This window comes from Schistocerca gregaria, chromosome 3 (genome assembly GCF_023897955.1).
Source record: "Schistocerca gregaria isolate iqSchGreg1 chromosome 3, iqSchGreg1.2, whole genome shotgun sequence".
Classification (NCBI taxonomy): Eukaryota; Metazoa; Arthropoda; class Insecta; order Orthoptera; family Acrididae; genus Schistocerca; species Schistocerca gregaria.
Window position 1 is genome coordinate 48274501 of NC_064922.1, and position 72089 is coordinate 48346589.

Here is a 72089-nt window from a genome sequence, read left to right on the forward strand (position 1 = left end):
CGATGCAATTTCTGTGTTTCATCAACACTTTGAAGGTCCACAGGTTACAGAATGCATCCAGATGTGCATCGGAAACTACTACTGGTCTTCAGGGAACGATCAAAGCGTAGACTGTTTGAGACATTACTCCCGTGGAGAAAGTGCGCATGGTGACTGTTGTATTCCATACCGATGCAACTTCTGTGTTTAATCAACACTCTGATAGTCTGTAGATTAAGAATGCCTCCAGATGTGCATCGAAAACTACTACTGGACTTCCAGGGAGCGATCAAAGCGTAAACTGTTTGAGACATTACTCCCATGGAGGAATGTGCGCATGGTGACTGTTGTATTCAATCCCGATGCAATTTCTGTGTTTCAACAACACTGTAATAGTCCACAGATTACAGAATGCTTCCAAATGTGCATCAGAATCTACTACTGGTCTTCCAGGGAACGATCAAAGCGTAGACTGTTGGAGACATTACTCCCGTGGATTAAAGTACGCATGGTGACGGTTGTATTCAATCCCGATGCAATTTCTGTGTTTCATCAACACTCTGATATTCCACAGACTACAAAATGCCTCCAGACTTGCATCTAAAGCCACTACTGGTCTTCCAGGGAACGATCAAAGCGTAGACTGTTTGAGACATTACTCCCGTGGAGAAAAGTGAGCATGGTGACTGTTGTATGCAATCCCGATGCAATTTCTGTGTTTCATCAACACTCTGATAGTCCACAGCTTACAGAATGCCTCCAGATGTGCATCGGAAACTACTACTGGTCTTCCAGGGAACGAACAAAACGTAGACTGTTTGAGACACTACTCCCATGGAGGAAAGTGCACATGGTGACTGTCGTATTCAATCACGATGCTATTTCTGTGTTTCATCAATACTTTGATACTCCACAGATTACAGAATGCCTCCAGATGTGCATCGGAAACTACTACTGGTCTTCCTGGGAACGATCAAAGCGTAGACTGTTAGAGACATTACTAACATGTAGGCAAGTGCGCATGGTGACTATTGTATTCAATCCCGATGCAATTTCTGTGTTTCGTCAACACTCTGATAGTCCACAGATTACAGAATGCCAACAGATGTGCATCGGAAACCACTACTGGTCTTCCAGGGAACGATCAAATCGTAGACTGTTTGAGACATTACTCCCATGGAGGAAAGTGCGCATGGTGACTGTTGTATTCAATCCCGATGCAATTTCTGTGTTTCATCAACACTTCGAAGGTCCACAGATTACAGAATGCCTCCAGATGTGCATCGGAAACTACTACTGGCCTTAAAGGGAACGATTAAAGCGTAAACTGTTTGAGACATTACTCCCATGGAGGAAAGTGCGCATGGTGACTGCTGTATTCAATCACGATGCAATTTCTGTGTTTCATCAATACTCTGATCCTCCACAGATTACAGAATGCCTCCAGATGTGCATCGGAAACTACTACTGGTCTTCCTGGGAACGATCAAAGCGTAGACTGTTAGAGACATTACTTCCATGGAGGAAAGTGCGCATGGTGACTGTTGTATTAAATCCCAATGCAATTTATGTGTTTCATCAACACTCTGAAAGTAAACAGATTAAAGAATGCCTCCAGATGTGCATCGGAAACTACCACTGGTCTTCCAGGGAACGATCAAAGCGTAGACTGTTTGAGACATTACTAACATGTAGGCAAGTGCGCATGGTGACTGTTGTATTCAATCCCGATGCAATTTCTGTGTTTCATCAATACTTTGAAGGTCCACAGATTACAGAATGCCTCCAGATGTGCATCGGAAACTACTACTGCTCTTCCAGGGTACGATTAAAGCGTAAACTGTTTGAGACATTACACCCATGGAGGAAAGTGCGCATGGTGACTGTCGTATTCTATCCCGATGCAATTTCTGTGTTTCATCATCACTCTGATAGTCCACAGATTACTGAATGCTTCCAGATGTGCATCGGAAACTGCTACTGGTCATCCAGGGAACGATCAAAGCGTAGACTGTTTGAGACATTACTCCCATGGAGGAAAGTGCGCATGTTGACTGTTGTATTCAATCCCGATGCAATTTCTGTGTTTCATCAACACTCTGTCAGCCCACGGATTACAGAATGCCTCCAGATGTGCATCGGAAACTACTACTGGATTTAAAGGGAACGATTAAAGCGTAAACTCTTTGAGACATTACTCCCATGGACGAAAGTGCGCATGGTGACTGTTGTATTCAATCACGATGCAATTTCTGCGTTTCATCTATACTCTGATCCTCCACAGATTACAGAATGCCTCCAGATGTGCATCGGAAACTACTACTGGTCTTCCTGAGAACGATCAAAGCGAAGACTGTTAGAGACATTACTTCCATGGAGGAAAGTGCGCATGGTGACTGTTTTATTCAATCCCAATGCAATTTATGTGTTTCATCAACACTCTGATAGTAAACAGATTAAAGAATGCCTCCAGATGTGCATCGGAAACTACCACTGGTCTTCCAGGGAACGATCAAAGCGTAGACTGTTTGAGACATTACTAACATGTAGGCCAGTGCGCATGGAGACTGTTGTATTCAATCCCGATGCAATTTCTGTGTTTCGTCAACACCCTGATAGTCCACAGATTACGGAATGCCAACAGTTGTGCATCGGAAACCACTACTGGTCTTCCAGGGAATGATCAAATCGTAGACTGTTTGAGACATTACTAGCATAGAGAAAAGTGCGGATGGTGACTGTTGTATTCAATCCCGATGCAATTTCTGTGTTTCATCAACACTCTGATAGTCCACAGATTACAGAATGCCAACAGATGTGCATCGGAAACCACTACTGGTCTTCCAGGGAACGATCAAAGCGTAGACTGTTAGAGACATTACTAACATGTAGGCAAGTGCGCATGGTGACTGTTGTATTCAATCCCAATGCAATTTATGTGTTTCATCAACACTCTGATAGTCCACATATTACAGAATGCCTCCTGATGTGCATTTGAAACTACTACTGGTCTTCCAGGGAACGATAAAACCGTAGACTCTTAGAGACACCACTCCAATGGAGGAAAGTGCGCATGGTGACTGTTGTATTCAATCCCGATGCAATTTCTGTGTTTCATCAACACTTTGAAGGTCCACAGGTTACAGAATGCATCCAGATGTGCATCGGAAACTACTACTGGTCTTCAGGGAACGATCAAAGCGTAGACAGTTTGAGACATTACTCCCGTGGAGGAAAGTGCGCATGGTGACTGTTGTATTCAATCCCGATGCAATTTCTGTGTCTCATCAACACTCTGATAGTTCACAGATTACCGAATGTCACCGGATGTGAATCGGAAGCTACTGCTAGTCTTCCAGGGAACGATCAAAGCGTAGACTGTTTGAGACATTACTCCCATGGAGGAAAGTGAGCATGGTGACTGTTGTATTCCATACCGATGCAATTTCTGTGTTCCATTAACACTCTGATAGTCCGTAGATTATAGAATGCCACCAGACGTGCATCGGAAACTACTGCTGGTCTTCCAGGGAACGATCAAAGCGTAGACTGTTTGAGACATTACTCCCATGGAGGAAAGTGGGCATGGTGACTGTTGTATTCAATCCCGATGCAATTTCTGTGTTTCATCAACACACTGTCAGCCCACAGATTACAGAATGCCTCCAGTTGTGCATCGGAAACTACTACTGGTCTTCCAGGGAACGATTAAAGCGTAAACTGTTTGAGACATTACTCCCATGGAGGAAAGTGCGCATGGTGACTGTTGTATTCAATCCCGATGCAATTTCTGTGTTTCATCAACACTCTGATAGTCCACAGATTACTGAATGCTTCCCGATGTGCATCGGAAGCTACTACTGGTCTTCCAGGGAACGGTCAAAGCGTTGACTGTTTGAGACACTACTCCCGTGGAGTAAAGTACGCATGGTGAATGTAGTATTTCATCCCGATGAAGTTTCTGTGTTTCATCAACACTCTGATAGTCCACAGATTACAGAATGCCTCCAGATGTGCATTTGAAACTACAACTGGTCTTCCAGGGAATGATAAAAGCGTAGACTCTTAGAGACATTACTCCAATGGAGGAAAGTGCGCATGATGACTGATGTATTTAATCCCGATGCAATTTCTGTGTTTCATCAACACTCTGATGGTCCACAGATTACAGAATGCCTCCAGATGTGCATCGGAAACTACCACTGGTCTTCCAGGGAACGATCAAAGTGTAAATGTTTGAGACATTACTAACATGAAGGAAAGTGCGCATGGTGACAGTTGTATTCAATCCCGATGCAATTTCTGTGTTTCATCAATACTTTGAAGGACCACAGATTACCGAATGCATCCAGATGTGCATCGCAAACTACTACTGGTCTTCCAGGGAACGATCAAAGCGTTGACAGTTTGAGACAGTACTCCCGTGGAGGAGAGTGCGCATGGTGACTGTTGTATTCAATCCCGTGTCTCATCAACACTCTGATAGTCCACAGATTACCGAATGCCACCAGATGTGCATCGGAAACTACTACTAGTCTTACAGGGAACGATCAAAGCGTAGACTGTTTGAGACATTACTCCCGTGGAGAAAGTGCGCATGGTGACTGTTGTATTCCATACCGATGCAATTTCTGTGTTCCATCAACACTCTGATAGTCCGTAGAATATAGAATGCCACCAGACGTGCATGCGAGACTACTGCTGGTCTTCCAGGGAACGATCAAAGCGTAGACTGTTTGAGACATTACCAACATGAAGGAAAGTGCGCATGGTGACTGTTGTATTAAATCCCGATGCAATTTCTGTGTTTCATCAACGCTCTGTTAGTCCACAGATTACTGAATGCTTCCAGAAGTGCAACGGAAGCTACTACTGGTCTTCCAGGGAACGGTCAAATCGTAGACTGTTTGAGACACTACTCCCATGGAGGAAAGTGCGCATGGTGACTGTTGTACACAATCACGATGCTATTTCTGTGTTTCATCAATACTCTGATACTCCACAGATTACAGAATGCCTCCAGATGTGCATCGGAAACTACTACTGGTCATCCAGGGAACGATCAAAGCGTAGCCTGTTTGAGACAATACTCCCATGGAGGAAAGTGCGCATGGTTACAGTTGTATTCAATCCCGATGCAATTTCTGTGTTTCATCAACACTCTGTCAGCCCATAGATTAGAGAATGCCTCCAGATGTGCATCGGAAACTACTACTGGTCTTCCAGGGAACGATTAAAGCGTAAACTGTTTGAGACATTACTCCCATCTAGGAAAGTGCCCATGGTGACTGTCGTATTCATCCCGATGCAATTTCTGTGTTTCATCAACACTCTGATAGTCCACAGATTACTGAATGCTTCCAGATGTACATCGGAAGCTACTACTGGTCTTCCAGGGAACGGTCAAAGCGTAGACTGTTTGAGACACTACTCCCATGGAGGAAAGTGCGCATGGTGACGGTTGTATTCAATCACGATGCATTTTCTGTGTTTCATCAATACTCTGATCCTCCACAGATTACAGAATGCCTCCAGATGTGCATCGGAAACTACTACTGGTCTTCCTGGGAACGATCAAAGCGTAGACTGTTAGAGACATTACTACCACGGAGGAAAATGCGCATGGTGAATGTAGTATTTCATCCCGATGAAATTTCTGTGTTTCATCAACACTCTGATAGTCCACAGATTACAGAATGCCTCCAGATGTGCATCGGAAACTACTACTGGTCTTCCAGGGAACGATAAAAGCCTAGACTCTTAGAGACATTACTCCAATGGAGGAAAGTGCGCATGGTGACTGTTGTATTCAATCCCGATGCAATTTCTGTGTTTCATCAACACTCTTATGGTCCACAGATTACAGAATGCCAACAGTTGTGCATCGGAAACCACTACTGGTCTTCCAGGGAACGATCAAATCGTAGACTGTTTGAGACATTACTCTCATGGAGGAAAGTGCGCATGGTGACTGTTGTATTCAATCATGATGCAATTTCTGTATTTCATCAACACTCTGATAGTCCACAGATTACAGAATGCCTCCAGATGTGCATCGGAAACTAACACTGGTCTTCCAGGGAACGATCAAAGCGTAGAACGTTTGAGACATTACTAACATGAAGGAAAGTGAGCATGGTGACTGTTGTATTCAATCCCGATGCAATTTCTGTGCTTCATCAATACTTTGAAGGTCCACAGATTACAGAATTCATCCAGATGTGCATCGGAAACTACTACTGGTCTTACAGGCAACGATTAAAACGTAAACTGTTTGAGACATTACTCCCATGGAGATAAGTGCGCATGGTGACTGTCGTATTCAATCCCGATGCAATTTCTGTGTTTCTTCAACACTCTGATAGTCCACAGATTACTGAATGCTTCCAGATGTGCATCGGAAGCTACTACTGGTCTTCCACGGAACGGTCAAAGCGTAGACTGTTTGAGACACTACTCCCATGGAGGAAAGTGCGCATGGTGACTGTTGTATTCTATCACGTTGCAATTTCTGTGTTTCATCATTACTCTGATCCTCCACAGATTACAGAATGCCTCCAGATGTGCATCGGAAACTACTACTGGTCTTCCTGCGAACGATCAAACCGTAGACTGTTAGAGACATTACTTCCATGGAGGAAAGTGCGCATGGTGACTGTTGTATTCAATCCCAATGCAGTTTATGTGTTTCATCAACACTCTGATAGTCCACAGATTACAGAATGCCTCCAGATGTGCATCGGAAACTACCACTGGTCTTCCAGGGAACGATCAAAGCGTAGACTGTTAGAGACATTACTTCCATGGAGGAAAGTGCGCATGGTGACTGTTGTATTCAATCCCAATGCAGTTTATGTGTTTCATCAACACTCTGATAGTCCACAGATTACAGAATGCCTCCAGATGTGCATCGGAAACTACCACTGGTCTTCCAGGGAACGATCAAAGCGTAGACTGTTTGAGACATTACTAACATGTAGGCAAGTGCGCATGGTGACTGTTGTATTCAATCCCGATGCAATTTCTGTGTTTCGTCAACAATCTGATAGTCCACAGATTACAGAATGCCAACAGTTGTGCATCGGAAACCACTACTGGTCTTCCAGGGAAAGATCAAATCGTAGACTGTTTCAGACATTACTCCCATTAAGGAAAGTGCGCATGGAGACTGTTGTATTCAATCCCGATGCAATTTCTGTGTTTCATCAACACTCTGATAGTCCACAGATAACAGATTGCCTCCAGATGTGCTTCCAGGGAACGATCAAAGCGTAGAATGTTTGAGAAATTACTAACATGAAGGAAAGTGCGCATGGTGACTGTTGTATTCATCCCGATGCAATTTCTTTGTTTCATCAATACTTTGAAGGTCCACAGATTACAGAATGTATCCAGATGTGCATCGGAAACTACTACTGGTATTCCAGGGAACGATCAAAGCGTAGATAGTTTGAGACATTACTCCCGTGGAGGAAAGTGCCCATGGTGAATGTTGTATTCAATCCCGATGCAATTTCTGTGTTTCATCATCACTCTGTCAGCCCACAGATTACAGAATGCCTCCAGATGTGCATCGGAAACTACTACTGGTCTTCCAGGGAACGATTAAAGCGTAAACTGTTTGAGACATTACTCCCATGGAGGAAAGTGCGCATGGTGAATGTCGTATTCAATCCCGATCCAATTTCTGTGCTTCATCTACACTCTGATAGTCTACAGATTACTGAATGCTTCCAGATGTGCATCGGAAGCTACTACTGGTCTTCCAGGGAACGGTCAAAGCGTAGACTGTTTGAGACACTACTCCCATGGAGGAGAGTGCGCATGGTGACTGTTGTACTCAATCACGATGTTATTTCTCTGTTTCATCAATACTCTGATACACCACAGATTACAGAATGCCTCCAGATGTGCATCGGAAACTACTACTGGTCATCCAGGGAACGATCATGGAGTAGACTGTTTGAGACATTACTCCCATGGAGGAAAGTGCGCATGGTGACTGTTGAATTCAATCCCGATGCTATTTCTGTGTTTCATCAATACTCTGATACTCCACTGATTACAGAATGCCTCCAGATGTGCATCGGAAACTACTACTGGTCTTCCTGGGAACGATCAGAGCGTAGACTGTTAGAGACATTACTTCCATGGAGGAAAGTGCGCATGGTGACTGTCGTATTCAATCCCAATGCAATTTATGTGTTTCATCAACACTCTGATAGTCCACAGATTACAGAATGCCTACAGATGTGCATCGGAAACTACTACTGGTCTTCCAGGGAACGATTAAAGTGTAAACTGTTTGAGACATTACTCCGATGGAGGTAAGTGCGCATGGTGACTGTCGTATTCTATCCCGATGCAATTTCTGTGTTTTATCAACTCTCTCATAGTCCACAGATTACTGAATGCTTCCAGATGTGCATCGGAAGCTACTACTGGTCTTCCAGGGAACGGTCAATGCGTAGACTGTTTGAGACACTACTCTCATGGAGGAAAGTGCGCATGGTGACTGTTGTATTCAATCACGATGCTATTTCTGTGTTTCGTCAACACTCTGATTGTCCACAGATTACGGAATGCCCACAGTTGTGCATCGGAAACCACTACTGGTCTTTCAGGGAACGATCAAATCGTAGACTGTTTGAGACATTACTCCCATGGAAGAAAGTGCGCATGGTGACTGTTGTATTCAATCCCGATGCTATTTCTGTGTTTCATCAACACTCTGTCAGCCCACAGATTACAGAATGCCTCCAGATGTGCATCGGAAACTACTAGTGGTCTTCCAGGGAACGATTAAAGCGTAGACTGTTTGAGACATTACTCCCATGGAGGAAAGTGCGCAAGGTGACTGTCGTATTCAACCCCGATGCAATTTCTGTGTTTCATCAAAACTCTGATAGTCCACATATTACTGAATGCTTCAAGATGTGCATCGGAAGCTACTACTGGTCTTCCAGGGAACGGTCAAAGCGTAGACTGTTTGAGACACTACTCCCATGGAGGAAAGTGCGCATGGTAACTGTTGTACTCAATCACGATGCTATTTCTGTGTTTCATCAATACTCTGATACTCCACAGATTACAGAATGCCTCCATATGTGCATCGGAAACTACGACTGGTCATCCAGGGAACGATCAAAGCGTAGACTGTTTGAGACATTACTCCCATGGAGGAATGTGCGCATGGTGCCTGTTGTATTCAATCCCCATGCAATTTCTGTGTTTCATCAACACTCTGTCAGCCTACAGATTACAGAATGCCTCCAGACGTGCATCGGAAACTACTACTGGTCTTCTAGGGAACGATTAAAGCGTAAACTGTTTGAGACATTACTCCAATGGAGGAAAGGGCGCATGGTGACTGTCGTATTCAAACCCGATGCAATTTCTGTGTTTCATCAACACTCTGATAGTCCACAGATTACTGAATGCTTCCAGATGTGCATCGGAAGCTACTACTGGTCTTCCAGGGAACGGTCAAAGCGTAGACTGTTTGAGACACTACTCCCATGAAGGATAGTTCGCATGGTGACTGTTGTATTGAATCACGGTGCAATTTCTGTGTTTCATCAATACTCTGATCCTCCACAGATTACAGAATGCCTCCAGATGTGCTTCGGAAACTACAACTGGTCTTCCTGGGAACGATCAAAGCGTAGACTGTTAGAGACATTGGTTCCACGGAGGAAAGTGCGCATGGTGACTGTTGTATTCAATCCCAATGCAATTTATGTGTTTCATCAACACTCTGATAGTCCACAGATTACAGAATGCCAACAGTTGTGCATCGGAAACCACTACTGGTCTTCCAGGAAACGATCAAATCGTAGACTGTTTGAGACATTACTCCCATGGAGGAAAGTGCGCATGGTGACTGTTGTATTCAATCTCGATGCAATTTCTGTGTTTCATCAACACTCTGATAGTCCACAGATTACAGAAAGCCTCTAGATGTGCATCGGAAACTACCACTGGTCTTCCAGGGGACGATCAAAGCGTAGAATGCTTGAGACATTACTAACATGAAGGAAAGTGCGCATGGTGACTGTTGTATTCAATCCCGATGCAATTTCTTTGTTACATCAATACTTTGAAGGTACACAGATTACAGAATGCATCCAGATGAGCATCGAAAACTACTTCTGGTCTTCCAGGGAACGATCAAATCGTAGATAGTTTGAGACATTACTCCTGTGGAGGAAAGTGCCCATAATGACTGTTGTATTCAATCCCGATGCAATTTCTATGTTTCATCATCACTCTGTCAGCCCACAGATTACAGAATGCCTCCAGATGTGCATCGGAAACTACTACTGGGCTTCCAGGGAACGATTAAAGCGTAAACTGTTTGAGACATTACTCCCATGGAGGAAACTGCGTATGGTGACTGTCGTATTCAGTCCCGATGCAATTTCTGTGTTTCATCAACACTCTGATAGTCCACGGATTACTGAATGCTTCCAGATGTGCATCGGAAGCTACTACTGGTCTTCCAGGGAACGGTCAAAGCGTAGACTGTTTGAGACACTACTCCCATGGAGGAAAGTGCGCATGGTGACTGTTGTATTCAATCACGTTGCAATTTCTGTGTTTCATCAATACTCTGATCCTCCACAGATTACAGAAAGCCTCCAGATGTGCATCGGAAACTACTACTGGTCTTCCAGGGAACGACCAAAGCGTAGACTGTTTGAGACATTTCTCCCATGGAGGAAAGGGCGCATGGTGAATGTAGTATTTCATCCCGATGAAACTTCTGTGTATCATCAAGACTCTGATAGTCCACAGATTATAGAATGCCTCCAGATGTGCATGTGAAACTACTACTGGTCTTCCAGGGAACGATAAAAGCGTAGACTCTTAGAGACATTACTCCAATGGAGGAAAGTGCGCATGGTGACTGTTGTATTCAATCCCGAAGCAATTTCTGTGTTTCATCAACACTCTGATAGTCCACAGATTACAGAATGCCTCCAGATGTGCATCGGAAACTACTACTGGCCTTCCTGGGAACGATCAGAGCGTAGACTCTTAGAGACATTACTCCAATGGACTAAAGTGCGCATGGTGACTGTTGTATTCAATCCCGATGCAATTTCTGTGTTTCATCAACACTTTGGTGGTCCACAGATTACAGAATGCCTCCACATGTGCATCGGAAACTACCACTGGTCTTCCAGGGAACGATCAAAGCGTAGAATGTTTGAGACATTACTAACATGAAGGAAAGTGCGCATGGTGACTGTTGTATTCAATCCCGATGCAATTTCTGTGTTTCATCAATACTTTGAAGGTCCACAGATTACCGAATGCATCCAGATGTGCATCGGAAACTACTACTGGTCTTCCAGGGAACGATCAAAGCGTAGACAGTTTGAGACATTACTCCCGTGGAGGAAAGTGCGCATGGTGACTGTTGTATTCAATCCTGATGCAATTTCTGTGTCTCATCAACACTCTGATAGTCCACAGATTACCGAATGCCACCAGATGTGCATCGGAAACTACTACTAGTCTTCCAGGGAACGATCAAAGCGTAAGCTGTTTGAGACATTACTCCTGTGGAGCAAGTGCGCATGGTGACTGTTGTATTCCATACCGATGCAATTTCTGTGTTCCATCAACACTCTGATAGTCCGTAGATTATAAAATGCCACCAGACGTGCATCGGAAACTACTGCTGGTCTTCCAGGGAACGATCAAAGCGTAGACTGTTTGAGACATTACTCCCATGGAAGAAAGTGCGCATGGTGACTGTTGTATTCAATCCCGATGCAATTTCTGTGTTTCATCAACACTCTGATAGTCCACATATTACTGAATGCTTCCAGATGTGCATCGGAAGCTACTACTGGTCTTCCAGGGAACGGTCAAAACGTAGACTGTTTGAGACACTACTCCCATGGAGGAAAGTGCGCATGGTAACTGTTGTACTCAATCACGATGCTATTCCTCTGATTCATCAATGCTCTGATACTCCACAGATTACAGAATGCCTCCATATGTGCATCGGAAACTACTACTGGTCATCCAGGGAACGATCAAAGCGTAGACTCTTTGAGACATTACTCCCATGGAGGAAAGTGCGCATGGTGACTGTTGTATTCAATCCCGATGCAATTTCTGTGTTTCATCATCACTCTGTCAGCCCACAGATTACAGAATGCCTCCAGATGTGCATCGGAAACTACTACTGGTCTTCTAGGGAACGATTAAAGCGTAAACTGTTTGAGACATTACTCCAATGGAGGAAAGTGCGCATGGTGACTGTCGTATTCAAACCCGATGCAATTTCTGTGTTTCATCAACACTCTGATAGTCCACAGATTACTGAATGCTTCCAGATGTGCATCGGAAGCTACTACTGGTCTTCCAGGGAACGGTCAAAGCGTAGACTGTTTGAGACACTACTCCCATGGAGGATAGTTCGCATGGTGAGTGTTGTATTGAATCACGGTGCAATTTCTGTGTTTCATCAATACTCTGATCCTCCACAGATTACAGAATGCCAACAGTTGTGCATTGGAAACCACTACTGGTCTTCCAGGAAACGATCAAATCGTAGACTGCTTGAGGCATTACTCCCATGGAGGAAAGTGCGCATGGTAAATGTTGTATATCATCCCGATGTAATTTCTGTGTTTCATCAACACCCTGATAGTCCACAGATTACAGAATGCCGCCAGATGTGCATCGGAAACTACCACTGGTCTTCCAGGTGACGATCAAAGCGTAGAATGTTTGAGACATTACTAACATGAAGGAAAGTGCGCATGGTGACTGTTGTATTCAATCCCGATGCAATTTCTTTGTTTCATCAATACTTTGAAGGTACACAGATTACAGAATGCATCCAGATGTGCATCGAAAACTACTTGTGGTCTTCCAGGGAACGATCAAAGCGTAGATAGTTTGAGACATTACATCCGTGGAGGAAAGTGCCCATAATGACTGTTGTATTCAATCCCGATGCAATATCTATGTTTCATCATCACTCTGTCAGCCCACAGATTACAGAATGCCTCCAGATGTGCATCGGAAACTACTACTGGGCTTCCTTGGAACGATTAAAGCGTAAACTGTTTGAGACATTACTCCCATGGAGGAAACTGCGTGTGGTGACTGTCGTATTCAGTCCCGATGCAATTTCTGTGTTTCATCAACACTCTGATAGTCCACAGATTACTGAATGCTTCCAGATGTGCATCGGAAGCTACTACTGGTCTTCCAGGGAACGGTCAAAGCGTAGACTGTTTGAGACACTACTCCCATGGAGGAAAGTGCGCATGGTGACTGTTGTATTCAATCACGTTGAAATTTTTGTGTTTCATCAATACTCTGATCCTCCACAGATTACAGAATGCCTCCAGATGTGCATCGGAAACTACTACTGGTCTTCCTGGGAACGATTAAAGCGTAGACTGTTAGAGACATTACTTCCATGGAGGAAAGTTCGCATGGTGACTGTTGTATTCAATCCCAATGCAATTTATGTGTTTCATCAACACTCTGATAGTCCACAGATTGCAGAATGCCTCCAGATGTGCATCGGAAACTAACACTGGTCTTCCAGCGAACGGTCAAATCGTAGACTGTTTGAGACATTACTCCCGTGGAGGAAAGTGCGCATGGTGACTGTTGTATTCAATCCCGATGCAATTTCTGTGTTTCATCAACACTCTGATAGTCCACAGATTACAGAATGCCTTCAGATATGCATCGGAAACTACTACTGCTCTTCCAGGGAACGATCAAAGCGTAAACTGAGACATTACTCCTATGGCGGAAAGTGCGCATGGTGACTGTCGTATTCAATCCCGATGCAATTTCTGTCTTTCATCAATACTCTAATATTCCACAGATTACAGAATGCCTCCATTTGTGCATCGGAAACTACTACTGGTCTTCCTGGGAACGATCAAAGCGTAGACTGTTAGAGACATTACTAACATGTAGGCAAGTGCGCATGGTGACTGTTGTATTCAATCCCGATGCAATATCTGTGTTTCGTCAACACTCTGATAGTCCACAGATTACAGAATGCCACCAGATGTGCATCGGAAACTACTAGTGGTCTTCCAGGGAACGATCAAAGCGTACACTGCTTGAGACATTACTTCCGTGGAGGGAAGTGCGCATGGTGACTTGTACTCAATCCCAATACAATTTCTGTGTTTCATCAACACTCTGATAGTCCACAGATCACAGAATGCTACGAGACAAGCATCGGAAACTCTTACAGGTCTTCCAGGGAACGATCAAAGCGTAGACTGTTAGAGACTTTACTCCCATTGATGAAAGTGCGGATGGTGACTGTTGTATTCAATCCCGACGAAGTTTCTGTGTTTCATCAACACTCTGATAGTCCACATATTACTGAATGCTTCCAGATGTGCATCGGAAGCTACTACTGGTCTTCCAGGGAACGGTCAAAACGTAGACTGTTTGAGACACTACTCCCATGGAGGAAAGTGCGCATGGTAACTGTTGTACTCAATCACGATGCTATTTCTGTGATTCATCAATACTCTGATACTCCACAGATTACAGAATGCCGCCATATGTGCATCGGAAACTACTACTGGTCATCCAGGGAACGATCAAAGCGTAGACTCTTTGAGACATTACTCCCATGGAGGAAAGTGCGCATGGTGACTGTTGTATTCAATCCCGATGCAATTTCTGTGTTTCATCATCACTCTGTCAGCCCACAGATTACAGAATGCCTCCAGATGTGCATCGGAAACTACTACTGGTCTTCTAGGGAACGATTAAAGGGTAAACTGTTTGAGACATTACTCCAATGGAGGAAAGTGCGCATGGTGACTGTCGTATTCAAACCCGATGCAATTTCTGTGTTTCATCAACACTCTGATAGTCCACAGATTATAGAATGCCTCCAGATGTGCATGTGAAACTACTACTGGTCTTCCAGGGAACGATAAAAGCGTAGACTCTTAGAGACATTACTCCAATGGAGGAAAGTGCGCATGGTGACTGTTGTATTCAATCCCGAAGCAATTTCTGTGTTTCATCAACACTCTGATAGTCCACAGATTACAGAATGCCTCCAGATGTGCATCGGAAACTACTACTGGCCTTCCTGGGAACGATCAGAGCGTAGACTCTTAGAGACATTACTCCAATGGACTAAAGTGCGCATGGTGACTGTTGTATTCAATCCCGATGCAATTTCTGTGTTTCATCAACACTTTGGTGGTCCACAGATTACAGAATGCCTCCACATGTGCATCGGAAACTACCACTGGTCTTCCAGGGAACGATCAAAGCGTAGAATGTTTGAGACATTACTAACATGAAGGAAAGTGCGCATGGTGACTGTTGTATTCAATCCCGATGCAATTTCTGTGTTTCATCAATACTTTGAAGGTCCACAGATTACCGAATGCATCCAGATGTGCATCGGAAACTACTACTGGTCTTCCAGGGAACGATCAAAGCGTAGACAGTTTGAGACATTACTCCCGTGGAGGAAAGTGCGCATGGTGACTGTTGTATTCAATCCTGATGCAATTTCTGTGTCTCATCAACACTCTGATAGTCCACAGATTACCGAATGCCACCAGATGTGCATCGGAAACTACTACTAGTCTTCCAGGGAACGATCAAAGCGTAAGCTGTTTGAGACATTACTCCTGTGGAGCAAGTGCGCATGGTGACTGTTGTATTCCATACCGATGCAATTTCTGTGTTCCATCAACACTCTGATAGTCCGTAGATTATAAAATGCCACCAGACGTGCATCGGAAACTACTGCTGGTCTTCCAGGGAACGATCAAAGCGTAGACTGTTTGAGACATTACTCCCATGGAAGAAAGTGCGCATGGTGACTGTTGTATTCAATCCCGATGCAATTTCTGTGTTTCATCAACACTCTGATAGTCCACATATTACTGAATGCTTCCAGATGTGCATCGGAAGCTACTACTGGTCTTCCAGGGAACGGTCAAAACGTAGACTGTTTGAGACACTACTCCCATGGAGGAAAGTGCGCATGGTAACTGTTGTACTCAATCACGATGCTATTCCTCTGATTCATCAATGCTCTGATACTCCACAGATTACAGAATGCCTCCATATGTGCATCGGAAACTACTACTGGTCATCCAGGGAACGATCAAAGCGTAGACTCTTTGAGACATTACTCCCATGGAGGAAAGTGCGCATGGTGACTGTTGTATTCAATCCCGATGCAATTTCTGTGTTTCATCATCACTCTGTCAGCCCACAGATTACAGAATGCCTCCAGATGTGCATCGGAAACTACTACTGGTCTTCTAGGGAACGATTAAAGCGTAAACTGTTTGAGACATTACTCCAATGGAGGAAAGTGCGCATGGTGACTGTCGTATTCAAACCCGATGCAATTTCTGTGTTTCATCAACACTCTGATAGTCCACAGATTACTGAATGCTTCCAGATGTGCATCGGAAGCTACTACTGGTCTTCCAGGGAACGGTCAAAGCGTAGACTGTTTGAGACACTACTCCCATGGAGGATAGTTCGCATGGTGAGTGTTGTATTGAATCACGGTGCAATTTCTGTGTTTCATCAATACTCTGATCCTCCACAGATTACAGAATGCCAACAGTTGTGCATTGGAAACCACTACTGGTCTTCCAGGAAACGATCAAATCGTAGACTGCTTGAGGCATTACTCCCATGGAGGAAAGTGCGCATGGTAAATGTTGTATATCATCCCGATGTAATTTCTGTGTTTCATCAACACCCTGATAGTCCACAGATTACAGAATGCCGCCAGATGTGCATCGGAAACTACCACTGGTCTTCCAGGTGACGATCAAAGCGTAGAATGTTTGAGACATTACTAACATGAAGGAAAGTGCGCATGGTGACTGTTGTATTCAATCCCGATGCAATTTCTTTGTTTCATCAATACTTTGAAGGTACACAGATTACAGAATGCATCCAGATGTGCATCGAAAACTACTTGTGGTCTTCCAGGGTACGATCAAAGCGTAGATAGTTTGAGACATTACATCCGTGGAGGAAAGTGCCCATAATGACTGTTGTATTCAATCCCGATGCAATATCTATGTTTCATCATCACTCTGTCAGCCCACAGATTACAGAATGCCTCCAGATGTGCATCGGAAACTACTACTGGGCTTCCTTGGAACGATTAAAGCGTAAACTGTTAGAGACATTACTTCCATGGAGGAAAGTTCGCATGGTGACTGTTGTATTCAATCCCAATGCAATTTATGTGTTTCATCAACACTCTGATAGTCCACAGATTGCAGAATGCCTCCAGATGTGCATCGGAAACTAACACTGGTCTTCCAGCGAACGGTCAAATCGTAGACTGTTTGAGACATTACTCCCGTGGAGGAAAGTGCGCATGGTGACTGTTGTATTCAATCCCGATGCAATTTCTGTGTTTCATCAACACTCTGATAGTCCACAGATTACAGAATGCCTTCAGATATGCATCGGAAACTACTACTGCTCTTCCAGGGAACGATCAAAGCGTAAACTGAGACATTACTCCTATGGCGGAAAGTGCGCATGGTGACTGTCGTATTCAATCCCGATGCAATTTCTGTCTTTCATCAATACTCTAATATTCCACAGATTACAGAATGCCTCCATTTGTGCATCGGAAACTACTACTGGTCTTCCTGGGAACGATCAAAGCGTAGACTGTTAGAGACATTACTAACATGTAGGCAAGTGCGCATGGTGACTGTTGTATTCAATCCCGATGCAATATCTGTGTTTCGTCAACACTCTGATAGTCCACAGATTACAGAATGCCACCAGATGTGCATCGGAAACTACTAGTGGTCTTCCAGGGAACGATCAAAGCGTACACTGCTTGAGACATTACTTCCGTGGAGGGAAGTGCGCATGGTGACTTGTACTCAATCCCAATACAATTTCTGTGTTTCATCAACACTCTGATAGTCCACAGATCACAGAATGCTACGAGACAAGCATCGGAAACTCTTACAGGTCTTCCAGGGAACGATCAAAGCGTAGACTGTTAGAGACTTTACTCCCATTGATGAAAGTGCGGATGGTGACTGTTGTATTCAATCCCGACGAAGTTTCTGTGTTTCATCAACACTCTGATAGTCCACATATTACTGAATGCTTCCAGATGTGCATCGGAAGCTACTACTGGTCTTCCAGGGAACGGTCAAAACGTAGACTGTTTGAGACACTACTCCCATGGAGGAAAGTGCGCATGGTAACTGTTGTACTCAATCACGATGCTATTTCTGTGATTCATCAATACTCTGATACTCCACAGATTACAGAATGCCGCCATATGTGCATCGGAAACTACTACTGGTCATCCAGGGAACGATCAAAGCGTAGACTCTTTGAGACATTACTCCCATGGAGGAAAGTGCGCATGGTGACTGTTGTATTCAATCCCGATGCAATTTCTGTGTTTCATCATCACTCTGTCAGCCCACAGATTACAGAATGCCTCCAGATGTGCATCGGAAACTACTACTGGTCTTCTAGGGAACGATTAAAGGGTAAACTGTTTGAGACATTACTCCAATGGAGGAAAGTGCGCATGGTGACTGTCGTATTCAAACCCGATGCAATTTCTGTGTTTCATCAACACTCTGATAGTCCACAGATTACTGAATGCTTCCAGATGTGCATCGGAAGCTACTACTGGTCTTCCAGGGAACGGTCAAAGCGTAGACTGTTTGAGACACTACTCCCATGGAGGATAGTTCGCATGGTGAGTGTTGTATTGAATCACGGTGCAATTTCTGTGTTTCATCAATACTCTGATCCTCCACAGATTACAGAATGCCAACAGTTGTGCATTGGAAACCACTACTGGTCTTCCAGGAAACGATCTAATCGTAGACTGTTTGAGGCATTACTCCCATGGAGGAAAGTGCGCATGGTAAATGTTGTATATCATCCCGATGTAATTTCTGTGTTTCATCAACACTCTGATAGTCCACAGATTACAGAATGCCGCCAGATGTGCATCGGAAACTACCACTGGTCTTCCAGGTGACGATCAAAGCGTAGAATGTTTGAGACATTACTAACATGAAGGAAAGTGCGCATGGTGACTGTTGTATTCAATCCCGATGCAATTTCTTTGTTTCATCAATACTTTGAAGGTCCACAGATTACAGAATGCATCCAGATGTGCATCGAAAACTACTTGTGGTCTTCCAGGGAACGATCGAAGCGTAGATAGTTTGAGACATTACACCCGTGGAGGAAAGTGCCCATAATGACTGTTGTATTCAATCCCGATGCAATATCTATGTTTCATCATCACTCTGTCAGCCCACAGATTACAGAATGCCTCCAGATGTGCATCGGAAACTACTACTGGGTTCCCTTGGAACGATTAAAGCGTAAACTGTTTGAGACATTACTCCCATGGAGGAAACTGCGTGTGGTGACTGTCGTATTCAGTCCCGATGCAATTTCTGTGTTTCATCAACACTCTGATAGTCCACAGATTACTGAATGCTTCCAGATGTGCATCGGAAGCTACTACTGGTCTTCCAGGGAACGGTCAAAGCGTAGACTGTTTGAGACACTACTCCCATGGAGGAAAGTGCGCATGGTGACTGTTGTATTCAATCACGTTGAAATTTTTGTGTTTCATCAATACTCTGATCCTCCACAGATTACAGAATGCCTCCAGATGTGCATCGGAAACTACTACTGGTCTTCCTGGGAACGATTAAAGCGTAGACTGTTAGAGACATTACTTCCATGGAGGAAAGTTCGCATGGTGACTGTTGTATTCAATCCCAATGCAATTTATGTGTTTCATCAACACTCTGATAGTCCACAGATTGCAGAATGCCTCCAGATGTGCATCGGAAACTTACACTGGTCTTCCAGCGAACGGTCAAATCGTAGACTGTTTGAGACATTACTCCCGTGGAGGAAAGTGCGCATGGTGACTGTTGTATTCAATCCCGATGCAATTTCTGTGTTTCATCAACACTCTGATAGTCCACAGATTACAGAATGCCTTCAGATATGCATCGGAAACTACTACTGCTCTTCCAGGGAACGATCAAACCGTAAACTGAGACATTACTCCTATGGCGGAAAGTGCGCATGGTGACTGTCGTATTCAATCCCGATGCAATTTCGGTCTTTAATCAATACTCTAATACTCCACAGATTACAGAATGCCTCCAGATGTGCGTCGGAAAGTACTACTGGTCTTCCTGGGAACGATCAAAGCGTAGACTGTTAGAGACATTACTAACATGTAGGCAAGTGCGCATGGTGACTGTTGTATTCAATCCCGATGCAATATCTGTGTTTCGTCGACACTCTGATAGTCCACAGATTACAGAATGCCACCAGATGTGCATCGGAAACTACTAGTGGTGTTCCAGGGAACGATCAAAGCGTAGACTGTTAGAGACATTACTCCCGTGGAGGAAAGTGCGCATGGTGACTGACGTATTCAATCCCGATTCAATTTCTGTGTTTCATCAACACTCTGATAGTCCACATATTACTGAATGCTTCCAGATGTGCATCGGAAGCTACTACTGGTCTTCCAGGGAACGGTCAAATCGTAGACTGTTTGAGACACTACTCCCATGGAGGAAAGTGCGCATGGTAACTGTTGTACTCAATCACGATGCTATTTCTGTGATTCATCAATACTCTGATACTCCACAGATTACAGAATGCCTCCATATGTGCATCGGAAACTACTACTGGTCATCCAGGGAACGATCAAAGCGTAGACTCTTTGAGACATTACTCCCATGGAGGAAAGTGCGCATGGTGACTGTTGTATTCAATCCCGATGCAATTTCTGTGTTTCATCATCACTCTGTCAGCCCACAGATTACAGAATGCCTCCAGATGTGCATCGGAAACTACTACTGGTCTTCTAGGGAACGATTAAAGCGTAAACTGTTTGAGACATTACTCCAATGGAGGAAAGTGCGCATGGTGACTGTCGTATTCAAACCCGATGCAATTTCTGTGTTTCATCAACACTCTGATAGTCCACAGATTACAGAATGCCTTCAGATATGCATCGGAAACTACTACTGCTCTTCCAGGGAACGATCAAAGCGTAAACTGAGACATTACTCCCATGGAGGAAAGTGCGCATGGTGACTGTCGTATTCAATCCCGATGCAATTTCTGTCTTTAATCAATACTCTAATACTCCACAGATTACAGAATGCCTCCAGATGTGCATCGGAAAGTACTACTGGTCTTCCTGGGAACGATCAAAGCGTAGACTGTTAGAGACATTACTAATACTAACATGTAGGCAAGTGCGCATGGTGACTGTTGTATTCAATCCCGATGCAATATCTGTGTTTCGTCGACACTCTGATAGTCCACAGATTACAGAATGCCACCAGATGTGCATCGGAAACTACTAGTGGTGTTCCAGGGAACGATCAAAGCGTAGACTGTTAGAGACATTACTCCCGTGGAGGAAAGTGCGCATGGTGACTGACGTATTCAATCCCGATTCAATTTCTGTGTTCCATCAACACTCTGATAGTCCACAGATTACAGAATGTTTCCAGATGTGCATCGAAACTACTACTGGTCTTCCAGGGAACGATCAAAGCGTAGACTGTTTGAGACACTACTCCCAAGGAGGAAAGTGCGCATGGTGACTGTTGTATTCAATCCCGATGCAATTTCTGTCTTTCATCAATACTCTAATATTCCACAGATTACAGAATGCCTCCATTTGTGCATCGGAAACTACTACTGGTCTTCCTGGGAACGATCAAAGCGTAGACTGTTAGAGACATTACTAATACTAACATGTAGGCAAGTGCGCATGGTGACTGTTGTATTCAATCCCGATGCAATATCTGTGTTTCGTCAACACTCTGATAGTCCACAGATCACAGAATGCTACGAGACAAGCATCGGAAACTCTTACAGGTCTTCCAGGGAACGATCAAAGCGTAGACTGTTAGAGACATTACTCCCATTGATGAAAGTGCGGATGGTGACTGTTGTATTCAATCCCGACGCAGTTTCTGTGCTTCATCAACACTCTGATAGTCCACAGATTATAGAATGCCACCAGATGTGCATGGGAAACTACTACTGGTCTTCCAGGAAACGATCAAAGCGTAGACTGTTTGAGACATTACTCCCGTGGAGGAAAGTGCGCATGGTGACTAATGTATTCAATCCCGATGCAATTTCTGTGTTTCATCAACACTCTGACGGCCCACAGATTACAGAATGCCTCCAGATGTGCATCGGAAACTGCTACTGGTCTTCCAGGGAACGATTAAAGCGTAAACTGTTTGAGACATTACTCCCATGGAGGAACGTGCGCATGGTGACAGTTGTATTCAATCCAGATGCAATTTCTGTCGTTCATCAACACTCTGATAGTCCACAGATTACAGAATGCTTCCAGATGTGCATCGAAACTACTACTGGTCTTCCAGGGAACGATCAAAGCTTAGACTGTTTGAGACACTACTCCCAAGGAGGAAAGTGCGCATGGTGACTGTTGTATTCAATCCCGATGCAATTTCTGTCTTTCATCAATACTCTAATACTCCACAGATTACAGAATGCCTCCAGAAGTGCATCGGAAACTACTACTGGTCTTCCTGGGATCGATCAAAGCGTAGACTGTTAGAGACATTACTAACATGTAGGCAAGCGCGCATGGTGACGGTTGTATTCAATCCCGATGCAATTTCTGTGTTTCATCAACACTCTGATAGTCCACAGATTGTAGAATGCCACCAGATGTGCATGGGAAACTACTACTGGTCTTCCAGGGAACGATCAAAGCGTAGACTGTTTGAGACATTACTCCCGTGGAGGAAAGTGCGCATGGTGACTGTTGTATTCAATCCCGATGCAATTTCTGTGTTCCGTCAACACTCTGATAGTCCACAGATTACAGAATGCCTCCAGATGTGCATCGGAAATTACTTCTGGTCTTCCAGGGAACGATCAAAGCGTAGACTGTTTGAGACACTACTCCCATGGAGGAAAGTGCGCATGGTGACTGTTGTATTCAATCCTGATGCAATTTCTGTGTTTCAACAACACTCTGATAGTCCACAGATTACAGAATGCCTCCAGATATACATCGGAAACTATTACTGGTCCTCCAGGGAACTCAAAGCGTGGACTGTTTGAGACATTACTCCCATGGAGGAAAGTGCGCATGGTGACTGTTGTATTCAATCCCGATGCAATTTCTGTGTTTCATCAACACTCTGATAGTCCACAGATTACAGAATGCCACCAGTTGTGCATCGGAAACCACTACTGGTCTTCAAGGGAACGATCAAATCGTAGACGGTTTGAGACATTACTCACATGGAGGAAAGTGCGGATGGTGACTGTTGTATTCAATCCCGATGCAATTTCTGAGTTTTATCAACACTCTGATGGACCACAAATTACAGAATGCCAACAGATGTGCATCGGAAACTACTAGTGGTCTTCCAGGGAACGATGAAATCCTAGACTGTTTGAGACATTACTCCCTAGGAGGAAAGTGTGCATGGTGACTGTTGTATTCAATCCCGATGCAATTTCTGTGTTTCATCAACACTCTGACGGCCCACAGATTACAGAATGCCTCCAGATGTGCATCGGAAACTGCTACTGGTCTTCCAGGGAACGATTAAAGCGTAAACTGTTTGAGACATTACTCCCATGGAGGAAAGTGCGCATGGTGACTGTCGTATTCAATCCTGATGCAACTTCTGTGTTTCATCAACACTCTGATAGTCCACAGATTACAGAATGCCTCCAGATGTCCATCGGAATCTACAACTGTTCTTCCTGGGAATGATCAAAGCGTAGACTGTTTGAGACAATACTCCCATTGAGGAACGTGTGCATGGTGACTGTTGTATTCAATCCCGATGCAATTTCTGTGTTTCATAACACTCTGATAGTCCATAGATTACAGAATGCCGCCAAATGTGCATCGGAAACTGCTACTGGTCTTCCAGGGAACGATCAAAGCGTAGACTGTTTGAGACATTACTCCCATGGAGGAACGTGCGCATGGTGACAGTTGTATTCAATCCAGATGCAATTTCTGTCGTTCATCAACACTCTGATAGTCCACAGATTACAGAATGCTTCCAGATGTGCATCGAAACTACTACTGGTCTTCCAGGGAACGATCAAAGCTTAGACTGTTTGAGACACTACTCCCAAGGAGGAAAGTGCGCATGGTGACTGTTGTATTCAATCCCGATGCAATTTCTGTCTTTCATCAATACTCTAATACTCCACAGATTACAGAATGCCTCCAGATGTGCATCGGAAACTACTACTGGTCTTCCTGGGATCGATCAAAGCGTAGACTGTTAGAGACATTACTAACATGTAGGCAAGCGCGCATGGTGACGGTTGTATTCAATCCCGATGCAATTTCTGTGTTTCATCAACACTCTGATAGTCCACAGATTGTAGAATGCCACCAGATGTGCATGGGAAACTACTACTGGTCTTCCAGGGAACGATCAAAGCGTAGACTGTTTGAGACATTACTCCCATGGAGGAAAGTGCCCATAATGACTGTTGTATTCAATCCCGATGCAATATCTATGTTTCATCATCACTCTGTCAGCCCACAGATTACAGAATGCCTCCAGATGTGCATCGGAAACTACTACTGGGCTTCCTTGGAACGATTAAAGCGTAAACTGTTTGAGACATTACTCCCATGGAGGAAACTGCGTGTGGTGACTGTCGTATTCAGTCCTGATGCAATTTCTGTGTTTCATCAACACTCTGATAGTCCACAGATTACTGAATGCTTCCAGATGTGCATCGGAAGCTACTACTGGTCTTCCAGGGAACGGACAAAGCGTAGACTGTTTGAGACACTACTCCCATGGAGGAAAGTGCGCATGGTGACTGTTGTATTCCATCACGTTGCAATTTCTGTGTTTCATCAATACTCTGATCCTCCACAGATTACAGAATGCCTCCAGATGTGCATCGGAAACTACTACTGGTCTTCCTGGGAACGATTAAAGCGTAGACTGTTAGAGACATTACTTCCATGGAGGAAAGTTCGCATGGTGACTGTTGTATTCAATCCCAATGCAATTTATGTGTTTCATCAACACTCTGATAGTCCACAGATTGCAGAATGCCTCCAGATGTGCATCGGAAACTAACACTGGTCTTCCAGCGAACGGTCAAATCGTAGACTGTTTGAGACATTACTCCCGTGGAGGAAAGTGCGCATGGTGACTGTTGTATTCAATCCCGATGCAATTTCTGTGTTTCATCAACACTCTGATAGTCCACAGATTACAGAATGCCTTCAGATATGCATCGGAAACTACTACTGCTCTTCCAGGGAACGATCAAAGCGTAAACTGAGACATTACTCCCATGGAGGAAAGTGCGCATGGTGACTGTCGTATTCCATCCCGATGCAATTTCTGTCTTTAATCAATACTCTAATACTCCACAGATTACAGAATGCCTCCAGATGTGCATCGGAAAGTACTACTGGTCTTCCTGGGAACGATCAAAACGTAGACTCTTAGAGACATTACTAACATGTAGGCAAGTGCGCATGGTGACTGTTGTATTCAATCCCGATGCAATATCTGTGTTTCGTCGACACTCTGATAGTCCACAGATTACAGAATGCCACCAGATGTGCATCGGAAACTACTAGTGGTGTTCCAGGGAACGATCAAAGCGTAGACTGTTAGAGACATTACTCCCGTGGAGGAAAGTGCGCATGGTGACTGACGTATTCAATCCCGATTCAATTTCTGTGTTCCATCAACACTCTGATAGTCCACAGATTACAGAATGTTTCCAGATGTGCACCGAAACTACTACTGGTCTTCCAGGGAACGATCAAAGCGTAGACTGTTTGAGACACTACTCCCAAGGAGGAAAGTGCGCATGGTGACTGTTGTATTCAATCCCGATGCAATTTCTGTCTTTCATCAATACTCTAATATTCCACAGATTACAGAATGCCTCCATTTGTGCATCGGAAACTACTACTGGTCTTCCTGGGAACGATCAAAGCGTAGACTGTTAGAGACATTACTAATACTAACATGTAGGCAAGTGCGCATGGTGACTGTTGTATTCAATCCCGATGCAATATCTGTGTTTCGTCAACACTCTGATAGTCCACAGATCACAGAATGCTACGAGACAAGCATCGGAAACTCTTACAGGTCTTCCAGGGAACGATCAAAGCGTAGACTGTTAGAGACATTACTCCCATTGCTGAAAGTGCGGATGGTGACTGTTGTATTCAATCCCGACGCAGTTTCTGTGCTTCATCAACACTCTGATAGTCCACAGATTATAGAATGCCACCAGATGTGCATGGGAAACTACTACTGGTCTTCCAGGAAACGATCAAAGCGTAGACTGTTTGAGACATTACTCCCGTGGAGGAAAGTGCGCATGGTGACTAATGTATTCAATCCCGATGCAATTTCTGTGTTTCATCAACACTCTGATAGTCCACAGATGGCACAATGCCTCCAGATGTGCATCGGAAACTACTACTGCTCTTCCAGGGAACGATGAAATCCTAGACTGTTTGAGACATTACTCCCTAGGAGGAAAGTGTGCATGGTGACTGTTGTATTCAATCCCGATGCAATTTCTGTGTTTCATCAACACTCTTACGGCCCACAGATTACAGAATGCCTCCAGATGTGCATCGGAAACTGCTACTGGTCTTCCAGGGAACGATTAAAGCGTAAACTGTTTGAGACATTACTCCCATGGAGGAAAGTGCGCATGGTGACTGTCGTATTCAATCCTGATGCAACTTCTGTGTTTCATCAACACTCTGATAGTCCACAGATTACAGAATGCCTCCAGATGTCCATCGGAATCTACAACTGTTCTTCCTGGGAATGATCAAATCGTAGACTGTTTGAGACAATACTCCCATTGAGGAACGTGTGCATGGTGACTGTTGTATTCAATCCCGATGCAATTTCTGTGTTTCATAACACTCTGATAGTCCATAGATTACAGAATGCCGCCAAATGTGCATCGGAAACTGCTACTGGTCTTCCAGGGAACGATCAAAGCGTACACTGTTTGAGACATTACTCCCATGGAGGAACGTGCGCATGGTGACAGTTGTATTCAATCCAGATGCAATTTCTGTCGTTCATCAACACTCTGATAGTCCACAGATTACAGAATGCTTCCAGATGTGCATCGAAACTACTACTGGTCTTCCAGGGAACGATAAAAGCTTAGACTGTTTGAGACACTACTCCCAAGGAGGAAAGTGCGCATGGTGACTGTTGTATTCAATCCCGATGCAATTTCTGTCTTTCATCAATACTCTAATACTCCACAGATTACAGAATGCCTCCAGATGTGCATCGGAAACTACTACTGGTCTTCCTGGGATCGATCAAAGCGTAGACTGTTAGAGACATTACTAATATGTAGGCAAGCGCGCATGGTGACGGTTGTATTCAATCCCGATGCAATTTCTGTGTTTCATCAACACTCTGATAGTCCACAGATTGTAGAATGCCACCAGATGTGCATGGGAAACTGCTACTGGTCTTCCAGGGAACGATCAAAGCGTAGACTGTTTGAGACATTACTCCCGTGGAGGAAAGTGCGCATGGTGACTGTTGTATTCAATCCCGATGCAATTTCTGTGTTCCGTCAACACTCTGATAGTCCACAGATTACAGAATGCCTCCAGATGTGCATCGGAAACTACTTCTGGTCTTCCAGGGAACGATCAAAGCGTAGACTGTTTGAGACACTACTCCCATGGAGGAAAGTGCGCATGGTGACTGTTGTATTCAATCCTGATGCAATTTCTGTGTTTCAACAACACTCTGATAGTCCACAGATTACAGAATGCCTCCAGATATACATCGGAAACTATTACTGGTCCTCCAGGGAACTCAAAGCGTGGACTGTTTGAGACATTACTCCCATGGAGGAAAGTGCGCATGGTGACTGTTGTATTCAATCCCGATGCAATTTCTGTGTTTCATCAACACTCTGATAGTCCACAGATTACAGAATGCCACCAGTTGTGCATCGGAAACCACTACTGGTCTTCAAGGGAACGATCAAATCGTAGACGGTTTGAGACATTACTCACATGGAGGAAAGTGCGGATGGTGACTGTTGTATTCAATCCCGATGCAATTTCTGAGTTTTATCAACACTCTGATGGACCACAAATTACAGAATGCCAACAGATGTGCATCGGAAACTACTAGTGGTCTTCCAGGGAACGATGAAATCCTAGACTGTTTGAGACATTACTCCCTAGGAGGAAAGTGTGCATGGTGACTGTTGTATTCAATCCCGATGCAATTTCTGTGTTTCATCAACACTCTGACGGCCCACAGATTACAGAATGCCTCCAGATGTGCATCGGAAACTGCTACTGGTCTTCCAGGGAACGATTAAAGCGTAGACTGTTTGAGACATTACTCCCATGGAGGAAAGTGCGCATGGTGACTGTCGTATTCAATCCTGATGCAACTTCTGTGTTTCATCAACACTCTGATAGTCCACAGATTACAGAATGCCTCCAGATGTCCATCGGAATCTACAACTGTTCTTCCTGGGAATGATCAAAGCGTAGACTGTTTGAGACAATACTCCCATTGAGGAACGTGTGCATGGTGACTGTTGTATTCAATCCCGATGCAATTTCTGTGTTTCATAACACTCTGATAGTCCATAGATTACAGAATGCCGCCAAATGTGCATCGGAAACTGCTACTGGTCTTCCAGGGAACGATCAAAGCGTAGACTGTTTGAGACATTACTCCCATGGAGGAACGTGCGCATGGTGACAGTTGTATTCAATCCAGATGCAATTTCTGTCGTTCATCAACACTCTGATAGTCCACAGATTACAGAATGCTTCCAGATGTGCATCGAAACTACTACTGGTCTTCCAGGGAACGATCAAAGCTTAGACTGTTTGAGACACTACTCCCAAGGAGGAAAGTGCGCATGGTGACTGTTGTATTCAATCCCGATGCAATTTCTGTCTTTCATCAATACTCTAATACTCCACAGATTACAGAATGCCTCCAGATGTGCATCGGAAACTACTACTGGTCTTCCTGGGATCGATCAAAGCGTAGACTGTTAGAGACATTACTAACATGTAGGCAAGTGCGCATGGTGACGGTTGTATTCAATCCCGATGCAATTTCTGTGTTTCATCAACACTCTGATAGTCCACAGATTGTAGAATGCCACCAGATGTGCATGGGAAACTACTACTGGTCTTCCAGGGAACGATCAAAGCGTAGACTGTTTGAGACATTACTCCCGTGGAGGAAAGTGCGCATGGTGACTGTTGTATTCAATCCCGATGCAATTTCTGTGTTCCGTCAACACTCTGATAGTCCACAGATTACAGAATGCCTCCAGATGTGCATCGGAAACTACTTCTGGTCTTCCAGGGAACGATCAAAGCGTAGACTGTTTGAGACACTACTCCCATGGAGGAAAGTGCGCATGGTGACTGTTGTATTCAATCCTGATGCAATTTCTGTGTTTCATCAACACTCTGATAGTCCACAGATTACATAATGCCTTCAGATATGCATCGGAAACTACTACTGCTCTTCCAGGGAACGATCAAAGCGTAAACTGAGACATTACTCCTATGGCGGAAAGTGCGCATGGTGACTGTCGTATTCAATCCCGATGCAATTTCGGTCTTTAATCAATACTCTAATACTCCACAGATTACAGAATGCCTCCAGATGTGCGTCGGAAAGTACTACTGGTCTTCCTGGGAACGATCAAAGCGTAGACTGTTAGAGACATTACTAACATGTAGGCAAGTGCGCATGGTGACTGTTGTATTCAATCCCGATGCAATATCTGTGTTTCGTCGACACTCTGATAGTCCACAGATTACAGAATGCCACCAGATGTGCATCGGAAACTACTAGTGGTGTTCCAGGGAACGATCAAAGCGTAGACTGTTAGAGACATTACTCCCGTGGAGGAAAGTGCGCATGGTGACTGACGTATTCAATCCCGATTCAATTTCTGTGTTTCATCAACACTCTGATAGTCCACAGATTACAGAATGTTTCCAGATGTGCATCGAAACTACTACTGGTCTTCCAGGGAACGATCAAAGCGTAGACTGTTTGTGACACTACTCCCAAGGAGGAAAGTGCGCATGGTGACTGTTGTATTCAATCCCGATGCAATTTCTGTCTTTCATCAATACTCTAATATTCCACAGATTACAGAATGCCTCCATTTGTGCATCGGAAACTACTACTGGTCTTCCTGGAAACGATCAAAGCGTAGACTGTTAGAGACATTACTAACATGTAGGCAAGTGCGCATGGTGACTGTTGCATTCAATCCCGATGCAATATCTGTGTTTCGTCAACACTCTGATAGTCCACAGATTACAGAATGCCACCAGATGTGCATCGGAAACTACTAGTGGTCTTCCAGGGAACGATCAAAGCGTACACTGCTTGAGACATTACTTCCGTGGAGGGAAGTGCGCATGGTGACTTGTACTCAATCCCAATACAATTTCTGTGTTTCATCAACACTCTGATAGTCCACAGATCACAGAATGCTACGAGGCAAGCATCGGAAACTCTTACATTTCTTCCAGGGAACGATCAAAGCGTAGACTGTTAGAGACATTACTCCCATTGATGAAAGTGCGGATGGTGACTGTTGTATTCAATCCCGACGAAGTTTCTGTGTTTCATCAACACTCTGATAGTCCACATATTACTGAATGCTTCCAGATGTGCATCGGAAGCTACTACTGGTCTTCCAGGGAACGGTCAAATCGTAGACTGTTTGAGACACTACTCCCATGGAGGATAGTTCGCATGGTGAGTGTTGTATTGAATCACGGTGCAATTTCTGTGTTTCATCAATAATCTGATCCTCCACAGATTACAGAATGCCAACAGTTGTGCATTGGAAACCACTACTGGTCTTCCAGGAAACGATCTAATCGTAGACTGTTTGAGGCATTACTCCCATGGAGGAAAGTGCGCATGGTAAATGTTGTATATCATCCCGATGTAATTTCTGTGTTTCATCAACACTCTGATAGTCCACAGATTACAGAATGCCGCCAGATGTGCATCGGAAACTACCACTGGTCTTCCAGGTGACGATCAATGCGTAGAATGTTTGAGACATTACTAACATGAAGGAAAGTGCGCATGGTGACTGTTGTATTCAATCCCGATGCAATTTCTTTGTTTCATCAATACTTTGAAGGTCCACAGATTACAGAATGCATCCAGATGTGCATCGAAAACTACTTGTGGTCTTCCAGGGAACGATCAAAGCGTAGATAGTTTGAGACATTACACCCGTGGAGGAAAGTGCCCATAATGACTGTTGTATTCAATCCCGATGCAATATCTATGTTTCATCATCACTCTGTCAGCCCACAGATTACAGAATGCCTCCAGATGTGCATCGGAAACTACTACTGGGCTTCCTTGGAACGATTAAAGCGTAAACTGTTTGAGACATTACTCCCATGGAGGAAACTGCGTGTGGTGACTGTCGTATTCAGTCCCGATGCAATTTCTGTGTTTCATCAACACTCTGATAGTCCACAGATTACTGAATGCTTCCAAATGTGCATCGGAAGCTACTACTGGTCTTCCAGGGAACGGTCAAAGCGTAGACTGTTTGAGACACTACTCCCATGGAGGAAAGTGCGCATGGTGACTGTTGTATTCAATCACGTTGCAATTTTTGTGTTTCATCAATACTCTGATCATCCACAGATTACAGAATGCCTCCAGATGTGCATCGGAAACTACTACTGGTCTTCCTGGGAACGATTAAAGCGTAGCCTGTTAGAGACATTACTTCCATGGAGGAAAGTTCGCATGGTTACTGTTGTATTCAATCCCAATGCAATTTATGTGTTTCATCAACACTCTGATAGTCCACAGATTGCAGAATGCCTCCAGATGTGCATCGGAAACTAACACTGGTCTTCCAGCGAACGGTCAAATCGTAGACTGTTTGAGACATTACTCCCGTGGAGGAAAGTGCGCATGGTGACTGTTGTATTCAATCCCTTTGCAATTTCTGTGTTTCATCAACACTCTGATAGTCCACAGATTACAGAATGCCTTCAGATATGCATCGGAAACTACTACTGCTCTTCCAGGGAACGATCAAAGCGTAAACTGAGACATTACTCCCATGGAGGAAAGTGCGCATGGTGACTGTCGTATTCAATCCCGATGCAATTTCTGTCTTTAATCAATACTCTAATACTCCACAGATTACAGAATGCCTCCAGATGTGCATCGGAAAGTACTACTGGTCTTCCTGGGAACGATCAAAGCGTAGACTGTTAGAGACATTACTAACATGTAGGCAAGTGCGCATGGTGAGTGTTGTATTCAATCCCGATGCAATATCTGTGTTTCGTCGACACTCTGATAGTCCACAGATTACAGAATGCCACCAGATGTGCATCGGAAACTACTAGTGGTGTTCCAGGGAACGATCAAAGCGTAGACTGTTAGAGACATTACTCCCGTGGAGGAAACTGCGCATGGTGACTGACGTATTCAATCCCAATTCAATTTCTGTGTTCCATCAACACTCTGATAGTCCACAGATTACAGAATGTTTCCAGATGTGCATCGAAACTACTACTGGTCTTCCAGGGAACGATCAAAGCGTAGACTGTTTGAGACACTACTCCCAAGGAGGAAAGTGCGCATGGTGACTGTTGTATTCAATCCCGATGCAATTTCTGTCTTTCATCAATACTCTAATATTAAACAGATTACAGAATGCCTCCATTTGTGCATCGGAAACTACTACTGGTCTTCCTGGGAACGATCAAAGCGTAGACTGTTAGAGACATTACTAATACTAACATGTAGGCAAGTGCGCATGGTGACTGTTGTATTCAATCCCGATGCAATATCTGTGTTTCGTCAACACTCTGATAGTCCACAGATCACAGAATGCTACGAGACAAGCATCGGAAACTCTTACAGGTCTTCCAGGGAACGATCAAAGCGTAGACTGTTAGAGACATTACTCCCATTGATGAAAGTGCGGATGGTGACTGTTGTATTCAATCCCGACGCAGTTTCTGTGCTTCATCAACACTCTGATAGTCCACAGATTATAGAATGCCACCAGATGTGCATGGGAAACTACTACTGGTCTTCCAGGAAACGATCAAAGCGTAGACTGTTTGAGACATTACTCCCGTGGAGGAAAGTGCACATGGTGACTAATGTATTCAATCCCGATGCAATTTCTGTGTTTCATCAACACTCTGATAGTCCACAGATGGCACAATGCCTCCAGATGTGCATCGGAAACTACTACTGCTCTTCCAGGGAACGATGAAATCCTAGACTGTTTGAGACATTACTCCCTAGGAGGAAAGTGTGCATGGTGACTGTTGTATTCAATCCCGATGCAATTTCTGTGTTTCATCAACACTCTGACGGCCCACAGATTACAGAATGCCTCCAGATGTGCATCGGAAACTGCTACTGGTCTTCCAGGGAACGATTAAAGCGTAAACTGTTTGAGACATTACTCCCATGGAGGAAAGTGCGCATGGTGACTGTCGTATTCAATCCTAATGCAACTTCTGTGTTTCATCAACACTCTGATAGTCCACAGATTACAGAATGCCTCCAGATGTCCATCGGAATCTACAACTGTTCTTCCTGGGAATGATCAAAGCGTAGACTGTTTGAGACAATACTCCCATTGAGGAACGTGTGCATGGTGACTGTTGTATTCAATCCCGATGCAATTTCTGTGTTTCATAACACTCTGATAGTCCATAGATTACAGAATGCCGCCAAATGTGCATCGGAAACTGCTACTGGTCTTCCAGGGAACGATCAAAGCGTAGACTGTTTGAGACATTACTCCCATGGAGGAACGTGCGCATGGTGACAGTTGTATTCAATCCAGATGCAATTTCTGTCGTTCATCAACACTCTGATAGTCCACAGATTACAGAATGCTTCCAGATGTGCATCGAAACTACTACTGGTCTTCCAGGGAACGATCAAAGCTTAGACTGTTTGAGACACTACTCCCAAGGAGGAAAGTGCGCATGGTGACTGTTGTATTCAATCCCGATGCAATTTCTGTCTTTCATCAATACTCTAATACTCCACAGATTACAGAATGCCTCCAGATGTGCATCGGAAACTACTACTGGTCTTCCTGGGATCGATCAAAGCGTAGACTGTTAGAGACATTACTAACATGTAGGCAAGCGCGCATGGTGACGGTTGTATTCAATCCCGATGCAATTTCTGTGTTTCATCAACACTCTGATAGTCCACAGATTGTAGAATGCCACCAGATGTGCATGGGAAACTACTACTGGTCTTCCAGGGAACGATCAAAGCGTAGACTGTTTGAGACATTACTCCCGTGGAGGAAAGTGCGCATGGTGACTGTTGTATTCAATCCCGATGCAATTTCTGTGTTCCGTCAACACTCTGATAGTCCACAGATTACAGAATGCCTCCAGATGTGCATCGGAAACTACTTCTGGTCTTCCAGGGAACGATCAAAGCGTAGACTGTTTGAGACACTACTCCCATGGAGGAAAGTGCGCATGGTGACTGTTGTATTCAATCCTGATGCAATTTCTGTGTTTCAACAACACTCTGATAGTCCACAGATTACAGAATGCCTCCAGATATACATCGGAAACTATTACTGGTCCTCCAGGGAACTCAAAGCGTGGACTGTTTGAGACATTACTCCCATGGAGGAAAGTGCGCATGGTGACTGTTGTATTCAATCCCGATGCAATTTCTGTGTTTCATCAACACTCTGATAGTCCACAGATTACAGAATGCCACCAGTTGTGCATCGGAAACCACTACTGGTCTTCAAGGGAACGATCAAATCGTAGACGGTTTGAGACATTACTCACATGGAGGAAAGTGCGGATGGTGACTGTTGTATTCAATCCCGATGCAATTTCTGAGTTTTATCAACACTCTGATGGACCACAAATTACAGAATGCCAACAGATGTGCATCGGAAACTACTAGTGGTCTTCCAAGGACGATCAAGACATTACTCCCGTGGAGGGAAGTGCCCATGGTGACTGTCGTATTCAATCCCGATGCAATTTCTGTGTTTCATCAACACTCTGATAGTCCACAGATTACAGAATGCCACAAGACGTGCATCGGAAACTCTTACAGGTCTTCCAGGGAACGATCAAATCGTAGACTATTAGGGACATGTCTTCCATGGAGGAAAGTGCGCATGGTGACTGTTGTATTCAATCCCGATGCAATTTCTGTGTTTCATCAACACTCTGATAGTCCACAGATTACAGAATGCCTCCAGATGTGCATCGGAAACTACCACTGGTCTTCCAGAGAGCGATCAAAGCGTAGACTTTTTGAGACATTACTTTTATCGAGGAAAGTGCGCATGGTGACTGTTGTATTCAATCCCGATGCAATATCTGTGTTTCATCAACACTTTGAAGGTCCACTGATTACAGAATGCATCCAGATGTGCATCGGAAACTACAACTGGTCTTCCAGGGAACGATCAAAGCGTAGACTATTTGAGACATTATTCCCATGGAGGAAAGTGCGCATGGAGACTGTTGTATTCAATCCCGATCAATTTCTGTGTTTCGCCAACACTCTGATAGTCTACAGATTAAGGAATGCCACCAGATGTGCATCGGAAACTACTACAGGTCTTCCAGTGAACGATCAAATCGTAGACTGTTTGAGACATTACTCCCGTGGAGGAAAGTGCCCATGGTGAGTGTCGTATTAAATCCCGACGCGATTTCTGTGTTTCATCAACACTCTGATAGTCCACAGATTACAGAATGCCAACAGATGTGCTTCGGAAACTACTACTGGTCTTCCAAGGAACGATCAAAGCATAGATTTTTTGAGACATTACTCAAGTGGAGGAAAGTGTGCATGGTGACTGTTGTATTCAATCCCGATGGAATATCTGTGTTCCATCAACACTCAGATAGTAGACAGATTACAGAATTTTTGCAGATGTGCATCGGAAACTACTTCTAATCTTCCAGGGAACGATCAAAGCGTAGACTGTTTAAGACATTACTCCCATGGAGGAAAGTGCGCATGGTGACTGTTGTATTCAATCCCGATGCAATTTCTGTGTTTCATCAACACTCTGATAGTCCACAGATTACATAATGCTTCCAGATGTGCATCGGAAACTACTACTGGTCTACCAGGGAACGATCAAAGCGTAGACAGTTTGAGACACTACTCCCATGGAGGAAAGTGCGCATGATGACTGTTGTATTCAATCCCGAGTCAATTTCTGTGTTTGATCAACACTCTGATACTTCACAGATTACAGAATGCCTCCAGATGTGCATCGGAAACTACTACTGGTCTTCCTGGGAACGATCGAAGCGTACACTGTTAGAGACATTACTCCCATGTAGGAAAGTGCGCATGGTACTGTTGTATTCAATCCCGATGCAATGTCTGTGTTTCATCAACACTCTGATAGTCCACAGATTACATAATGCTTCCAGATGTGCATCGGAAACTTCAACTGGTCTACCAGGGAACGATCAAAGCGTAGACTATTTGAGACATAGCTCCCATGGAGGAATATATGCATGGTGACTGTTGTATTCAATCCCGATTCAATTTCTGTGTTTCATCAACACTCAGTTAGTCCACAGACTTCAGAATGCCTTGAGATGTGCATGGGAAACTACTACTGGTCTTTCAATGAACGATCAAAGCGTAGACTGTTTGAGACATTACTCCCATGGAGGAAAGTGCGCATGGTGACTGTTCTATTCATTCCCGATACAATATCTGTGTTTCATCAACACTCTGATAGTCCACAGATTACAGAATGCTTCCAGATGTGCATCGGAAACTAGTACTGTTCTTCCACGGATTGATCAAAGCATAGACTGTTTGAGACATTACTCCCATGGAGGAAAGTGCGCATGGTGACTGTTGTATTAAATCCCGATGCAATATCTGTCTTTCATCAACACTATGATACTCCACAGATTGCAGAATGCCTCCAAATGTGCATCGGAAACTACTACTGGTCTTCCTGGTTTCGATCAAATAGTAGACTGTTAGAGACATTACTCCCATGGAGGAAAGTGCGCATGGTGATTGTTGTATTCAATCCCGATTCAATTTCTGTGTTTCATCAACACTCAGTTAGTCCACAGATTTCAGAATGCCTCCAGATGTGCATGGGAAACTACCACTGGTCTTCCAGGGTGCGATCAAAGCGTAGACTGTTTGAGACATTACTTTTATGGAGGAAAGTGCGCATGGTGACTGTTGTATTCAATCCCGATGCAATTTCTGTGTTTCATCAACACATTGAAGGTCCACAGATTACAGAATGCATCCAGATGTGCATCGGAAACTACTACTAGTCTTCCAGGGAACGATCAAAGCGTAGACTATTTGAGACATTACTCCCATGGAGGAAAGTGCGCATGGTGACAGTTGTATTCAATCCCGATGCAATTTCTGTGTTTCATCAACACACTGATAGTCCACAGATTAAGGAATGCCACCAGATGTGCATCGGAAACTACAACTGGTCTTCCAGGGAACGATCAAATCGTAGACTGTTTGAGACATTACTCCTGTGGAGGAAAGAGCGCATGGTGACTGTTGTATTCAATCCCGATGCAATTTCTGTGTTTCATCATCACTCTGATAGTACAAAGACTACAGAATGCCACCAGATGTGCATCGGAAACTACTACTGTCCTTCCAGGGAACTATGAAAGCGTAAACTGTTTGAGACATTACTCCCATGGAGGAAAGTACGCATGGTGACTGTCGTATTCAATCCCGATGCAATTTCTGTGTTTCATCAACACTCTGATAGTCCACAAATTACAGAATGCCAACAGACGTGCATCGGAAACTACTACTGGTCTTCCAGGGAACGATCTAAGCGTGGACTGTTTGAGACATTACTCCGGTGTAGGAAAGTGCGCATGGTGACTGTTGTACTCAATCCCCATGCAATTTCTGTGTTTCATCAACACTCTGATAGTCCACAGATTACAGAATGCCACCAGATGTGCTTCGGAAACTACTACTGGTCTTCCAGGGAACGATCAAAGCAGAGACAGTTTGAGACATTGCTCCCATGGAGGAAAGTGCGCATGGTGACTGTTGTATTCAATCCCGATGCAATTTCTGTGTTTCATCAACACTCTGATAGTCCACAGATTACAGAATGCCACCAGACGTGCATCGGAAACTCTTACAGGTCTTCCAGGGAACGATCAAAGCATAGACGTTTTGAGACTTTACTCAAGTGGAGGAAAGTGCGCATGTTGACTGTTGTATTCAATCCCGATGGAATTTCTGTGTTCCATCAACACTCTGATAGTAGACAGATTACAGAATTCCTGCAGATGTGCATCGGAAACTACTTCTGGTCTTCCAGGGAACGATAAAAGCGTAGACTGTTTGAGACATTACTCCCATGGAGGAAAGTGCGCATGGTGACTGTTGTATTCAATCCCGATGCAATTTCTGTGTTTCATCAACACTCTGATAGTCTACAGATCACAGAATGCCTCCAGATGTGCATCGGAAATTACCACTGGTCATCGAGGAAGCGATCAAAGCGTAAACTGCTTGAGACACTACTCCCACGGAGGAAAGTGCGCATGGTGACTGTTGTATTCAATCAGGATGCAATTTCTGTGTTTCATCAACACTCGGCTAGTCTACAGATCACAGAATCCCTCCAGATGTGCATCGGAAACTACCACTGGTCTTCCAGATAACGATCAAATCGTAGACTATTTGAGACATTACTCCCATGGAGGAATATATGCATGGTGACTGTTGTATTCAATCCAGATGCAATTTCTGTGTTTCATCAACACTCTGATAGTAAACGGATTAAGGAATGCAACCAGATATGCATCTGAAACTACTACTGGCCTTCCAGGGAACGATCAGAAGCGTAGACTGTTTGAGACATTACTCCCGTGGAGGAAAGTGCGCATGGTGATTGTTGTATTCAATCCCGATGCAATATCTGTGTTCCATCAACACTCTGATAGTAGACATATTACAGAATGCCTCCAGATGTGCATCGGAAACTACTTCTCGTCTTCCAGGGAACGATCAAAGAGTAGACTGTTTAAGACACTACTCCTATGTAGGAAAGTGTGCATGGTGAGTGTTGTATTCAATCCCGATGCAATTTCTGTGTTTCATCAACACTCTTATAGTCCCCAGATTACAGAATGCCTCCACATGTGCATCGGAAACTACTACTGGTCTTCCAGGGAACTCAAAGCGTTTACTGTTTGAGACATTACTCCCATGGAGGAACATACGCATGGTAACTGTTGTATTCAATCCCGATGCTATTTCTGCGTTTCATCAACACTCAGTTAGGCCACTGATTTCAGAATGCCTACATATGTGCATCGGAACCTACTACTGGCCTTTCAGGGAACGATCAAAGCGTACACTGTTTGAGACATTACTACCGCGGAGGAAAGTGCACATGGTGACTGTTGTATTCAATGCCGATGCAATTTCTGTGTTTCATCAACGCTCTGATAGTCCACAGATTACAGAATGCCTCCAGATGTGCATCGGAAACTGCTTCTGGTCATCCAGGGAACGATCAAAGCGTAGACTGTTTGAGACATTACTCCAAAGGAGGAAAGTGCGCATGGTGACTGTTGTATTCAATCCCGGTGCAATTTCTGTGTTTCATCAACACTCTGATAGTCCACAGATTACAGAATTCCTGCAGATGTGCATCGGAAACTATTTCTGGTCTTCCAGGGAACGATCAAAGCGGAGACTGTTTGAGACATTACTCCCATGTTGAAAGTGCGCATGGTGACTGTTGTATTCAAACCCGATGCAATTTCTGTGTTTCAGCAACACTCTGATAGTGCACAGATTACAGAATGCCTTCAGATATGCATCGGAAACTACTACTGGTCGTCCAGGGAACGATCAAAACGTAGACTATTTGAGACTTTACTCCCATGGAGGGAAGTGCGCATGGTGACTGTTGTATTCAATCCCGATGCAATTTCTGTGTTTCATCAACACTCTGATAGTCCACAGATTAAGAAAAGAAACCAGATGTGCATCGGAAACTACTACTGGTCTTCCAGGGAACGATCAAATCGTAGACTGTTTGAGACATTACTCCTGTGGAGGAAAGTGCGCGTGGTGACTGTTGTATTCAATCCCGATGCAATTTCTGTGTTTCAGCAACACTCTGTCAGCCCACAGACTACAGAATGCCTCCAGATGTGCATCGGAAACTACTACTGGTCTTCCAGGGAACGATTAATGCGTAAACTGTTTGAGACATTACTCCCGTGGAGGAAAGTACGCATGGTGACTGTTGTATTCAATCCCGATGCAATTTCTGTGTTTCATCAACACTCTGATAGTCCACAGATTACAGAATGCCAACACACATGCATCGGAAACTACTACTGGTCTTCCAGGGAACGATCAAAGCGTAAACTGTTTGAGACATTACTCCCGTGGAGGAAAGTGCGCATAGTGACTGTTGTATTCAATCCCGATGGAATTTTTTGTGTTTCATCAACACTCTGATAATCCACAGATTACAGAATACCTCCAGATGTGCATCGGAAACGACTACTACTCTTCCAGGGAACGATCAAAACGTAGACTTTTTGAGACATTACTAACATGTAATCAAGTGCGCATGGTGACTGTTGTATTCAATCCCGATGCAATTTCTGTGTTTCGTCAGCACTCTGATAGTCCACAGATTACAGAATGCCCCTAGTTGTGCATTGGAAACCACTACTGGTTTCCAGGGAACGATCAAATCGTAGACTGTGTGAGACATTACTCTCATGGAAGAAAGTGCGGATGGTGACTGTTGTATTCAATCCCGATGTAGTTTCTGTGTTTCATCAACACTCTGATAGACCACAGATTACAAAATGGCACCAGATGTGCATCGGAAACTACTAGTGGTCTTCCAGGGAACGATCAAAGCGTAGTCTGTTTGAGACATTACTTCTGTGGAAGAAAGTGCGCATGGTGACTGTTGTAATCAATCCCGATGCAATTTCTGTGTTTCATCAACACTCTGATGGACCACAGATTACAGAATTCCAAGTTGTGCATCGGAAACTACTAGTGGTCTTCCAGGGAACGATCAAAGCGTAGACTGTTTGAGACATTACTCCCGTGGAGGGAAGTGCGCATGGTGACTGTTGTATTCAATCCCGATGCAATTTCTGTGTTCCATCAACACTCTGACAGTCCACAGATTACAGAATGCCTCCAGATGTGCATCGGAAACTACTTCTGGTATCTTTTAGGGAACAATCAAAGCGCAGACTGTTTGAGACACTACTCCCATGGAGGAAAGTGCGCATGGTGACTGTTGTATTCAATCCCGATGCAATTTCTGTGTTTCAACAACATTCTGATAGTCCACAGATTACAGAATGCCTCCAGATGTCCATCGGAAACTACTACTGGTCTTTCAGGGAACTCAAAGCGTAGACTGTTTGAGACATTACTACCATAGAGGAAAGAGCGCATGGTGACTGTTGTATTCAATCCCCATGCAATTTCTATGTTTCATCAACACTCTGATAGTCCACAGATTACAGAATGCCACCAAACGTGCATCGGAAACTCTTACTGGTCTTCCAGGGAACGATTAAAACGTAGACTGTTTGAGACATTACTCCCGTAGAGGAAAGTGCGCATGGTGACTGTTGTATTCAATCCCGATGCAATTTCTGTGTTTCATCAACACTCTGATAGTCCACAGATTACAGAATGCCCCCAGATGTGCATCGAAAACTACTACTGGTCTTCCAGGGAACGATCAAAACGTAGACTGTTTGAGACATTACTCCCGTGGAGAAAAGTGCGGATGGTGACTGTTGTATTCAATCCTGATGCAATTTCTGTGTTCCATCAACATTCTGATAGTCCACAGATTACAGAATGCCTCCAGATGTGCATCGGAAACTACTTCAGGTCTTCCAGGGAACGAGCAAAGCGTAGACTGTTTGAGACACTACTCCAATGGAGAAAAGTGCGCATGGTGACTGTTGTATTCAATCGCAATGCAATTTATGTGTTTCATCAACACTCTGATAGTACACAGATTACAGAATGCCTCCAGATGTGCATCGGAAACTACCACTGGTCTTCCAGGGAACGATCAAAACGTAGACTGATTGAGACATTACTAAAATGTAGGCAAGTGCGCATGGTGACTTTTGTATTCAATCCCGATGCAATATATGTGTTTCATTAACACTTTGAAGGTCCACAGATTTCAGAATGAATCCAGATGTGCATCGGAAACTACTACTGGTCTTCCAGGGAACTATCAAATCGTAGACTATTTGAGACATTACTCCCATGGAGGAAAGTGCGCATGGTGACTGTTGTATTCAATCCCGATGCAATTTTTGTGTTTCATCAACACTCTGATAGTCAACAGCTTACAGAATGCCACCACACGTGCATCGGAAACTCTTACTGGTCTTCCAGGGAACGATTAAAACGTAGACTGTTAGAGACATTACTCCCGTAGAGGAAAGTGCGCATGATGACAGTTGTATTCAATCCCGATGCAATTTCTGTGTTTCATCAACACTCTGGTAGTCCACAGATTACAGAATGCACCCAGATGTGCATCGGAAACTAATACTGGTCTTCCAGGGAACGATCAAAGCGCAGACTGTTTGAGACATTATTCCCGTGGAGCAAAGTGCGCATGGTGACTGTTGTATTCAATCGCGATGCAATTTCTATGTTTCATCAACACTTTGATGGACCACAGATTAGGGAATGCCAAGATGTGCATCGTAAACTACTAGTGGTCTTCCAGGGAACGAACAAAGCGTAGACTGTTTGAGACACTACTCCCATGGAGGAAAGTGCGCATGGTTACTGTTGTATTCAATCCCAATGCAATTTCTGTGTTTCATGAACGCTCTGATAGCCCACAGATTACAGAATGCCTCAAGATGTGCATCGGAAACTACCACTGGTCTTCCAGGGAACTATCAAAGCGTAGACTGATTGAGATATTACCAAAATGTAGGCAAGTGAGCATGGTGACTGTTGTATTCAATCCCGATGCAATTTCTGTGTTTCATTAACACTTTGAAGGTCCACAGATTACAGAATGCATCCAGATGTAAATCAGAAACTACTACTGGTCTTCCAGGGAACGACCAAAGCGTAGACTGTTTGAGACACTACTCCCATGGAGGAAAGTGCGCATGGTGACTGTTGTATTCAATCCCGATGCATTTGCTGTGTTTCATCAACACTGTGATACTCCACAGATTACAGATTGCCTCCAGATGTTCATCGGTATCTACTACTGGTCTTCCTGGGAACAATCAAAGCGTAGACTGTTTGAGACATTACTCCCGTGGAGGGAAGTGCGCATGGTGACTGTTGTATTCAATCCCGATGCTGTTTCTGTGTTTCATCAACACTCTGATAGTCCACAGATTACAGAATACCACCAGACATGCATCGGAAACTCTTACAGGTCTTCCAGGGAACTCAAAGCGTAGACTGTTTGAGACATTACTGCTGTGGAGGAAAGAGCGCATGGTGACTGTTGTATTCAATCCTGATGCAATTTCTGTGTTTCATCAACACTCTGATAGTCCACAGATCACAGAATGCACCCAGATGTGCATCGGAAACTACTACTGGTCTTCCAGGGAACGGTCAAAGCGCAGACTGTTTGAGACATTACTCCCATGGAGGAAAGTGCGGATGGTGACTGTTGTATTCAATCCCGATGCAATTTCTGTGTTCCATCAACACTCTGGTAGTCCACAGATTACAGAATGCCTCCAGATGTGCATCGGAAACTACTTCTGGTCTTCCAGGGAACGATCAAAGCGTAGACTGTTTGAGACACTACTCCCATGGAGGAAAGTGCGCATGGTGACTGTTGTATTCAATCCCGATGCAATTTCTGTGTTTCATCAACACTCTGATAGTCCACAGATTACAGTATGCCACCGGACGTGCATCGGAAACTCTTACAGGTCTTCCAGGGAACGATCAAAGCGTAGACTGTTTGAGACATTACTCCCATGGAGGAAAGTGCGGATGGTGACTGTTGTATTCAGTCCCGATGCAATTTCTGTGTTTCATCAACACTCTGATAGTCCACAGATTACAGAATGCCACCAGACGTGCATCGGAAACTGCTAGTGGTCTTCAGGGGAACGATCAGAGCGTAGACTGTTTGAGACATTACTCCCGTGGAGGGAAGTGCGCATGGTGACAGTTGTATTCAATCCCGATGCAAATTCTGTGTTCCATCAACACTCTGACAGTCCACAGATTACAGAATGCCATGAGACGTGCATCGGAAACTCTTACAGGTCTTCCAGGGAACGATCAATGCGTAGACTGTTAGAGACAATACTCCCATTTAGGAAAGTGCGGATGGTGACTGTTGTATTCAATCCCGATGCAATTTCATGTTTCATCAACACTCTGATAGTCCACAGATTACAGAATGCATCCAGATGAGCATCGGAAACTACTACTGGTCTTCCAGGGAACGACCAAAGCGTAGACAATTTAAGACATTACTCCCATGAAGGAAAGTGCGAATGGAGCCTGTTGTATTCAATCCCGATGCAATTTCTGTGTTCCATCAACACTCTGATAGTCCACAGATATCATAATGCCTCCAGATGTGCATCGGAAACTACTTCTGGGCTTCCAGGGAACAATTTAAAGCGTAGACTGTTTGAGACACTACTCCCATGGAAGAATGTGCATATGTTGACTGTTGTATTCAATCCCAATGCAATTTCTGTGTTTCATCAACGCTCTGATAGTCCCAGATTACAGAATGCCTCCAGATGAGCATCGAAAGCTACCACTGGTCTTCCAGGGAACGATCAAAGCGTAGACTGATTGAGACATTACTAAAATGTAGGCAAGTGCGCATGGTGACTGTTGTATTCAATCCCTATGTAATTTCTGTGTTTCATTAACACTTTGAAGGTCCACAGATTACAGAATGCTTTCAGATGTCCATCGGAAACTACTACTGGTCTTCCAGGGTACGATCAAAGCGTAGACTGTTTGAGACATTACTCCCGTGGAGAGAAGTGCGCATGGCGACTGTTGTTTTGAATCCCGATGCAATTTCTGTGTTTCATCAACACTCTGATAGTCCACAGATTACAGAATACCACCAGACGTGCATCGGAAACTCTTACAGGTCTTCCAGGGAACTCAAAGCGTAGACTGTTTGAGACATTACTCCCATGGAGGAAAGTGCGGATGGAGACTGTTGTATTCAATCCCGATGCAATTTCTGTATTTCATCAACACTCTGATACTCCATAGATTACAGATTGCCTCCAGATGTTCATCGGCATCTACTACTGGTCTTCCAGGGAACGATCAAAGCGTAGACTGTTAGAGATTTTACTCCCATGGAGGAAAGTGCGGATGGTGACTGTTGTATTCAATCCCGATGCAATTTCTCTGTTTCATCAACACTCTCATAGTCCACAGAGTACAGAATGCATACAGATGTGCATCGGAAACTACTACTGGTCTTCCAGGGAACGATCAAATCGTATACAATTTAAGACATTACTCCCATGGAGGAAAGTGCGCATGGAGACTGTTGTATTCAATCCCGATGCAAATTCTGTGTTCCATCAACACTCTGATAGTCCACAGATTTCAGAATGCCTCCAGATGTTCATCGGAAACTACTTCTGGTCTTCCAGTGAACGATCAAAGCGTAGACTGTTTGAGACACTACTCCCATGGAGGAAAGGGCGCATACTGACTGTTGTATTCAATCCCAATGCAATTTCTGTGTTTCATCAACGCTCTGATAGTCCACAGATTACAGAATGCCTCCAGATGTGCATCGGAAACTACCACTGGTCTTCCAGGGTACGATCAAAGCGTAGACTGTTTGAGATATTACTCCCATGGAGGGAAGTGCGCATGGTGACTGTTGTATTCAATCCCGATGCAATTTCTGTGTTTCATCAACACTCTGATAGTCCACAGATTACAGAATACCACCAGACGTGCATCGGAAACTCTTACAGGTCTTCCAGGGAACTCAAAGCGTAGACTCTTAGAGACATTACTCCCATGGGGGAAAGTGTTGTTGGTGACTGTTGTATTCAATCCCGATGCAATTTCTGTGTTTCATCAACACTCTGATAGTCCACAGATTACAGAATGCATCCAGATGAGCATCGGAAACTACTACTGTCTTCCAGGGAACGATCAAAGCGTAGACTGTTTGAGACACTACTCCCATGGAGGAAAGTGCGCATGGTGACTGTTGTATTCAATCCCGATGTAAGTTCTGTGTTCCATCAACACTCTGATAGTCCACAGATTTTAGAATGCCTCCAGATGTGCATCGGAAACTACTTCTGGTCTTCCAGGGAACGATCAAATCGTAGACTGTTTGAGACACTACTCCCATGGAGGAAAGTGCGCATGGTGACTGTTGTATTCAATCCCAAAGCAATTTCTGTGTTTCATCAACGCTCTGATAGTCCGCAGATTACAGAATGCCTCCAGATGTGCATCGAAAACTACCACTGGTCTTCCAGGGAACGATCAAGGCGTAGATTGATTGAGACATTACTAAAATGTAGGCAAGTGCGCATGGTGACTGTTGTATTCAATCCAGTTGTAATTTCTGTGTTTCATTAACACTTTGATGGTCCACAGATTACAGAATACATTCGGATGTCCATCGGAAACTACTACTGGTCTTCCAGGGTACGATCAAAGCGTAGACTGTTTGAGACATTACTCCCGTGGAGAGAAGTGCGCATGGCGACTGTTGTATTGAATCCCGTTGCAATTTCTGTGTTTCATCAACACTGTGATAGTCCACAGATTGCAGATAACCACCAGACGTGCATCGGAAACTCTTACAGGTCTTCCAGGGAACCCAAAGCGTAGACTCTTAGAGACATTACTCCCATGGGGGAAAGTGCGGTTGGTGACTGTTGTATTCAATCCCGATGCAATTTCTGTGTTTCATCAACACTCTGATAGTCCACAGATTACAGAATGCATCCAGATGAGCATCGGAAAATACTACTGGTCTTCCAGGGAACGATCAAAGCGTAGACAGTTTAAGACATTACTCCCTTGGAGGAAAGTGCGCATGGAGACTGTTGTATTCAATCCCGATGTAATTTCTGTGTTCCATCAACACTCTGATAGTCCACAGATTTTAGAATGCCTCCAGATGTGCATCGGAAACTACTTCTGGTCTTCCAGGGAGGGATCAAATCGTAGACTGTTTGAGACACTACCCCCATGGAGGAAAGTGCGCATGGTGACTGCTGTATTCAATCCCAATGCAATTTCTGTGTTTCATCAACGCTCTGATAGTCCGCAGATTACAGAATGCCTCCAGATGTGCATCGAAAACTACCACTGGTCTTCCAGGGAACGATCAAGGCGTAGATTGATTGAGACATTACTAAAATGTAGGCAAGTGCGCATGGTGACTGTTGTATTCAATCCAGTTGTAATTTCTGTGTTTCATTAACACTTTGAAGGTCCACAGATTACAGAATGCATTCAGATGTCCATCGGAAACTACTACTGGTCTTCCAGGGTACGATCAAAGCGTAGACTGTTTGAGACATTACTCCCGTGGAGAGAAGTTCGCATGGCGACTGTTGTATTCAATCACGATGCAATTTCTGTATTTCATCAGCATTCTGATGGACCACAGATTACAGAATGCCAAGATGTGCATCGGAAACTGCTAGGGGTCTTCCAGGGAACGATCAAAGCGTAGACTATTTGAGACATTACTCCCATGGAGGAAATGCGCATGGTGAGTGTTGTATTCAATCCCGATGCAATTTCTGTGTTTCATCAACACTCTGATAGTCAACAGCTTACAGAATGCCACCACACGTGCATCGGAAACTCTTACTGGTCTTCCAGGGAACGATTAAAACGTAGACTGTTTGAGACGTTACTCCCGTAGAGGAAAGTGCGCACGGTGACTGTTGTATTCAATCCCGATGCAATTTCTGTGTTTCAACAACACTCTGATAGTCCACAGATTACAGAATGAACCCAGATGTGCATCGGAAACTACTACTGGTCTTCCAGGGAACGATCAAAGCGTAGACTGTTTGAGACATTACTCAGGTGGAGGGAAGTGGGCATGGTGACTGTTGTATTCAATCCCGATGCAATTGCTGCGTTTCATCAACACTCTGATAGTCCACAGATTACAGAATGCCACCAGATGTGCTTCGGAAACTACTACTGGTCTTCCAGGGAACGATCAAAGCTTGTCTGTTTGAGTCATTACTCAAGTGGAAGTAAGTGCGCATGGTGACTGTTGTATTGAATCCCGATGGAATTTCTGTGTTCCATCAACCCTCTAAAAGCAGACAGATTACAGAATTCCTCCAGATGTGCATCGGAAACTTCTTCTGGTCTTCCAGGGAAAGATCAAAGCGTAGACTGTTTGAGACACTACTCCCATGGAGGAAAGTGCGCATGATGACTGTTGTATTCAATCCCGATGCAATTTCTGTGTTTCATCAACACTCTGATACTCCACAGATTACAGATTGCCTCCAGATGTTCATCGGCATCTACTACTGGTCTTCCAGGGAACGATCAAAGCGTAGACTGTTAGAGATTTTACTCCCATGGAGGGAAGTGCGGATGGTGACTGTTGTATTCAATCCCGATGCAATTTCTGTATTTCATCAACACTCTGATAGCCCACAGAGTACAGAATGCATCTAGATGTGCATCGGAAATTACTACTGGTCGTCCAGGGAACGATCAAAGCGTAGACAATTTAAGACATTACTCCCATGGAGGAAAGTGCGCTTGGAGACTGTTGTATTCATTCCCGATGCAATTTCTGTGTTCCATCAACACTCTGATAGTCCACAGATTACAGAATGCCAACAGACGTGGATCGGAAACTACTACTGGTCTTCCAGGGAACGATCAAAGCGTAGATTGTTTGAGATATTAATCCCGTGGAGGGAAGTGGGCATGGTGACTGTTGTATTCAATCCCGATGCAATTTCTGTGTTTCATCAACACTCTGATACTCCACAGATTACAGATTGCCTCCAGATGTTCATCGGCAGCTACTACTGGTCTTCCTGGGAACGATCAAAGCGTAGACAATTTAAGACATTACTCCCATGGAGGAAAGTGCGCATGGAGACTGTTGTATTCAATCCCGATGCACTTTCTGCGTTTCATCAACACTCTGATAGTCCACAGATTACAGAATACCACCAGACGTGCATCGGAAACTCTTACAGGTCTTCCAGGGAACTGAAAGCTTAGACTGTTTGAGACATTACTCCAATGGAGGAAAGTGCGGATGGTGAGTGTTGTATTCAATCCCGATGCAATTTCTGTGTTTCATCAACACTCTTATAGTCCACAGATTACAGAATGCCAACAGACGTGCATCGGAAACCTCTAGTGGTCTTCCAGGGAATGATCAAAGCGTAGACTGTTTGAGACAATACTCCTGTGGAGGGAAGTGGGCATGGTGACTGTTGTATTCAATCCCGATGCAATTTCTGCGTTTCATCAACACTCTGATAGTCCACAGATTACAGAATGCCACCAGATGTGCTTCGGAAACTACTACTGGTCTTCCAGGGAACGATCAAAGCTTGCACGTTTGAGCCATTACTCAAGTGGAATAAAGGGCGCATTGTGACTGTTGTATTGAATCCCGATGGAATTTATGTGTTCCATCAACACTCTAATAGTACACAGATTACAGAATTCCTCCAGATGTGCATCGGAAACTTCTTCTGGTCTTCCAGGGAACGATCAAGGCGTAGACTGTTTGAGACATTACTCCCATGGAGGAAAGTGCGCATGGTGACTGTTGTATTCAATCCCGATGCAATTTCTGTGTTTCATCAACACTCTGGTAGTCCACAGATTACAGAATGCATCCAGATGTGCATCGCAAACTACTACTGGTCTTCCAGGGAACGATCAAAGCGTTGACTGTTTGAGACACTACTCCCATGGAGGAAAGTGCGCATGGTGACTGTTGTATTCAATCCCCATGCAAATTCTGTGTTTCATCAACACTCTGATACTCCACAGATTACAGATTGCCTCCAGATGTTCATCGGGATCTACTACTGGTCTTCCTGGGACCGAACAAATCATAGACTGTTAGAGACATTACTCCCATGGAGGAAAGTGCGCATGGTGACTGTTGTATTCAATCCCGATGCAGTTTCTGTGTTTCATCAACACTCTGATAGTCCACAGATTACAGAATACCACCAGACGTGCATCGGAAACTCTTACAGGTCTTCCAGGGAACTTAAAGCGTAGACCGTTTGAGACATTACTCCCATGGAGGAAAGTGCGGATGGTGACTGTTGTATTCAATCCCGATGCAATTTCTGTGTTTCATCAACACTCTGATAGTCCACAGATTACAGAATGCCACCAGACGTGCATCGGAAACTACTACTGGTCTTCCAGGGAACGATCAAAGCGTAGACTGTTTGAGACATTACTCAGGTGGAGGGAAGTGGGCATGGTGACTGTTGTATTCAATCCCGATGCAATTTCAGCGTTTCATCAACACTCTGATAGTCCACAGATTACAGAGTGCCACCAGATGTGCTTCGGAAACTACTACTGGTCTTCCAGGGAACGATCAAAGCTTGCCTGTTTGAGTCATTACTCAAGTGGAAGAAAGTGCGCAAGGTGACTGTTGTATTGAATCCCGATGGAATTTCTGTGTTCCATCAACACTCTAATAGTAGACAAATTATAGAATTCCTCCAGATGTGCATCGGAAACTTCTTCTGGTCTTCCAAGGAACGATCAAGGCGTAGACTGTTTGAGACATTACTCCATGGAGGAAATTGCGCATGGTGACTGTTGTATTCAATCCCGATGCAATTTCTGTGTTTCATCAACACTCTGGTAGTCCACAGATTACAGAATGCATCCAGATGTCCATCGGAAACTACTACTGGTCTTCCACGGTGCGATCAAAGCGTAGACTGTTTGAGACATTACTCCCGTGGAGGGAAGTGCTCATGGTGACTGTTGTATTGAATCCCGATGCAATTTCTGTGTTTCATCAACACCCTGATAGTCCACAGATTACAGAATACAACCAGACGTGCATCGGAAACTCTTACAGGTCTTCCAGGGAACTCAAAGCTTAGACTGTTTGAGACATTACTCCAATGGAGGAAAGTGAGGATGGTGAGTGTTGTATTCAATCCCGATGCAATATCTGTGTTTCATCAACACTCTGATAGTCCACAGATTACAGAATACCACCAGACGTGCATCGGAAACTCTTACAGGTCTTCCAGGGAACTCAAAGCTTAGACTGTTTGAGACATTACTCCAATGGAGGAAAGTGCGGATGGTGAGTGTTGTATTCAATCCCGATGCAATATCTGTGTTTCATCAACACTCTGATAGTCCACAGATTACAGAATGCCACCAGACGTGCATCGGAAACCTCTAGTGGTCTTAAAGGGAACGATCAAAGCGTAGACTGTTTGAGACAATACTCCCGTGGAGGGAAGTGGGCATGGTGACTGTTGTATTCAATCCCGATGCAATTTCTGCGTTTCATCAACACTCTGATAGTCCACAGATTACAGAATGCCACCAGATGTGCTTAGGAAACTACTACTGGTCATCCAGGGAACGATCAAAGCTTGCCTGTTTGAGTCATTACTCAAGTGGAAGAAAGTGCGCATGGTGACTGTTGTATTGAATCCCGATGGAATTTCTGTGTTCCATCAACACTCTAATAGTAGACAAATTATAGAATTCCTCCAGATGTCCATCGGAAACTACTACTGGTCTTCCACGGTACGATCAAAGCGTAGACTGTTTGAGACATTACTCCCGTGGAGGGAAGTGCTCATGGTGACTGTTGTATTGAATCCCGATGCAATTTCTGTGTTTCATCAACACTCTGATAGTCCACAGATTACAGAATACAACCAGACGTGCATCGGAAACTCTTACAGGTCTTCCAGGGAACGATCAAAGCGTAGACAGTTTGAAACACTACTCCCATGGAGGAAAGTGCGCATGGTGACTGTTGTATTCAATCCCAATGCAATTTCTGTGTTTCATCAACGCTCTGATAGTCCACAGATTACAGAATGCCTCCAGATGTGCATCGAAAACTACCACTGTTCTTCCAGGGAACGATCAAAGCGTAGACTGATTGAGACATTACTAAAATGTAGGCAAGTGCGCATGGTGACTGTTGTATTCAATCCTGATGCAATTTCTGTGTTTCATCAACACTCTGATAGTCCACAGATTACAGTATGCCACCAGACGTGCATCGGAAACTCTTACAAGTCTTCCAGGGAACGATCAAAGCGTAGACTGTTTGAGACGTTACTCCTGTGGAGGAAAGTGCGAATGGTGACTTTTGTATTCAATCCCGATGCATTTTCTGTGTTTCATCAACACTCTGATGGACCATAGATTACAGAATGCCAAGATGTGCATCGGAAACTACTAGTGGTCTTCCAGGCAACGATCAAAGCGTAGACTGTTTGAGACATTACTCCCGTGGAGGGAAGTGCGCATGGCGACAGTTGTATTCAATCCCGATGCAATTTCTGTGTTCCATCAACACTCTGACAGTCCACAGATTACAGAATGCCTCCAGATGTGCATCGGAAACTACTTCTGGTCTTCCAGGGAACGATCGAAACGTAGACTGATTGAGACATTACTAAAATGTAGGGAAGTGCGCATGGTGACTGTTGTATTCAATCCCGATGCAATTTCTGTGTTTCATTAAAACTTTGAAGGTCCAAAGATTTCAGAATGCATCCAGATGTGCATCGGAATCTACTACTGGTCTTCCACGGAACTATCAAAGCGTAGACTATTTGAGACACTACTCCCATGGAGGAAATGCGCATGGTGAGTGTTGTATTCAATCCCGATGCAATTTCTGTGTTTCATCAACACTCTGATAGTCAACAGCTTACAGAATGCCACCACACGTGCATCGGAAACTCTTACTGGTCTCCCAGGGAACGATTAAAACGTAGACTGTTTGAGACGTTACTCCCGTAGAGGAAAGTGCGCATGGTGACTGTTGTATTCAATCCCGATGCAATTTCTGTGTTTCAACAAGATAGTCCACATATTACAGAATGCACCCAGATGTGCATCGAAAACTAATACTGGTCTTCCAGGGAACGATCAAAGCGCAGACTGTTTGAGACATTACTCCCATGGAGGATAGGCCGCATGATGACTGTTGTATTCAATCACGATGCAATTTCTGTATTTCATCAACACTCTGATGGACCACAGATTACAGAATGCCAAGATGTGCATCGGAAACTACTAGTGGTCTTCCAGGGAACGATCAAAGCGTAGACTGTTTGAGACATTACTTCCGTGGTGGGAAGTGCGCATGGTGACTGTTGTATTAAATCCCGATGCAATTTCTGTGTTCCATCAACACTCTGATAGTCCACAGATTACAGAATGCCAACAGACGTGCATCGGAAACTACTACTGGTCTTCCAGGGAACGATCAAAGCGTAGATTGTTTGAGATATTAATCCCGTGGAGGGAAGTGGGCATGGTGACTGTTGTATTCAATCCCGATTCAATTTCTATGTTTCATCAACACTCTGATAGTCCACAGATTACAGAATGCCACCAGACGTGCACCGGAAACTACTACTGGTCTTCCAGGGAACGATCAAAGCGTGGACTGTTTGAGACAATACTCCCGTTTAGGGAAGTGGGCATGGTGACTGTTGTATTCAATCCCGATGCACTTTCTGCGTTTCATCAACACTCTGATAGTCCACAGATTACAGAATGCCACCAGATGTGCTTAGGAAACTACTACTGGTCTTCCAGGGAACGATCAAAGCTTGCCTGTTTGAGTCATTACTCAAGTGGAAGAAAGTGCGCATGGTGACTGTTGTATTGAATCCCGATGGAATTTCTGTGTTCCATCAAGACTCTAATAGTAGACAAATTATAGAATTCCTCCAGATGTGCATCGGAAACTTCCTCTGGTCTTCCAGGGAACGATCAAGGCGTAGACTGTTTGAGACATTACTCCATGGAGGAAATTGCGCATGGTGACTGTTGTATTCAATCCCGATGCAATTTCTGTGTTTCATCAACACTCTGGTAGTCCACAGATTACAGAATGCATCCAGATGTCCATCGGAAACTACTACTGGTCTTCCACGGTACGATCAAAGCGTAGACTGTTTGAGACATTACTCCCGTGGAGGGAAGCGCTCATGGTGACTGTTGTATTGAATCCCGATACAATTTCTGTGTTTCATCAACACTCTGATAGTCCACAGATTACAGAATACAACCAGACGTGCATCGGAAACTCTTACAGGTCTTCCAGGGAACTCAAAGCTTAGACTGTTTGAGACATTACTCCAATGGAGGAAAGTGCGGATGGTGAGTGTTGTATTCAATCCCGATGCAATATCTGTGTTTCATCAACACTCTGATAGTCCACAGATTACAGAATACCACCAGACGTGCATCGGAAACTCTTACAGGTCTTCCAGGGAACTCAAAGCTTAGACTGTTTGAGACATTACTCCAATGGAGGAAAGTGCGGATGGTGAGTGTTGTATTCAATCCCGATGCAATATCTGTGTTTCATCAACACTCTGATAGTCCACAGATTACAGAATGCCACCAGACGTGCATCGGAAACCTCTAGTGGTCTTAAAGGGAACGATCAAAGCGTAGACTGTTTGAGACAATACTCCCGTGGAGGGAAGTGGGCATGGTGACTGTTGTATTCAATCCCGATGCAATTTCTGCGTTTCATCAACACTCTGATAGTCCACAGATTACAGAATGCCACCAGATGTGCTTAGGAAACTACTACTGGTCTTCCAGGGAACGATCAAAGCTTGCCTGTTTGAGTCATTACTCAAGTGGAAGAAAGTGCGCATGGTGACTGTTGTATTGAATCCCGATGGAATTTCTGTGTTCCATCAAGACTCTAATAGTAGACAAATTATAGAATTCCTCCAGATGTCCATCGGAAACTACTACTGGTCTTCCACGGTACGATCAAAGCGTAGACTGTTTGAGACATTACTCCCGTGGAGGGAAGTGCTCATGGTGACTGTTGTATTGAATCCCGATGCAATTTCTGTGTTTCATCAACACTCTGATAGTCCACAGATTACAGAATACAACCAGACGTGCATCGGAAACTCTTACAGGTCTTCCAGGGAACGATCAAAGCGTAGACAGTTTGAAACCCTACTCCCATGGAGGAAAGTGCGCATGGTGACTGTTGTATTCAATCCCAATGCAATTTCTGTGTTTCATCAACGCTCTAATAGTCCACAGATTACAGAATGCCTCCAGATGTGCATCGAAAACTACCACTGGTCTTCCAGGGAACGATCAAAGCGTAGACTGATTGAGACATTACTAAAATGTAGGCAAGTGCGCATGGTGACTGTTGTATTCAATCCCGATGCAATTTCTGTGTTTCATCAACACTCTGATAGTCCACAGATTACAGTATGCCACCAGACGTGCATCGGAAACTCTTACAGGTCTTCCAGGGAACGATCAAAGCGTAGACTGTTTGAGACGTTACTCCTGTGGAGGAAAGTGCGAATGGTGACTTTTGTATTCAATCCCGATGCATTTTCTGTGTTTCATCTACACTCTGATGGACCATAGATTACAGAATGCCAAGATGTGCATCGGAAACTACTAGTGGTCTTCCAGGCAACGATCAAAGCGTAGACTGTTTGAGACATTACTCCCGTGGAGGGAAGTGCTCATGGTGACAGTTGTATTCAATCCCGATGCAATTTCTGTGTTCCATCAACACTCTGACAGTCCACAGAATACAGAATGCCTCCAGATGTGCATCGGAAACTACTTCTGGTCTTCCAGGGAACGATCGAAACGTAGACTGATTGAGACATTACTAAAATGTAGGGAAGTGCGCATGGTGACTGTTGTATTCAATCCCGATGCAATTTCTGTGTTTCAATAAAACTTTGAAGGTCCAAAGATTTCAGAATGCATCCAGATGTGCATCGGAATCTACTACTGGTCTTCCACGGTACTATCAAAGCGTAGACTATTTGAGACATTACTCCCGGGGAGGATAGGCCGCATGATGACTGTTGTATTCAATCACGATGCAATTTCTGTATTTCATCAACACTCTGATGGACCACAGATTACAGAATGCCAAGATGTGCATCGGAAACTACTAGTGGTCTTCCAGGGAACGATCAAAGCGTAGACTGTTTGAGACATTACTTCCGTGGTGGGAAGTGCGCATGGTGACTGTTGTATTAAATCCCGATGCAATTTCTGTGTTTCATCAACACTCTGATAGTCCACAGATTACAGAATGCCACCAGACGTGCATCGGAAACTCTTACTGGTCTCCCAGGGAACGATGAAAACGTAGACTGTTTGAGACGTTACTCCCGTAGGGGAAAGTGTGCATGGTGACTGTTGTATTCAATCCCGATGCAATTTCTGTGTTTCAACAAGATAGTCCACATATTACAGAATGCACCCAGATGTCCATCGAAAACTAATACTGGTCTTCCAGGGAACGATCAAAGCGCAGACTCTTTGAGACATTACTCCCGGGGAGGATAGGCCGCATGATGACTGTTGTATTCAATCACGATGCAATTTCTGTATTTCATCAACACTCTGATGGACCACAGATTACAGAATGCCAAGATGTGCATCGGAAACTACTAGTGGTCTTCCAGGGAACGATCAAAGCGTAGACTGTTTGAGACATTACTTCCGTGGTGGGAAGTGCGCATGGTGACTGTTGTATTAAATCCCGATGCAATTTCTGTGTTTCATCAACACTCTGATAGTCCACAGATTACAGAATGCCACCAGACGTGCATCGGAAACTCTTACAGTTCTTCAAGGGAACTATCAAAGCGTAGACTATTAGAGACATTACTCCCATGGAGGAAAGGGCGGATGGAGACTGTTGTATTCAATCCCGATGCAATTTCTGTGTTTCATCAACACTCTGATAGTCCACAGATTACAGAATGCATCCAGATGAGCATCGGGAACTACTACTGGTCTTCCAGGGAACGATCAAAGCGTAGACAATTTAAGTCATTACTCCCATGGAGGAAAGTGCGCATGGAGACTGTAGTATTCAATCCCGATGCAATTTCTGTGTTCCATCAACACTCTGATAGCCCACAGATTTCAGAATGCCTCCATATGTGCATCGGAAACTACTTCTGGTCTTCCAGGGAACGATCAAAGCGTAGACTGTTTGAAACACTACTCCCATAGAGGAAAGTGCACATGGTGACTGTTGTATTCAATCCCAATGCAATTTCTGTGTTTCATCAACGCTCTGATAGTCCACAGATTACAGAATGCCTCCAGATGTGCATCGGAAACTACTATTGGTCTTCCAGGGAAAGATCAAAGCGTAGACTGTTTGAGACATTACTCCCGTGGAGGGAAGTGGGCATGGTGACTGTTGTATTCAATCCCGATGCAATTTCTGCGTTTCATCAACACTCTGATAGTCCACAGATTACAGAATGCCACCAGATGTGCTTCGGAAACTACTACTGGTCTTCCAGGGAACGATCAAAGCTTGTCTGTTTGAGTCATTACTCAAGTGGAAGAATGTGCCCATGGTGACTGTTGTATTGAATCCCGATGGAATTTCTGTGTTCCATCAACGATCTAATAGCAGACAGATTACAGAATTCCTCCAGATGTGCATCGGAAACTTCTTCTGTTCTTCCAGGGAAAGATCAAAGCGTAGACTGTTTGAGACACTACTCCCATGGACGAAAGTGCGCATGGTGACTGTTGTATTCAATCCCGATGCAATTTCTGTGTTTCATCAACACTCTGATACTCCACAGATTACAGATTGCCTCCAGATGTTCATCGGCATCTACTACTTGTCTTCCAGGGAACGATCAAAGCGTAGACTGTTAGAGATTTTACTCCCATGGAGGAACGTGCGGATGGTGACTGTTGTATTCAATCCCGATGCAATATCTGTGTTTCATCAACACTCTGATAGTCCACAGATTACAGTATGCCACCAGACGTGCATCGGAAACTCTTACAGGTCTTCCAGGGAACGATCAAAGCGTAGACTGTTTGAGACGTTACTCCTGTGGAGGAAAGTGCGAATGGTGACTTTTGTATTCAATCCCTATGCATTTTCTGTGTTTCATCAACACTCTGATGGACCATAGATTACAGAATGCCAAGATGTGCATCGGAAACTACTAGTGGTCTTCCAGGCAACGATCAAAGCGTAGCCTGTTTGAGACATTACTCCCGTGGAGGGAAGTGCGCATGGTGACAGTTGTATTCAATCACGATGCAATTTCTGTGTTCCATCAACACTCTGACAGTCCACAGATTACAGAATGCCTCCAGATGTGCATCGGAAACTACTTCTGGTCTTCCAGGGAACGATCGAAACGTAGACTGATTGAGACATTACTAAAATGTAGGGAAGTGCGCATGGTGACTGTTGTATTCAATCCCGATGCAATTTCTGTGTTTCATTAAAACTTTGATGGTCCAAAGATTTCAGAATGCATCCAGATGTGCATCGGAATGTACTACTGGTCTTCCACGGAACTATCAAAGCGTAGACTATTTGAGACACTACTCCCATGGAGGAAATGCGCATGGTGAGTGTTGTATTCAATCCCGATGCAATTTCTGTGTTTCATCAACACTCTGATAGTCAACAGCTTACAGAATGCCACCACACGTACATCGGAAACTCTTACTGGTCTTCCAGGGAACGATTAAAACGTAGACTGTTTGAGACGTTACTCCCGTAGAGGAAAGTGCGCATGGTGACTGTTGTATTCAATCCCGATGCAATTTCTGTGTTTCAACAAGATAGTCCACATATTACAGAATGCACCCAGATGTGCATCGAAAACTAATACTGGTCTTCCAGGGAACGATCAAAGCGCAGACTGTTTGAGACATTACTCCCGTGGAGGATAGGCCGCATGATGACTGTTGTATTCAATCACGATGCAATTTCTGTATTTCATCAACACTCTGATGGACCACAGATTACAGAATGCCAAGATGTGCATCGGAAACTACTAGCGGTCTTCCAGGGAACGATCAAAGCGTAGTCTGTTTGAGACATTACTTCCGTGGTGGGAAGTGCGCATGGTGACTGTTGTATTAAATCCCGATGCAATTTCTGTGTTTCATCAACACTCTGATAGTCCACAGATTACAGAATGCCACCAGACGTGCATCGGAAACTCTTACAGTTCTTCCAGGGAACTATCAAAGCGTAGACTATTAGAGACATTACTCCCATGGAGGAAAGGGCGGATGGTGACTGTTGTATTCAATCCCGATGCAATTTCTGTGTTTCATCAACACTCTGATAGTCCACAGATTACAGAATGCCTCCAGATGTGCATCGGCATCTACTACTGGTCTTCCAGGTAACGATCAAAGCGTAGACTGTTAGAGATTTTACTCCCATGGAGGATAGGCCGCATGATGACTGTTGTATTCAATCACGATGCAATTTCTGTATTTCATCAACACTCTGATGGACCACAGATTACAGAATGCCAAGATGTGCATCGGAAACTACTAGTGGTCTTCCAGGGAACGATCAAAGCGTAGACTGTTTGAGACATTACTTCCGTGGTGGGAAGTGCGCATGGTGACTGTTGTTTTAAATCCCGATGCAATTTCTGTGTTTCATCAACACTCTGATAGTCCACAGATTACAGAATGCCACCAGACGTGCATCGGAAACTCTTACAGTTCTTCAAGGGAACTATCAAAGCGTAGACTATTAGAGACATTACTCCCATGGAGGAAAGGGCGGATGGAGACTGTTGTATTCAATCCCGATGCAATTTCTGTGTTTCATCAACACTCTGATAGTCCACAGATTACAGAATGCATCCAGATGAGCATCGGAAACTACTACTGGTCTTCCAGGGAACGATCAAAGCGTAGACAATTTAAGTCATTACTCCCATGGAGGAAAGTGCGCATGGAGACTGTAGTATTCAATCCCGATGCAATTTCTGTGTTCCATCAACACTCTGATAGCCCATAGATTTCAGAATGCCTCCATATGTGCATCGGAAACTACTTCTGGTCTTCCAGGGAACGATCAAAGCGTAGACTGTTTGAAACACTACTCCCATAGAGGAAAGTGCACATGGTGACTGTTGTATTCAATCCCAATGCAATTTCTGTGTTTCATCAACGCTCTGATGGTCCACAGATTACAGAATGCCTCCAGATGTGCATCGGAAACTACTACTGGTCTTCCAGGGAAAGATCAAAGCGTAGACTGTTTGAGACATTACTCCCGTGGAGGGAAGTGGGCATGGTGACTGTTGTATTCAATCCCGATGCAATTTCTGCGTTTCATCAACACTTTGATAGTCCACAGATTACAGAATGCCACCAGATGTGCTTCGGAAACTACTACTGGTCTTCCAGGGAACGATCAAAGCTTGTCTGTTTGAGTCATTACTCAAGTGGAAGAATGTGCCCATGGTGACTGTTGTATTGAATCCCGATGGAATTTCTGTGTTCCATCAACGATCTAATAGCAGACAGATTACAGAATTCCTCCAGATGTGCATCGGAAACTTCTTCTGTTCTTCCAGGGAAAGATCAAAGCGTAGACTGTTTGAGACACTACTCCCATGGACGAAAGTGCGCATGGTGACTGTTGTATTCAATCCCGATGCAATTTCTATGTTTCATCAACACTCTGATACTCCACAGATTACAGATTGCCTCCAGATGTTCATCGGCATCTACTACTGGTCTTCCAGGGAACGATCAAAGCGTAGACTGTTAGAGATTTTACTCCCATGGAGGAACGTGCGGATGGTGACTGTTGTATTCAATCCCGATGCAATTTCTGTGTTTCATCAACACTCTGATAGTCCACAGATTACAGTATGCCACCAGACGTGCATCGGAAACTCTTACAGGTCTTCCAGGGAACGATCAAAGCGTAGACTGTTTGAGACGTTACTCCTGTGGAGGAAAGTGCGAATGGTGACTTTTGTATTCAATCCCTATGCATTTTCTGTGTTTCATCAACACTCTGATGGACCATAGATTACAGAATGCCAAGATGTGCATCGGAAACTACTAGTGGTCTTCCAGGCAACGATCAAAGCGTAGACTGTTTGAGACATTACTCCCGTGGAGGGAAGTGCGCATGGTGACAGTTGTATTCAATCACGATGCAATTTCTGTGTTCCATCAACACTCTGACAGTCCACAGATTACAGAATGCCTCCAGATGTGCATCGGAAACTACTTCTGGTCTTCCAGGGAACGATCGAAACGTAGACTGATTGAGACATTACTAAAATGTAGGGAAGTGCGCATGGTGACTGTTGTATTCAATCCCGATGCAATTTCTGTGTTTCAACAAGATAGTCCACATATTACAGAATGCACCCAGATGTGCATCGAAAACTAATACTGGTCTTCCAGGGGAACGATCAAAGCGCAGACTGTTTGAGACATTACTCCCGTGGAGGATAGGCCGCATGATGACTGTTGTATTCAATCACGATGCAATTTCTGTATTTCATCAACACTCTGATGGACCACAGATTACAGAATGCCAAGATGTGCATCGGAAACTACTAGCGGTCTTCCAGGGAACGATCAAAGCGTAGTCTGTTTGAGACATTACTTCCGTGGTGGGAAGTGCGCATGGTGACTGTTGTATTAAATCCCGATGCAATTTCTGTGTTTCATCAACACTCTGATAGTCCACAGATTACAGAATGCCACCAGACGTGCATCGGAAACTCTTACAGTTCTTCCAGGGAACTATCAAAGCGTAGACTATTAGAGACATTACTCCCATGGAGGAAAGGGCGGATGGTGACTGTTGTATTCAATACCGATGCAATTTCTGTGTTTCATCAACACTCTGATAGTCCACAGATTACAGAATGCATCCAGATGAGCATCGGAAACTACTACTGGTCTTCCAGGGAACGATCAAAGCGTAGACTGTTTGAATCACTACTCCCATAGAGGAAAGTGCACATGGTGACTGTTGTATTCAATCCCAATGCAATTTCTGTGTTTCATCAACGCTCTGATACTCCACAGATTACAGAATGCCTCCAGATGTGCATCGGAAACTACTACTAGTCTTCCAGGGAAAGATCAAAGCGTAGACTGTTTGAGACATTACACCCGTGGAGGGAAGTGGGCATGGTGATTGTTGTATTCAATCCCGATGCAATTTCTGCGTTTCATCAACACTCTGATAGTCCACAGATTACAGAATGCCACCAGATGTGCTTCGGAAACTACTACTGGTCTTCCAGGGAACGATCAAAGCTTGTCTGTTTGAGTCATTACTCAAGTGGAAGAATGTGCCCATGGTGACTGTTGTATTGAATCCCGATGGAATTTCTGTGTTCCATCAACGATCTAATAGCAGACAGATTACAGAATTCCTCCAGATGTGCATCGGAAACTTCTTCTGTTCTTCCAGGGAAAGATCAAAGCGTAGACTGTTTGAGACACTACTCCCATGGAGGAAAGTGCGCATGGTGACTGTTGTATTCAATCCCGATGCAATTTCTGTGTTTCATCAACACTCTGATACTCCACAGATTACAGATTGCCTCCAAATGTTCATCGGCATCTACTACTGGTCTTCCAGGGAACGATCAAAGCGTAGACTGTTAGAGATTTTACTCCCATGGAGGAACGTGCGGATGGTGACTGTTGTATTCAATCCCGATGCAATTTCTGTGTTTCATCAACACTCTGATAGTCCACAGATTTCAGAATGCCTCCAGATGTGCATCGGAAACTACTTCTGGTCTTCCAGGGAACGATCAAAGCGTAGACTGTTTGAGACACTACTCCCATAGAGGAAAGTGCGTATGGTGACTGTTGTATTCAATCCCAATGCAATTTCTGTGTTTCATCAACGCTCTGATAGTCCACAGATAACAGAATGCCTCTAGATGTGCATCGGAAATTACCACTGGTCTTCCAGGGAACGATCAAAGCGTAGACTGATTGAGACATTACTAAAATGTAGGCAAGTGTGCATGGTGACTGTTGTATTCAATAGCGATGCAATTTCTGTGTTTCATTAACACTTTGAAGGTCCACAGATTACAGAATGCATCCAGATGTCCATCGGAAACTACTACTGGTCTTCCAGGGTACGATCAAAGCGTAGACTGTTTGAGACATTTCTCCCATGGAGGAAAGTGCGGATGGTGACTGTTGTTTTCAATCCCAATGCAATTTCTGTGTTTCATCAACACTCTGATAGTGCACAGATTACAGAATGCCACCAGACGTGCATCGGAAACTACTACTGGTCTTCCAGGGAACGATCAAAGCGTAGACTGTTTGAGATATTACTCCCGTGGAGGGAAGTGGGCATGGTGAATGTTGTATTCAATCCCGATGCTATTTCTGTGTTTCATCAACACTCTGATAGTCCACAGATTACAGAATGCCACCAGACGTGCATCGGAAACTACTACTGGTCTTCCAGGGAACGATCAAAGCGTAGACTGTTTGAGATATTACTCCCGTGGAGGGAAGTGGGCATGGTGAATGTTGTATTCAATCCCGATGCAATTTCTGTGTTTCATCAACACTCTGATACTCCACAGATTACAGATTGCCTCCAGATGTTCATAGGCATCTACTACTGGTCTTCCTGGGAACGATCAAAACGTAGACTGATAGAGACATTACTCCCATGGAGGAAAGTGCGCATGGTGACTGTTGTATTCAATCCCGATGCAATTTCTGTCTTTCATCAACAATCTGATAGTCCACAGATTACAGAATACCACCAGACATGCATCGGAAACTCTTACAGGTCTTCCAGGGAACTCAAAGCGTAGACTGTTTGAGACATTACTCCAATGGAGGAAAGTGCGGATGGTGACTGTTGTATTCAATCCCGATGCTATTTCTGTGTTTCATCAACACTCTGATAGTCCACAGATTACAGAATACCACCAGAGGTGCATCGGAAACTCTTACAGGTCTTCCAGGGACTCAAAGCGTAGACTGTTTGAGACATTACTCCCATGGAGGAAAGTGCGGATGGTGACTGTTGTTTTCAATCCCGATGCAATTTCTGTGTTTCATCAACACTCTGATAGTCCACAGATTACAGAATGCCACCAGATGTGCTTCGGAAACAACTAATGGTCTTCCAGGGAACGATCAAAGCTTGTCTGTTTGAGTATTACTCAAGTGGAAGATAGTGCGCATGGTGACTGTTGTATTGAATCCCGACGGAATTTCTGTGTTCCATCAACCCTCTAATAGCAGACAGATTACAGAATTCCTCCAGATGTGCATCGGAAACTTCTTCTGGTCTTCCAGGGAAAGATCAAAACGTAGACTGTTTGAGACACTACTCCCATGGAGGAAAGTGCGCAATGTGACTGTTGTATTCAATCCCGATGCAATTTCAGTGTTTCATCAACACCCTGATACTCCACAGATTACAGATTGCCTCCAGATGTTCATCGGCATCTACTACTGGTCTTACAGGGAACGATCAAAGCGTAGACTGTTAGAGATTTTACTCCCATGGAGGAAAGTGCGGATGGTGACTGTTGTATTCAATCCCGATAAAATTTCTGTGTTTCATCAACACTCTGATAGTCCACAGAGTACAGAATGCATCCAGATTTGCATCGGAAACTACTAATGGTCTTCCAGGGAACGATCAAAGCGTAGACTGTTTGAGACACTACTCCCATAGAGGAAAGTGCGTATGGTGACTGTTGTATTCAATCCCAATGCAATTTCTGTGTTTCATCAACGCTCTGATAGTCCACAGATAACAGAATGCCTCTAGATGTGCATCGGAAATTACCACTGGTCTTCCAGGGAACGATCAAAGCGTAGACTGATTGAGACATTACTAAAATGTAGGCAAGTGTGCATGGTGACTGTTGTATTCAATAGCGATGCAATTTCTGTGTTTCATTAACACTTTGAAGGTCCACAGATTACAGAATGCATCCAGATGTCCATCGGAAACTACTACTGGTCTTCCAGGGTACGATCAAAGCGTAGACTGTTTGAGACATTTCTCCCATGGAGGAAAGTGCGGATGGTGACTGTTGTTTTCAATCCCAATGCAATTTCTGTGTTTCATCAACACTCTGATAGTGCACAGATTACAGAATGCCACCAGACGTGCATCGGAAACTACTACTGGTCTTCCAGGGAACGATCAAAGCGTAGACTGTTTGAGATATTACTCCCGTGGAGGGAAGTGGGCATGGTGAATGTTGTATTCAATCCCGATGCTATTTCTGTGTTTCATCAACACTCTGATAGTCCACAGATTACAGAATGCCACCAGACGTGCATCGGAAACTACTACTGGTCTTCCAGGGAACGATCAAAGCGTAGACTGTTTGAGATATTACTCCCGTGGAGGGAAGTGGGCATGGTGAATGTTGTATTCAATCCCGATGCAATTTCTGTGTTTCATCAACACTCTGATACTCCACAGATTACAGATTGCCTCCAGATGTTCATAGGCATCTACTACTGGTCTTCCTGGGAACGATCAAAACGTAGACTGATAGAGACATTACTCCCATGGAGGAAAGTGCGCATGGTGACTGTTGTATTCAATCCCGATGCAATCTCTGTCTTTCATCAACAATCTGATAGTCCACAGATTACAGAATACCACCAGACATGCATCGGAAACTCTTACAGGTCTTCCAGGGAACTCAAAGCGTAGACTGTTTGAGACATTACTCCAATGGAGGAAAGTGCGGATGGTGACTGTTGTATTCAATCCCGATGCTATTTCTGTGTTTCATCAACACTCTGATAGTCCACAGATTACAGAATACCACCAGAGGTGCATCGGAAACTCTTACAGGTCTTCCAGGGACTCAAAGCGTAGACTGTTTGAGACATTACTCCCATGGAGGAAAGTGCGGATGGTGACTGTTGTTTTCAATCCCGATGCAATTTCTGTGTTTCATCAACACTCTGATAGTCCACAGATTACAGAATGCCACCAGATGTGCTTCGGAAACAACTAATGGTCTTCCAGGGAACGATCAAAGCTTGTCTGTTTGAGTATTACTCAAGTGGAAGAAAGTGCGCATGGTGACTGTTGTATTGAATCCCGACGGAATTTCTGTGTTCCATCAACCCTCTAATAGCAGACAGATTACAGAATTCCTCCAGATGTGCATCGGAAACTTCTTCTGGTCTTCCAGGGAAAGATCAAAACGTAGACTGTTTGAGACACTACTCCCATGGAGGAAAGTGCGCAATGTGACTGTTGTATTCAATCCCGATGCAATTTCAGTGTTTCATCAACACCCTGATACTCCACAGATTACAGATTGCCTCCAGATGTTCATCGGCATCTACTACTGGTCTTACAGGGAACGATCAAAGCGTAGACTGTTAGAGATTTTACTCCCATGGAGGAAAGTGCGGATGGTGACTGTTGTATTCAATCCCGATAAAATTTCTGTGTTTCATCAACACTCTGATAGTCCACAGAGTACAGAATGCATCCAGATTTGCATCGGAAACTACTAATGGTCTTCCAGGGAACGATCAAAGCGTAGACAATTTAAGACATTACTCCCATGGAGGAAAGTGCGCATGGTGACTGTTGTATTCAATCCCAATGCAATTTCTGAGTTTCATCAACGCTCCGTTAGTCCACAGATTACAGAATGCCTCCAGATGTGCATCGGAAACTACCACTGGTCTACCAGGGAACGATCAAAACGTAGACTGATAGAGACATTACTCCCATGGAGGAAAGTGCGCATGGTGACTGTTGTATTCAATCCCGATGCAATTTCTGTCTTTCATCAACAATCTGATAGTCCACAGATTACAGAATACCACCAGACATGCATCGGAAACTCTTACAGGTCTTCCAGGGAACTCAAAGCGTAGACTGTTTGAGACATTACTCCAATGGAGGAAAGTGCGGATGGTGACTGTTGTATTCAATCCCGATGCTATTTCTGTGTTTCATCAACACTCTGATAGTCCACAGATTACAGAATACCACCAGAGGTGCATCGGAAACTCTTACAGGTCTTCCAGGGACTCAAAGCGTAGACTGTTTGAGACATTACTCCCATGGAGGAAAGTGCGGATGGTGACTGTTGTTTTCAATCCCGATGCAATTTCTGTGTTTCATCAACACTCTGATAGTCCACAGATTACAGAATGCCACCAGATGTGCTTCGGAAACAACTAATGGTCTTCCAGGGAACGATCAAAGCTTGTCTGTTTGAGTATTACTCAAGTGGAAGAAAGTGCGCATGGTGACTGTTGTATTGAATCCCGACGGAATTTCTGTGTTCCATCAACCCTCTAATAGCAGACAGATTACAGAATTCCTCCAGATGTGCATCGGAAACTTCTTCTGGTCTTCCAGGGAAAGATCAAAACGTAGACTGTTTGAGACACTACTCCCATGGAGGAAAGTGCGCAATGTGACTGTTGTATTCAATCCCGATGCAATTTCAGTGTTTCATCAACACCCTGATACTCCACAGATTACAGATTGCCTCCAGATGTTCATCGGCATCTACTACTGGTCTTACAGGGAACGATCAAAGCGTAGACTGTTAGAGATTTTACTCCCATGGAGGAAAGTGCGGATGGTGACTGTTGTATTCAATCCCGATAAAATTTCTGTGTTTCATCAACACTCTGATAGTCCACAGAGTACAGAATGCATCCAGATTTGCATCGGAAACTACTAATGGTCTTCCAGGGAACGATCAAAGCGTAGACAATTTAAGACATTACTCCCATGGAGGAAAGTGCGCATGGTGACTGTTGTATTCAATCCCAATGCAATTTCTGAGTTTCATCAACGCTCCGTTAGTCCACAGATTACAGAATGCCTCCAGATGTGCATCGGAAACTACCACTGGTCTACCAGGGAACGATCAAAACGTAGACTGATTGAGACATTAATAAAATGTAGGCAAGTGCGCATGGTGACTGATGTATTCAATAGCGATGCAATTTCTGTGTTTCATTAACACTTTGAAGGCCCACAGTTTACAGAATGCATCCATATGTCCATCGGAAACTACTACTGGTCTTCCAGGGTACGATCAAAGCGTTGACTGTTTGAGACATTACTCCCGTGGAGGGAAGTGCGCATGGTGACTGTTGTATTGAATCCCGATGCAATTTCTGTGTTTCATCAACACTCTGATAGTCCACAGATTACAGAATACCACCAGAGGTGCATCGGAAACTCTTACAGGTCTTCCAGGGAACTCAAAGCGTAGACTGTTTGAGACATTACCCCCATGGAGGAAAGTGCGGATGGTGACTGTTGTTTTCAATCCCAATGCAATTTCTGTGTTTCATCAACACTCTGATAGTGCACAGATTACAGAATGCCACCAGACGTGCATCGGAAACTACTACTGGTCTTCCAGGGAACGATCAAAGCGTAGACTGTTTGAGATATTACTCCCGTGGAGGGAAGTGGGCATGGTGACTGTTGTATTCAATCCCGATGCAATTTCTGCGTTTCATCAACAGTCTGATAGTCCACTGATTACAGAATGCCACCAGATGTGCTTCGGAAACTACTACTGGTCTTCCAGGTAACGATCAAATCTTGTCTGTTTGAGTCATTACTCAAGTGGAAGAAAGTGCGCATGGTGACTGTTGTATTGAATCCCGATGGAATTTCTGTGTTCCTTCAACCCTCTAATAGCAGACAGATTAAAGAATTCCTCCAGATGTGCATCGGAAACTTCTTCTGGTCTTCCAGGGAAAGATCAAACCGTAGACTGTATGAGACACTACTCCCATGGAGGAAAGTGCGCATGGTGACTGTTGTATTCAATCCCGATGCAATTTCAGTGTTTCATCAACACTCTGATACTCCACAGATTACAGATTGCCTCCAGATGTTCATCGGCATCTACTACTGGTCTTACAGGGAACGATCAAATCGTAGACTGTTAGAGATTTTACTCCCATGGAGGAAAGTGCGGATGGTGACTGTTGTATTCAATCCCGATAAAATTTCTGTGTTTCATAAACACTCTGATAGTCCACAGATTTCAGAATGCCTCCAGATGTGCATCGGAAACTACTTCTGGTCTTCCAGGGAACGATCAAAGCGAAGACTGTTTGAGACACTACTCCCATGGAGGAAAGTGCGGATGGTGACTGTTGTTTTCAATCCCGATGCAATTTCTGTGTTTCATCAACACTCTGATAGTGCACAGATTACAGAATGCCACCAGACGTGCATCGGAAACTATTACAGGTCTTCCAGGGAACGATCAAACCGTAGACAATTTAAGACATTACTCCCATGGAGGAAAGTGCGCATGGTGGCTGTTGTATTCAATCCCAATGCAATTTCTGTGTTTCATCAACGCTCTGATAGTCCACAGATTACAGAATGCCTCCAGATGTGCATCGGAAACTACCACTGGTCTACCAGGGAACGATCAAAGCGTAGACTGATTGAGACATTACTAAAATGCAGGCAAGTGCGCATCGTGACTGTTGTATTCAATAGCGATGCAATTTCTGTGTTTCATTAACACTTTGAAGGTCCACAGATTACAGAATGCATCCATATGTCCATCGGAAACCACTACTGGTCTTCCAGGGTACGATCAAAGCGTAGACTGTTTGAGACATTACTCCCATGGAGGGAAGTGCGCATGGTGACTGTTGTATTGAATCCCGATGAAATTTCTGTATTTCATCAACACTCTGATAGTCCACAGATTACAGAATACCACCAGAGGTGCATCGGAAACTACTACTGGTCTTCCAGGGAACTCAAAGCGTAGACTGTTTGAGACATTACTCCCATGGAGGAAAGTGCGGATGGTGACTGTTGTTTTCATTCCCGATGCAATTTCTGTGTTTCATCAACACTCTGATAGTGCACAGATTACAGAATGCCACCAGACGTGCATCGGAAACTACTACTGGTCTTCCAGGGAACGATAAAAGCGTAGACTGTTTGAGATATTACTCCCGTGGAGGGAAGTGGCCATGGTGACTGTTGTATTCAATCTCGATGCAATTTTTATGTTTCATCAACACTCTGATAGTCCACAGATTACAGAATGCCACCAGACGTGCATCGGAAACTACTACTGGTCTTCCAGGGAACGGTCAAAGCGTGGACTGTTTGAGACATTACTCCCGTGGAGGGAAGTGGGCATGGTAACTGTTGTATTCAATCCCGATGCAATTTCTGTGTTTCATCAACACTCTGATAGTGCACAGATTACAGAATGCCACCAGATGTGCATCAGAAACTACTACTGGACTTCCAGGGAACGATCAAAGCGTAGACTGTTTGAGATATTACTCCCGTGGAGGGAAGTGGGCATGGTGACTGTTGTATTCAATCCCGATGCAATTTCTGCGTTTCATCAACACTCTGATAGTCCACAGATTACAGAATGCCACCAGATGTGCTTCGGAAACTACTACTGGTCTTCCAGGGAACGATCGAAGCTTGCCTGTTAGAGTCATTACTCAAGTGGAATAAAGTGCGCATGGTGACTGTTGTATTGAATCCCGAAGGAATTTCTGTGTTCCATCAACACTCTAATAGTAGACAGATTACAGAATTCCTCCAGATGTGCATCGGAAACTTCTTCTGGTTTCCAGGGAACGATCAAGACGTAGACTGTTTGAGACATTACTCCCATGGAGGAAAGTGCGCATGGAGACTGTTGTATTCAATCCCGATGCAATTTCTGTGTTCCATCAACACTCTGATAGTCCACAGATTTCAGAATGCCTCCAGATGTGCATCGGAAACTACTTCTGGTCTTCCAGGGAACGATCAAAGCGAAGACTGTTTGAGACACTACTCCCATGGAGGAAAGTGCGGATGGTGGCTGTTGTTTTCAATCCCGATGCAATTTCTGTGTTTCATCAACACTCTGATAATGCACAGATTACAGAATACAACCAGACGTGCATCGGAAACTATTACAGGTCCTCCAGGGAACGATCAAACCGTAGACAATTTAAGACATTACTCCCATGGAGGAAAGTGCGCATGGTGGCTGTTGTATTCAATCCCAATGCAATTTCTGTGTTTCATCAACGCTCTGATAGTCCACAGTTTACAGAATGCCTCCAGATGTGCATCGGAAACTACCACTGGTCTACCAGGGAACGATCAAAGCGTAGACTGATTGAGACATTACTAAAATGCAGGCAAGTGCGCATGGTGACTGTGGTATTCAATAGCGATGCAATTTCTGTGTTTCATTAACACTTTGAAGGTCCACAGATTACAGAATGCATCCATATGTCCATCGGAAACTACTACTGGTCTTCCAGGGTACGATCAAAGCGTAGACTGTTTGAGACATTACTCCCGTGGAGGGAAGTGCGCATGGTGACTGTTGTATTGAATCCCGATGCAATTTCTGTATTTCATCAACACTCTGATAGTCCACAGATTACAGAATACCACCAGAGGTGCATCGGAAACTACTACTGGTCTTCCAGGGAACTCAAAGCGTAGACCGTTTGAGACATTACTCCCATGGAGGAAAGTGCGGATGGTGACTGTTGTTTTCAATCCCGATGCAATTTCTGTGTTTCATCAACACTCTGATAGTGCACAGATTACAGAATGCCACCAGACGTACATCGGAAACTACTACTGGTCTTCCAGGGAACGATAAAAGCGTAGACTGTTTGAGAAATTACTCCCGTGGAGGGAAGTGGGCATGGTGACTGTTGTATTCAATCTCGATGCAATTTCTATGTTTCATCAACACTCTGATAGTCCACAGATTACAGAATGCCACCAGACGTGCATCGGAAACTACTACTGGTCTTCCAGGGAACGATCAAAGCGTGGACTGTTTGAGACATTACTCCCGT